The sequence below is a fragment of the Melitaea cinxia genome, chromosome 18 (genome assembly GCF_905220565.1).
Source record: "Melitaea cinxia chromosome 18, ilMelCinx1.1, whole genome shotgun sequence".
NCBI lineage: Eukaryota > Metazoa > Arthropoda > Insecta > Lepidoptera > Nymphalidae > Melitaea > Melitaea cinxia.
The window spans coordinates 394337-466425 of NC_059411.1; the positions used below are offsets into that span (position 1 = coordinate 394337).

Here is a 72089-nt window from a genome sequence, read left to right on the forward strand (position 1 = left end):
GACGCAGTTCTCGTGCGGACCACTCGCAACTACTGGGGTTTACTTTTCTGTACAGATACACTCGTCTAATTGGCTCGATTCGACCAAAATACCAAATTTTGGGCATTTGGGTGTCCGAATCTTCCAAAAATCGGCAAACCGAGCCGTCCCTTGTGAAATGATCCTTAAATTATAAATGCATACACCCCGCTCGCTCCGGTAACGTTTACTTATGTACAGCATTCGACAATTGCTCTAATCGTTTCCTAACAACATTACTCTTCAACGATTGTCGATTATTTTTTTTTATACTTTTATTATTTTTTATACGAACGCGATTTAATGAAGTCATTTGATGCTTATCAATTAAATCGTCACGTAAGCTGTGAGATTGCCTCGTAAACTATACCCTAGTGCTAAGATTGTAATGTTTATCGCGGTTAGTATAATAAATTCTTCGCTTCACAATTATGGTTTCGAGACAGAATCGCATAAGAAACCAACCGTAGGTTTAATAACTAGAACAGATCTTAACTTTTGGCAACATTTTAAATCGTATTATTGTAACGTGATAGCAATCGTGTTTGAGGTAATCGTTTGTTCTACACTATTATCGTTATCGCGTTAGCGTGATATTATGTTACAACGAGGTATTCGACCTGGGCGGAAGCAATTCAAGATTCCTTAGAAGAATTCTAACAAGTTTTCATTCTTCGAATCTTGTTATACCACTTGTATTTTTTGTCCGACCATTTTTTTACATTGGTTCAGGTTATTTTTAGATCGTCGGTCAAATCACCATTTCACCCAATGTTTGGCATCAAATACCACATTATAACAGTAACTTACTGAATATAAAACACAATTAAATACTTGCAACAGACAGACAGGCTGATTGAGTTGTCAAACTAACGCTACATATGAGAACTTGATGACGTCACTATTGACAATTCTATTTAACATAATAATAATTATTATTATTGAGATTTTCATCCACATTTAGGCCACAATCGCTAAGATATTACCGATACAATAAATTGTATTATTAATTGTTCCATTTCATCGAACCTTGTTTTAACCTTTTTGGTCATTTTTCTAGACGAAAACATTTCATTACTTTAAAAAAAAAAAAACAATAATAAAATACATTTGTATGAGTTAATAAATAAAACCATATATAATACATTTCTTTCTTGCTTTCTTTTCTATAATCTTTACAATATTGATGTACCGACAATTCCTTATATACGCTTCAGGCTGTAATATCCCACTGCTGGGCATAGGCCTCTTTCTATGAGTGACGATCGCTATCAGGTGTACACGATAACAACCGGGACCGACGGCTTAACGTGCTCTCCGAAGCACGGTGGGGAGACCCACTAGGACAGCAGTGGATAGAGATAGCGCTATGTCAAGCCTTTATTGTATATACATTGTACTTGACGAAGACAATTTGTGTTCGACTCTTAACAATATTTATTATTCTGTAACTATTAACATTTTACTTACAAATTAAACTTTAAATAACTCTCCTTGGTTTAAACGTATATCACTCACATAAGACAGACAAGATCGGTACATCATATATTGTTGTCTCAACTTGCAAATCTCGTACAGCCAACATTTTTTTGACAAATTATAGTCAAGAAATCACAAAATAAAAATTATATTTCATTGATATTCATTTTTTCAGAAGGTTTTGTCTCAAAACGTACAAGGTTTGCCAGTTTAGCTGACGACATTCATTTAAAAAACTATTGCTTAAAAATAATAATACAAAATAGAGTCGATTCACACCACACTGCCGATAAAATGAGACCATTACTAACATTAAATCTCGGTCTAATCCAAATATTGTTGTGATCGGCATTACAGTGCGCATCGACACTTATCCGATGTTCTAAGTGAACGACAGATATACGATACGACGCGACACGATACGACACGACGCGACCCGACATCTGTCGCGTCTCTCACCTTAATGATGAGTTAACCCGTAAACGCAGTGACGTACAGATGTGTTGAGCCCGTCCACATCTGCACTTGTTTTATTTCCTATCTAAAGCAAGAGTTTCACTCGCTTAAGGGTTAAGTGACGAAACAGTGAGAGTAACGTTACAGTAAAGTATCGCGAGGCGTCGTGTCGTGTCGTGTTGCGTCGTATCGAATCGCGTCGCAACAATTTTTAATCATGCCTCATTTAGAACAACTGTTTGAAATGAACAAACTAACGAATACTTCAGTGACTAGATATGAGTGATGTAGTTAAATAGAACTGTCGCTACGAACCCGGCGGGGCGAGACGGGGGCGGCGGGGGGAGACACGGGGACAGGGGCGGGGTCCGGGGCGGGGTAAGGGGTGGGTTCCGGGGCAGGGGAGCGGAAAGGGGCGGGGTCAGCGCGGGCTCATGGTGCCGGCGTCGGATTGAAGTCCTGGTTGATGAATGAGAAGCCCTTGAACTCCTCCTGCAATTGAAATTATAAAAGGATTTAGAGAATTATGGTATTTAAAAATAACAAATAATAATAAAAATTACATGGGCAGCACGTTTTTTTACTATTTTTTATAAAAAAGTTTCTTCTGCTGATAAATCCTTTTTACCAATTAATTAAAATGAACGTAAGCTGTAATCATTTTTTTTAAATATATAATTCCTAAAAACGACAAAACAAGTATTGTCGATTATTCGCCAGACGGGTCCACGGTGAATAGTTTAAACATCATCAACAGTGTTAGATATGTCACTGTCCAGCACGTGTACGTGTGTATTTGTGTGCATGTGCGTGTATATGTGAATGTATTTTGTATGTGTGTGTATGTGCTCTTGAGGGTCCTGGAGTGGAGACCGCGTCTTGGAAAACGCAGTGTGGGACGTCCTCCGGCCCGTTGGACCGACGATCTACGTAAGATTGCCGGTGTAAGCTGGATGAGGATTGCGGAAGACCGGGGTGTCTGGCGCGAACTTGGGGAGGCCTATGTCCAGCAGTGGATTGCGATAGGCTGAAGTAAGTGTATGTGCTCTTAGGGGGAATTCCGGGTAGGGTCGGCAACGTACTTGCGACACTTCTGCCGTTGCAAACGTCTATAGGCTACGGTAATGGCTTACCATTACCAACACCATACTACATATATTGTGTGTGCTTGTACCTGGTTGATGGCCCGCAGCACGTCGCTGGGCACGGGGGTGAGGCAGGGTTCCTCCTTCGTGAACTCCGTGTCGAAGTTGGCCGCCTCGCGCTTGCTCTTCTGCACCACAAATGAAAAAAAAAAAAAAACAAATAATACCATGTATTTATTATTTAAATACGCTGTATAATAAAAGTGCGGTAGTGTGGGCAGTAGTACTGTGTAAACGTTCGTGATAATTTATTAATCGTGTATTGCAACAACGATCAATATTATCTGACATAAACAATTTGAGAATAGTAAAACTTATGTTAATCTTATAATGTAACATTTTCATAATATATATTATTGTTTCTGTACATGTCTATTAGGTTTACGGAGATATGCAAATGTTAAATAAAAAAGAATTGTGTAATTTTACGAAACCACGATTCAAGTGAAACTTTAGTGAATAAAAACATTTACGTTGATACACAGAACAAAACACACAAATACCGCGGAAGACTTCACAAATAAGTGATAATATAAATGCTACACGATCAGCTGATGCGAGCTATGTCTATGTATGCGTCGCAATATTTGCCTTGGCTGCTCGGCCATGCGCTTTTCACTTTATCCCTACTCCGCGGCCAGCTGTAATGCGAAACGCGACAGATGAAAGAAAAATTTTGGAGCGATAGAATAACACTTTCACATTTAAATTAATATCTCATCGTCGTTAATGTCCTGTCGCAGAAGAAGGGTGTATGTGTGTGTATGTGTGTGTGTGTGTGTCTGTGTGTGTGTGTGTGTGTGTCTGTGTGTCTGTGTCTGAGTGTCTGTGTGTCTGTGTCTGTGCCTGTGCCGTGCCGCGACACGCACCACCTTGGGCCGGAAGGGCGGGCGCAGGCGGCGCTGCGCGAGCGCGTCCCAGTCCATGTCGCGGAAGAGGTGTGTATGTGTGTCTGTGTGTCTGTGTCTGTGTGTCTGTGTGTCTGTGTCTGTGCCTGTGCCGTGCCGCGACACGCACCACCTTGGGCCGGAAGGGCGGGCGCAGGCGGCGCTGCGCGAGCGCGTCCCAGTCCATGTCGCGGAAGAGGTGTGTATGTGTGTCTGTGTGTCTGTGTCTGAGTGTCTGTGTGTCTGTGTCTGTGCCTGTGCCGTGCCGCGACACGCACCACCTTGGGCCGGAAGGGCGGGCGCAGGCGGCGCTGCGCGAGCGCGTCCCAGTCCATGTCGCGGAAGAGGTGTGTATGTGTGTCTGTGTGTCTGTGTCTGAGTGTCTGTGTGTCTGTGTCTGTGCCTGTGCCGTGCCGCGACACGCACCACCTTGGGCCGGAAGGGCGGGCGCAGGCGGCGCTGCGCGAGCGCGTCCCAGTCCATGTCGCGGAAGAGGTGTGTATGTGTGTCTGTGTGTCTGTGTCTGAGTGTCTGTGTGTCTGTGTCTGTGCCTGTGCCGTGCCGCGACACGCACCACCTTGGGCCGGAAGGGCGGGCGCAGGCGGCGCTGCGCGAGCGCGTCCCAGTCCATGTCGCGGAAGAGGTGTGTATGTGTGTCTGTGTGTCTGTGTCTGAGTGTCTGTGTGTCTGTGTCTGTGCCTGTGCCGTGCCGCGACACGCACCACCTTGGGCCGGAAGGGCGGGCGCAGGCGGCGCTGCGCGAGCGCGTCCCAGTCCATGTCGCGGAAGAGGTGTGTATGTGTGTCTGTGTGTCTGTGTCTGAGTGTCTGTGTGTCTGTGTCTGTGCCTGTGCCGTGCCGCGACACGCACCACCTTGGGCCGGAAGGGCGGGCGCAGGCGGCGCTGCGCGAGCGCGTCCCAGTCCATGTCGCGGAAGAGGTGTGTATGTGTGTCTGTGTGTCTGTGTCTGAGTGTCTGTGTGTCTGTGTCTGTGCCTGTGCCGTGCCGCGACACGCACCACCTTGGGCCGGAAGGGCGGGCGCAGGCGGCGCTGCGCGAGCGCGTCCCAGTCCATGTCGCGGAAGAGGTGTTGTTATAAACCAAATGTAGCAACACTAAACTATTATATTATCTATGACAGTTAGTATAGTTTACGAAATGGTTTTTATCTATGAGCTGTCATTCGTCACCTTTTGAATTTAAAATTTGCATCGTTTTTCCGGTCTCCGTATAAAGTTACGCTTTTGTTTGTACTTGTTCGTTCTCGCGAAAAAATTATCGCCTTTTGTTGATCGAACCATCCTTTGTTGTTTGAAGTAATTTAATTGTTAATAGCAAATTGTATTCCTTGTATTCCTTGTTGAATTATTGTGAAAAACGTGAGGGAACTACGCCGAACAACGGCCATTTTGATTGCTGGTTCCTGCTTCAGCCCGCCACTTCAGTTAAGTATAATTGATTAGCATTAGACGTAATGATTGGCCAATTATAGTTTGATGTTAATTAAGTTATACCTGGCGAGGCTTCACCGAACAGTATTCAGTGAAACTAAGGTAGGATTTCTATTTAAGACATTGAGTGTTAGCTCTGCGTACTGCAGACAATTGTTCGTCCCGTTCGTACCTGAGATCACGCTTCCACTCGTTTCAATATACTCCAGGTCGGACGTAACAAGTTTTGGTAGCAGAGCGTGGTTAACTTATTGTTGCTCAGTTTATTATATTGTATGAATAAGTTAGGTCACAATTTGTTTAATTCTTTCTTTATTAAAATATTATATTTAGATACTTAAGGTCTAATATTTGGATTTGAGTTAATAACAGCTGTTGTCTTATGCTTTATTGAAGGTTAATTTCTTATAAATACTCTTGTTTGTTAGTATAAGATTAGAAATAGCTGTTTAAATGGGTATTTATCAGTAAATTCATTAATTTGTTGAGTAAATTGTGTTATTGCTTTGAATCTAGTTTGTTGAAATATTAGATTAAAAAACTTAGTTTTAATTTTTTCTTGTATTATTACTGAAGTTATTTAAGATTTGATACTTGATTTCAATTCAGTGATAGCAGTTGTTTCATTGGAATTAATTTGATTATTGTTTGTTGTTACTGTTGTTATATCTGTGCCTTTGAAGATGACTTCGACCGCGGTCACCATGGTCCGTGAATCTTGTTCAGGAATCACAGCTCAACTGAGATGGTTCAGTTCAGCGGTCGCCTTGGTGAATAGGGAAGACCGCACGGAGGCCTTAATAGACAGGTACGAGAAATGCCCGGCTCGACTTGAACAGGTCGAGACTCTGTACCAGCGCCTCCTTCTGCACCTTGACGATGTGCCAATGGAGTCGCTTCCGAAGGAGCGACGGGAGAAAGTCCACGAGGACTACGTCCAAATTTTGGGCCTCGCCGATGAAATCTCCCAACGCGCCCGGGAGATCTTAGCCTCGCGCGCTGGAGTACCGCCTACTAGGGCCTCTTTGAAGACTCCCGTGGGCCTTTTGACCCGACTGCCTAACCTGGATCTCCCCCATTTCGATGGTCGACTCGACGCGTGGATGGGTTTCATCGGCCTGTTCGAAAGCCTTGTGGACTCTAGGGAGGATTTGAGCCTGTCCCAAAAGCTGGCCTACCTGCTCTCAGTGCTGGATGGAGAGGCAAGAGAATTGGTGCAGCACCTCCCGATTTGTGAAGGGAGCTATGCGGTCGCGCGGTCATTACTCACCAAGCGCTACCAAAACCAGCGCTGTCTGGCCGATGCTCATATCGACCAGATAATGGACATTCCTGTCGTGAGTAATACCGCCCAGTTGAGGACCAAGATGCTTAACCCCCTCGTTGCAGCTACCAATGCTCTTAGCCGCTTGGGCCTGCCGGTTGACCAGTCGTCATACTGGTTGGTGCGTATTATGCTCAAGCGGTTGCCGGTGTCCCTGAGAGCACGTTTTGAACAGGCGCACACTAGGGATGAGGCATCTCCTCTCCCTAGTTATGAGCAATTGTTGGCGTTCCTGGAGAATGAGTGTCGCATGGGCGACGTTATGAATGCGCCGGTGGAACTATCAAGCTCCGGACCCACCAACAAACGGCGCACTGCTCAAACGGCGCCAAAGGGAAGGGCGTCCCCCCGCTTTGCAGTCGCGCAAGCTGCGCGACCGGTCTGCCGGTTCTGTAAGTCCCGGGGGCACCGAACGATGCAGTGCCCGGACTTTGTAGCGTTGCATGTGGCCTCTCGTAGGCGGATTGCTAAGGCCCGAGGCTGGTGTTTCTCCTGCCTGGGGGACCACTTTCAGCGCGCTTGCCCCGACATGCACCCGTGTCCTGTTTGTGGAGGGCAACATTTAAAGGTGCTGTGCGCCAACGCAAATGGCCGCCGCGACCACCCGGGGTCGCCTTCGGGCGGGTATGAGAGCGGACACCGGGCTCAGTCCCGCAATTTGGAGTCCGGCTCACCTCCCCCCCGCCACGCAGATTGTGCTGCTGTGGATCGCCGACATAATTCGGCGCGCAGCCCCACGGGCGGGTATGGAAGGGGGCCTCGGGTTCAATCCCGCACCTTTGTGCCCCGTTCGCCCTCACCGCACCCTCGTGACCTATCACGGTCACCTCCAGTCATTTACCACGATTACCGTGACGCACGTCCGGTACGATTGCCGTCCCCCCCTCTGGCGGAGCGTCCCCGTTTGGAGCCGCGCAACCCTCAGTACGGACGCTCCCGGCGCTACGAACCGCCGACTATGGCTCGTGGCAGTCGCCATCGAGAGGAGGGCGAGTTTAAACCACTCCCTCGTTTTGACGTGCCGTCCCGGGACAGCGGCGATAGATCGCCGCCACGCCAACATTAGGATGTTGGCGTCTGCCCCCGCTATGCACCACCCCCCTTTGAGACCGTCCTCTTGCCCACGGCCTATGTCCGGGTCTGGGGACGGACGGGCGCCTCGGTTGTAGTCCGAGCAATATTGGACACAGGCTCACAAGGGTGCATAGCCTCGTCTTGGTTGGTGGGGCAGACTGGCCTGAATATTAAAAAGTATTCAGATGTAATAAGAGGTGTCGGGAACGCCCCTGTAACCACGGTTGAGGGCCACGTTTCGTTTGAGTTCTCGCCCTCAAATTCTCCACGCCCGACGCTGAGATCGTCGGCCATTGTGATGGAGAACATCTTGGGCAGTCACCCGCAAGTTCGGTTGTCTGCGGATGCGGTAAAATTGACCGCCGATTTGGACTTGGCTGACCCTAAATTCGACCTACCTGGCACGGTCGATTTGTTGCTTGGCGCCGATGTACTAGGCAAAATATTACTCGGTAAGGATCGTGTTTTGCAGCCAGGTGGCTTAGTAGCCCTCCGGACCATATTTGGGTTCGCATTGATGGGGCCTGTATTGAGGGCTCCCCCTCCTGCTGAACCTGGAACGGCTTTGATGGTGGGCTCCGCCCTCTCTGACGCCGTGCAGAGATTTTGGGAAGTGGAAGAGCCACCACAAGCACCCCGCTCTGATCCGGAACACGAGGAGTGTGAACGGTTCTACAAGAGCAACACTAGTTATCTTCGTTCTGGCCGGATCATGACAAGATTGCCATTTCTTGCCGTACGACCGCCCCTTGGCGACTCGCGGCCTACTGCAGAGAAGCGTTTATTGGCAATGGAGCGCCGCATGAGCAGGGACCCGCTACTTAAACAGAAGTACATTGACTTCATGCGGGAGTATGAGAATTTGGGACACATGTCTGTGTCAAAACTTGACTGGCGCTCGACGGAGCATTTTTTCCTACCGCATCATGCTGTGATAAAGCCGTCAAGTGGCAAGCTGCGCACAGTATTTGATGGTTCTGCGCAGACCACATCGGGAGTGTCCTTGAACCAGTGTCTTCATTCTGGTCCCAAATTGCTTAAGGACTTTTGTGACGTCATCACGCGGTTTCGGCGTCACCAATTCGTTTTCGTAGCTGACATCAAGATGATGTTCAGGCAAACGGTAATCCACCCTGATGATCGTCGATACCAGCTGATATTGTGGCGGGAAAACCCGCAAGATCCCATACTTGTCTACGAACTCAACACGAACACATACGGGCTGCGGTCTAGCCCCTTTTTGGCCATACGTTCGCTTTGGGAGCTCGCAGATCGAGAGCGTATGTCGTTTCCTCGCGCAGCCGCCATTTTGAAGGAGGACCTATATGTTGATGACATATGCACTGGTGCGTCCACGGAGAGAGAGGCTCTCCTTTTGCGTGACGAATTGATTGGCATCCTAGCATCCGCAGGATATGAATTGCGTAAATGGATCTCCAACTTACCTGCGCTCTTGGATGGGCTACCTGATGACCACCAGCAGGATCCTCACCTATTTGAGAACCGTGACAATCCTACCATGATGACAGTCCTTGGAATACAGTACAGACCAGTCCAGGACATCTTCACGTTCAACGTCGATTTGGATTCGCCTCGCACTTGGACGAAACGGCTGGTTCTGTCGACTGTCGCGAGAACGTTTGACCCCAATGGTTGGATATGCCCAGTCATATTCTGGGCCAAATGCTTCCTGCAGAGACTTTGGACTGCAGGTCTTGGATGGGACGAGCATCTCCGCGAAGCTATTTTGAAGGACTGGCTCCTGTTTGCTTCCTCATTGCCTGCTATCAATATGATATCGTTGCCCCGTGCTATGCTTCCACCAGGGAAGCATACAGCGTCCCTTCATGGGTTTTCGGACGCTTCGGAACGTGGGTACGCAGCAGCCGTATATTTGCGCACCGTGACCATGGATGGTCAAGTGAAGGTGTCATTGGTCATGGCGAAGAGCAAGGTCGCGCCTCTTCGAACTACCTTGACAATTCCCAAGCTAGAGTTGTCAGGGGCGGCCCTTCTTGCTCGCCTCTTGAATCACGTCATGTCCACCTTGTGCCCGTCAGTTAACATTGAGACAGTCTATGCATGGACTGACAGTCAAATTGTCCTATGTTGGCTGAAGACGTCAGTCCACACCTTAGAGGTGTTTGTTGCAAATCGGGTCTCTCAGATCCAGAAATCGGAAACCCCGTTAATCTGGAGGCATGTGCCTGGCGAAGTCAACCCTGCTGATTGCGCATCACGGGGATGTATGGCCCCCTTTTTGGTTGAGCACTCCCTGTGGTGGGGACCTGAGTGGTTGACCAGGTCAGAATCTAATTGGCCGCGAACACCGGCCTTGGATACTGTCACATTGCCTGGGTTGCGAACCCTTGCGATTGAACGGCGGGACCATCCGTTCGACCCAGATTTCCTAATGAATCGCTACAGCTCATTAGACAAATTACTGGGGGTCACCGCTTGGATCAAGCGCTTCACCAGAAATTGTAGACACCCACAGAACAAATGCTTGGAGGCGTTCTTATCGCCACAAGAGCTCCAGGATGCTCTTCTTCATTGGGTTCGTTCTGTGCAAGAAGATAACTTTGAAAATGAGATTGATATTTTGAGAAAAGGCAAATGTAAGCTGTCTGGAGCCATTTGCAAACTGAACCCCTTTTTGGACAGTGCGGGTCTTTTGCGAGTCGGAGGGCGTCTAAGGAACGCAAACCTCCCGTATGGAGCTCGTCATCCCCTCCTGTTGCCCAAAAGTGGCCACTTAGTGAGTTTGTTGGTGACTGATCGTCACATCAAGAACTCCCACGCCGGCTGTAATGCCTTATTGGCCATTTTACAACGAGAATTTTGGATTTTATCGGCCCGAAGGACGATCCGTAGTGTGGTCTTTCGCTGCATGTCTTGTTATAGACTCAAGGCCTCTACCATGCAGCCTATCATGGGTGACCTGCCGTCGGATCGGGTCACAGAGACAAGGCCCTTTGCTGGAGTTGGGACGGACTTTGCAGGTCCCTTTTCGGTTAAGACCTCGACCCTCAGGAACAGTAAAACGGTCAAGTCCTACCTGTGCGTCTTTGTTTGCCTGTCCACCAAGGCGGTACACTTAGAACTAGTCTCAGCCCTCTCGACAGAGGCCTTTGTTGCGACGTTAGATAGATTCGTGTCACGACGAGGACTACCGTCCTTGATTCGGTCGGATTGCGGCACCAACTTCAAAGGCACAAATAACTATTTAAAAGAGATATATGAATTTTTGGCGTCTAATGAGACTGAGATTGCGTCTAGACTAGCTAGTCGCAGAATAACTTGGAAGTTCAGTCCCGCGTCATGCCCCCACTGGGGAGGAATTTTTGAAAGTGTTGTAAAGGTTGCCAAAACACATTTGCGACGAGTAATTGGCGAGTCCGTATTAACATTTGAGGAGCTCGCAACTGTGTTTTGCAAAATTGAAGCCATGTTGAATTCACGCCCGTTGTGCCCGATCTCTTCAGACCCTAACGATTTGGAAGCCCTCACACCGGGCCATTTTTTGATTGGACGGCCGCTGAACGCCCTGCCGGAATACCCCTATGTTGATGTGAAACTCAATCGTCTCTCGCGGTTTGAATTGATCCAACAACTCACTCAGAGTTTTTGGAAACGTTGGAATTTGGAATATTTGCATATTCTCCAGCAGAGCGTTAAGTGGACTGACAAGACTGATCCACCGCATGTTGGTGACCTCGTTCTGGTTAAGGACGCTAACTCACCGCCACTGTGTTGGCGCAGAGGGCGCATTCTTAACCTCGTCTTTGGAGCAGATGGAGTGCCCCGTTTTGCTGAGGTTCGGGTGGACGGTTCTGTTCTGAAGAGAGCGGTATCAACCTTGTCACGACTACCAATTGATTAGCGGCCAGGTAGTCCTGGCCGAGGCGGGTAGATGTTATAAACCAAATGTAGCAACACTAAACTATTATATTATCTATGACAGTTAGTATAGTTTACGAAATGGTTTTTATCTATGAGCTGTCATTCGTCACCTTTTGAATTTAAAATTTGCATCGTTTTTCCGGTCTCCGTATAAAGTTACGCTTTTGTTTGTACTTGTTCGTTCTCGCGAAAAAATTATCGCCTTTTGTTGATCGAACCATCCTTTGTTGTTTGAAGTACTTTAATTGTTAATAGCAAATTGTATTCCTTGTATTCCTTGTTGAATTATTGTGAAAAACGTGAGGGAACTACGCCGAACAACGGCCATTTTGATTGCTGGTTCCTGCTTCAGCCCGCCACTTCAGTTAAGTATAATTGATTAGCATTAGACGTAATGATTGGCCAATTATAGTTTGATGTTAATTAAGTTATACCTGGCGAGGCTTCACCGAACAGTATTCAGTGAAACTAAGGTAGGATTTTTATTTAAGACATTAAGTGTTAGCTCTGCGTACTGCAGACAAGTGTTCGTCCCGTTCGTACCTGAGATCACGCTTCCACTCGTTTTTAATATACTCCAGGTCGGACGTAACAGGTGTGTATGTGTGTCTGTGTGTCTGTGTCTGAGTGTCTGTGTGTCTGTGTCTGTGCCTGTGCCGTGCCGCGACACGCACCACCTTGGGCCGGAAGGGCGGGCGCAGGCGGCGCTGCGCGAGCGCGTCCCAGTCCATGTCGCGGAAGAGGTGTGTATGTGTGTCTGTGTGTCTGTGTCTGAGTGTCTGTGTGTCTGTGTCTGTGCCTGTGCCGTGCCGCGACACGCACCACCTTGGGCCGGAAGGGCGGGCGCAGGCGGCGCTGCGCGAGCGCGTCCCAGTCCATGTCGCGGAAGAGGTGTGTATGTGTGTCTGTGTGTCTGTGTCTGAGTGTCTGTGTGTCTGTGTCTGTGCCTGTGCCGTGCCGCGACACGCACCACCTTGGGCCGGAAGGGCGGGCGCAGGCGGCGCTGCGCGAGCGCGTCCCAGTCCATGTCGCGGAAGAGGTGTGTATGTGTGTCTGTGTGTCTGTGTCTGAGTGTCTGTGTGTCTGTGTCTGTGCCTGTGCCGTGCCGCGACACGCACCACCTTGGGCCGGAAGGGCGGGCGCAGGCGGCGCTGCGCGAGCGCGTCCCAGTCCATGTCGCGGAAGAGGTGTGTATGTGTGTCTGTGTGTCTGTGTCTGAGTGTCTGTGTGTCTGTGTCTGTGCCTGTGCCGTGCCGCGACACGCACCACCTTGGGCCGGAAGGGCGGGCGCAGGCGGCGCTGCGCGAGCGCGTCCCAGTCCATGTCGCGGAAGAGGTGTGTATGTGTGTCTGTGTGTCTGTGTCTGAGTGTCTGTGTGTCTGTGTCTGTGCCTGTGCCGTGCCGCGACACGCACCACCTTGGGCCGGAAGGGCGGGCGCAGGCGGCGCTGCGCGAGCGCGTCCCAGTCCATGTCGCGGAAGAGGTGTGTATGTGTGTCTGTGTGTCTGTGTCTGAGTGTCTGTGTGTCTGTGTCTGTGCCTGTGCCGTGCCGCGACACGCACCACCTTGGGCCGGAAGGGCGGGCGCAGGCGGCGCTGCGCGAGCGCGTCCCAGTCCATGTCGCGGAAGAGGTGTGTATGTGTGTCTGTGTGTCTGTGTCTGAGTGTCTGTGTGTCTGTGTCTGTGCCTGTGCCGTGCCGCGACACGCACCACCTTGGGCCGGAAGGGCGGGCGCAGGCGGCGCTGCGCGAGCGCGTCCCAGTCCATGTCGCGGAAGAGGTGTGTATGTGTGTCTGTGTGTCTGTGTCTGAGTGTCTGTGTGTCTGTGTCTGTGCCTGTGCCGTGCCGCGACACGCACCACCTTGGGCCGGAAGGGCGGGCGCAGGCGGCGCTGCGCGAGCGCGTCCCAGTCCATGTCGCGGAAGAGGTGTGTATGTGTGTCTGTGTGTCTGTGTCTGAGTGTCTGTGTGTCTGTGTCTGTGCCTGTGCCGTGCCGCGACACGCACCACCTTGGGCCGGAAGGGCGGGCGCAGGCGGCGCTGCGCGAGCGCGTCCCAGTCCATGTCGCGGAAGAGGTGTGTATGTGTGTCTGTGTGTCTGTGTCTGAGTGTCTGTGTGTCTGTGTCTGTGCCTGTGCCGTGCCGCGACACGCACCACCTTGGGCCGGAAGGGCGGGCGCAGGCGGCGCTGCGCGAGCGCGTCCCAGTCCATGTCGCGGAAGAGGTGTGTATGTGTGTCTGTGTGTCTGTGTCTGAGTGTCTGTGTGTCTGTGTCTGTGCCTGTGCCGTGCCGCGACACGCACCACCTTGGGCCGGAAGGGCGGGCGCAGGCGGCGCTGCGCGAGCGCGTCCCAGTCCATGTCGCGGAAGAGGTGTGTATGTGTGTCTGTGTGTCTGTGTCTGAGTGTCTGTGTGTCTGTGTCTGTGCCTGTGCCGTGCCGCGACACGCACCACCTTGGGCCGGAAGGGCGGGCGCAGGCGGCGCTGCGCGAGCGCGTCCCAGTCCATGTCGCGGAAGAGGTGTGTATGTGTGTCTGTGTGTCTGTGTCTGAGTGTCTGTGTGTCTGTGTCTGTGCCTGTGCCGTGCCGCGACACGCACCACCTTGGGCCGGAAGGGCGGGCGCAGGCGGCGCTGCGCGAGCGCGTCCCAGTCCATGTCGCGGAAGAGGTGTGTATGTGTGTCTGTGTGTCTGTGTCTGAGTGTCTGTGTGTCTGTGTCTGTGCCTGTGCCGTGCCGCGACACGCACCACCTTGGGCCGGAAGGGCGGGCGCAGGCGGCGCTGCGCGAGCGCGTCCCAGTCCATGTCGCGGAAGAGGTGTGTATGTGTGTCTGTGTGTCTGTGTCTGAGTGTCTGTGTGTCTGTGTCTGTGCCTGTGCCGTGCCGCGACACGCACCACCTTGGGCCGGAAGGGCGGGCGCAGGCGGCGCTGCGCGAGCGCGTCCCAGTCCATGTCGCGGAAGAGGTGTGTATGTGTGTCTGTGTGTCTGTGTCTGAGTGTCTGTGTGTCTGTGTCTGTGCCTGTGCCGTGCCGCGACACGCACCACCTTGGGCCGGAAGGGCGGGCGCAGGCGGCGCTGCGCGAGCGCGTCCCAGTCCATGTCGCGGAAGAGGTGTGTATGTGTGTCTGTGTGTCTGTGTCTGAGTGTCTGTGTGTCTGTGTCTGTGCCTGTGCCGTGCCGCGACACGCACCACCTTGGGCCGGAAGGGCGGGCGCAGGCGGCGCTGCGCGAGCGCGTCCCAGTCCATGTCGCGGAAGAGGTGTGTATGTGTGTCTGTGTGTCTGTGTCTGAGTGTCTGTGTGTCTGTGTCTGTGCCTGTGCCGTGCCGCGACACGCACCACCTTGGGCCGGAAGGGCGGGCGCAGGCGGCGCTGCGCGAGCGCGTCCCAGTCCATGTCGCGGAAGAGGTGTGTATGTGTGTCTGTGTGTCTGTGTCTGAGTGTCTGTGTGTCTGTGTCTGTGCCTGTGCCGTGCCGCGACACGCACCACCTTGGGCCGGAAGGGCGGGCGCAGGCGGCGCTGCGCGAGCGCGTCCCAGTCCATGTCGCGGAAGAGGTGTGTATGTGTGTCTGTGTGTCTGTGTCTGAGTGTCTGTGTGTCTGTGTCTGTGCCTGTGCCGTGCCGCGACACGCACCACCTTGGGCCGGAAGGGCGGGCGCAGGCGGCGCTGCGCGAGCGCGTCCCAGTCCATGTCGCGGAAGAGGTGTGTATGTGTGTCTGTGTGTCTGTGTCTGAGTGTCTGTGTGTCTGTGTCTGTGCCTGTGCCGTGCCGCGACACGCACCACCTTGGGCCGGAAGGGCGGGCGCAGGCGGCGCTGCGCGAGCGCGTCCCAGTCCATGTCGCGGAAGAGGTGTGTATGTGTGTCTGTGTGTCTGTGTCTGAGTGTCTGTGTGTCTGTGTCTGTGCCTGTGCCGTGCCGCGACACGCACCACCTTGGGCCGGAAGGGCGGGCGCAGGCGGCGCTGCGCGAGCGCGTCCCAGTCCATGTCGCGGAAGAGGTGTGTATGTGTGTCTGTGTGTCTGTGTCTGAGTGTCTGTGTGTCTGTGTCTGTGCCTGTGCCGTGCCGCGACACGCACCACCTTGGGCCGGAAGGGCGGGCGCAGGCGGCGCTGCGCGAGCGCGTCCCAGTCCATGTCGCGGAAGAGGTGTGTATGTGTGTCTGTGTGTCTGTGTCTGAGTGTCTGTGTGTCTGTGTCTGTGCCTGTGCCGTGCCGCGACACGCACCACCTTGGGCCGGAAGGGCGGGCGCAGGCGGCGCTGCGCGAGCGCGTCCCAGTCCATGTCGCGGAAGAGGTGTGTATGTGTGTCTGTGTGTCTGTGTCTGAGTGTCTGTGTGTCTGTGTCTGTGCCTGTGCCGTGCCGCGACACGCACCACCTTGGGCCGGAAGGGCGGGCGCAGGCGGCGCTGCGCGAGCGCGTCCCAGTCCATGTCGCGGAAGAGGTGTGTATGTGTGTCTGTGTGTCTGTGTCTGAGTGTCTGTGTGTCTGTGTCTGTGCCTGTGCCGTGCCGCGACACGCACCACCTTGGGCCGGAAGGGCGGGCGCAGGCGGCGCTGCGCGAGCGCGTCCCAGTCCATGTCGCGGAAGAGGTGTGTATGTGTGTCTGTGTGTCTGTGTCTGAGTGTCTGTGTGTCTGTGTCTGTGCCTGTGCCGTGCCGCGACACGCACCACCTTGGGCCGGAAGGGCGGGCGCAGGCGGCGCTGCGCGAGCGCGTCCCAGTCCATGTCGCGGAAGAGGTGTGTATGTGTGTCTGTGTGTCTGTGTCTGAGTGTCTGTGTGTCTGTGTCTGTGCCTGTGCCGTGCCGCGACACGCACCACCTTGGGCCGGAAGGGCGGGCGCAGGCGGCGCTGCGCGAGCGCGTCCCAGTCCATGTCGCGGAAGAGGTGTGTATGTGTGTCTGTGTGTCTGTGTCTGAGTGTCTGTGTGTCTGTGTCTGTGCCTGTGCCGTGCCGCGACACGCACCACCTTGGGCCGGAAGGGCGGGCGCAGGCGGCGCTGCGCGAGCGCGTCCCAGTCCATGTCGCGGAAGAGGTGTGTATGTGTGTCTGTGTGTCTGTGTCTGAGTGTCTGTGTGTCTGTGTCTGTGCCTGTGCCGTGCCGCGACACGCACCACCTTGGGCCGGAAGGGCGGGCGCAGGCGGCGCTGCGCGAGCGCGTCCCAGTCCATGTCGCGGAAGAGGTGTGTATGTGTGTCTGTGTGTCTGTGTCTGAGTGTCTGTGTGTCTGTGTCTGTGCCTGTGCCGTGCCGCGACACGCACCACCTTGGGCCGGAAGGGCGGGCGCAGGCGGCGCTGCGCGAGCGCGTCCCAGTCCATGTCGCGGAAGAGGTGTGTATGTGTGTCTGTGTGTCTGTGTCTGAGTGTCTGTGTGTCTGTGTCTGTGCCTGTGCCGTGCCGCGACACGCACCACCTTGGGCCGGAAGGGCGGGCGCAGGCGGCGCTGCGCGAGCGCGTCCCAGTCCATGTCGCGGAAGAGGTGTGTATGTGTGTCTGTGTGTCTGTGTCTGAGTGTCTGTGTGTCTGTGTCTGTGCCTGTGCCGTGCCGCGACACGCACCACCTTGGGCCGGAAGGGCGGGCGCAGGCGGCGCTGCGCGAGCGCGTCCCAGTCCATGTCGCGGAAGAAGGCGTGCTGGCGGATGCCCGCCGCGCCGCCCAGCACTCCCAGGCGCCGCGCCGGGTTCTTCGTCATGAAACCTGGAACGTCCCATCGGAATAAGCTCCTGAACACCTCGAAATAGATAGCATCGCTAAAATAAAATGCATCGTCGGAAACCATAAACACAAGAAAAGAAACAAATGCCAAAAGGTTAAACCGTGACCAGCGTAAACAATGACCTATATAAGATTTGAGACAAAATTAATGATTACAATTACTTTACCAAATGAAAAACCATCACCCTTATCATACCAGAAAGTCATTACTATTTTTTTTCATCAACGATTACCTAAAATAACGACTACTATATGAAGTTCAGTAAAAGCGTGATCAACAATTGACTAAAAGAAAAAGATATTTCAGGAATCAGGCAACGTAATATATGGTCAACTTTACCCTTAAGTATGGAGACGGCGTCCTTCGACAGCCAAACAGGGTAGAGAACGTCGTCGTGCAGGATGGACTCGAAGAGATCGTCCTCGTTGTCGGCCTCGAAGGGCGGCTGCCCGGCCAACATCTCGTACAACAGCACGCCCAGCGCCCACCAGTCCACTGAAGGACCATATTCCAGCTCTTGCAGGATCTGTAACCACGCACTGCTTAGACACGTGTTCTTGGATATGGAGGGAGAAATGTCTTTGGAAGTTATTGAAGAGGAGTAGAGGGACAAATATCTTTGAGTGTTCTTGGATAGAGGTGGAGTAATAATTATCTTTGAGTGTTCTTGGATATGGAGGGAGAAATGTCTTTGAAAGTTCTTGAAGAGGGGTAGAGGGACAAATATCTTTAAGTGTTCTGGGATAGGGGTGAAGTGGGACAAATTTTGAGTGTTTGTCTTTGAGTGTTCTGGAAAAGGGGTAAAGTGGGACAAATTTTGAGTGTTCTTGGATAAGGGTGGAGGGACAAATATCTTTGGACTGTTCTTGGATAGAGGTGGAGGGACCAATATTTTTGAGTGTTCTTGGATAGAGGTGGAGGGACAAATGTCTTTTAGTGTTCTGGAATGAGGGTGAAATCGCATAAATATTGAGTGTTCTTGGATACGTGTAAAGTGGGACATATGTCATAGCAGACAAAGGATACTTATTGACTCTACACACGTTTTTAGACTCTTGCAAAGTGGAACAAATGTTAAGTTCTTAGATAAGGGTGAAGAACTTTTGAAATGCTTGATTATTATTTTAATCAAAATATAAGTCTTAAAAAGGTACATTCTTCTAGATGACAAATTCTCTCAAAAAATTTTGAAACCCTTCATTGCTGCCACAATTAAGCTCCCCCATAACTTTTGCATTATTGGGTTTTTGCGTCAGAAGAACCATTACAGCTAACTTATAATCAACCACTCAGCAACTTTGAATCACTCAGCTTAGGCAATTTATTTCAAGTTCAAAACTTTTCAACTTACCTCAGGTGCGATATAGTCTGGAGTTCCGCAGAAGGTATTAGTAGTGGCTCCATCTGGAAAACGCGTGTCTGATTTACTTTCTGATCCGGAACATCATAAATTTACTCAAATAGGGTGGCATTCAGATCACATAATCTCAAGGTCACAGGGCAACTCTGCGTCACGACCAATCACAGAAGCAGTTGGTTGTTTCACAGTCCCCCTTCAAGCGCTTTTTGTCATCATTATAAATGTATAAATGATAGAAACACAAATGTTGAAATCTATCGATTAATATATTATCTATAAATTGTACTTCGCAGCTGTAACTACGTATCTAAAATATGTTCAATATGTTTCACGTAGTTGATGAGTACAATAAAGTAATAAAGTATAATGAATAAATCATTTTTGAATATCATATCAAAAATTGACCGCTCCAGCGGGGATCGAACCCGCGTCTCCGACTGACCGTGTCGGCGCTCTAGCCAATTAAGCTATGGAACGATGTACCCGCTAGAGCGAAATTTTTGATATGATGATTTTTATATTCGGTTTAAGCGAACCGTGAAGTGGCTCGTGGTAGAATTCCTAATATGTGGGTAACACAAAAATAAAATCGTACATATTAAAAATAGCATGGTGTCGTCTCCTGTCAAAGATGTTCATTGTAATAAGAAACTATGAATAGTTATGGGGCTCTGTAAAGAACTCAGTATAGACGGCGCCACGGTTCGCTTATACCGAAAATAAAATCATCATATCAAAAATTTCGATCTAGCGGGTACATCGTTCCATAGCTTAATAGGCTAGAGCACCGACACAGTCAGTCAGAGACGCGGGTTCGATCCCCGCTGGAACTGTCAATTTTTGATATGATATTCAAAAATGTTTAGAATTCCTAATGTGTGGGTAACACAAAAATAAAATCGTACATATTAATAAATCATTTCAGACACTCATTTGCTATTTACACTAAAGACTGAGCATCCCTTAAATTAAAAAACATTATTTCACAGTAAAATTCCATCTTATAACATAAATCAAAGTTACTGCAAACAACTTTGGCTCAAATTATTACAAAGAAGTGGCGACAGTTACCCAGGATGCCCTCCTTGCACATGCCGAAATCAGCCAGCTTGCAGTGACCCTCGCTGTCCAGCAGAATATTATCCAGCTTGAGATCACGGTAAATAACACCGTGCGCGTGTAGGAAGGTCAACGCAAGTGTCACTTCCGCCGCATAGAACCTGGAGTGGAGATGTGATGAATTATAATAAGAATATATATATTATATTGATATTGTACTTATGGCATTATTTTTATGAAGATTTATCGGAGATACAATAAGTGTATAGACAAAGTTCAGCCGTGAAAAAAACCAACAAATTTCCACAAACTTTCTATTTTAGTATGAAATGTTATTAAAAAGCAATGTACAATTATGTAATATAGAAATCGTAGTGAATAAATGTAAAACTATTAATTTGTTGACATCTACTACAAAATTCTTTTTATAAAACATGAGAAAAAATGAGGTTTTACATTTAAAAAAAAATGGTAGGATATATCCTGCTTAAAAACTGGAGCAGAGCGACTGGGAAAGTACCTCGCCCTTACAGAAGATCACAGCTAAATAATAATGGTCTCAAGCAGTGTTGTGTCCCTGTTGGTGAGTAAGGTGACCCGCGCTTCTGGGGGTGGGGGAGGGTCGGCGACGCGCTTGCGATCCTTCTGGTGTTGCAGACGTCTGTAACTACTTCCCATCGGGTGAGCCGTATGCTTGTTTGCCGACGCATGCCGCCTATAAGAAATAGTGTGTATAGAAACCTCGCCCTGGCCTCGTCGAACTTGCGCGCGCGCTGGATCTGGAACATGAGGTCGCCGCCGTCCACGTACTCCATGACCAGGAACAGGCGCTCGGGCGTCTGGAAGGCGCAGTGCAGCGCCGTGAGGAAGGGGTGGCGCGCCGCCAGCGCCAGCACGCGCCGCTCCGTCAGCGTGCACTCCACGTCGTCGTCCTGCACGATGGCGTCCTTCTTCAGCACCTTCACCGCGTACACCTGCCGGGGCGGCCAAATTATGAGCGGTTGCCTCATGACTCACTTCAGCCTATGGCAGTCCACTGCTGGACATAGGTCTCCCCAAGTTCGCGCCAGACATCCCGGTTTTCCTCAGTCCTCATCCAGCTCACACCGGCAATCTTACGTAGATCGTCGGTCCGTCGGGCCGGAGGACGTCCCATACTGCGTTTGCCAAGACGCGATCTCCACTCCAGGACCCGTCTGCTCCAACGACCATCGGTCCTGCGACACAGATGACCAGCCCACTGCCACTTCAACTTGCTAATTCTGTGGGCTATGTCGGTTACTTTCATTCTCTCGCGGGTAGTCTCATTTCTAATCCTATCTTCGAGAGAGACCCCAAGCATAGCCCGTTCCATTGCACGTTGAGCGACTTTAAATTTGTAGACCAGTCCCTTCGTCAGTGTCCACGTCTCGGCTGCGTATGTTAACACAGGCAGAACGCATTGCTCGAAGACTTGTCTTCAAGCATTGCGGAATCTTCGAAGTGTAGACTCGACGAAGCATGCCAAAGGCAGCCCAGCCCAACCGAATCCTCCTGTCGACCTCCTTCTCGAAGTTGTTACGGCCTAGTTGGATAGTATGGCCTAGGTAAATATAATCCTGAACAACTTCGAGAAGGGTACCATCGACCGATACCGGTCTCGGTATGAGTTAATTGTTAAACATAACTTTTGTTTTATCCAAGTTCATACAGAGACCGACACGCTGGGAGGACTCGTTCAGGCTGGCCAGCATGTGGCCTAACTCATCCAACGTCTCCACAAAGATGACAATACCGTCGGCAAAACGAAGGTGAGAGATGAATTCACCGCTGACGTTAATGCCTCGTTCTCCCCACTCTAAGGTCTTAAAGGCATCCTCCAGCGCAGTGGTAAACAGATTCGGTGATATTACATCTCCCGTCTTACAGTCGATATGACATCTCTGCAGAGAGTCCAAAACAGCCCAGGTCTCGACAGAGTCGAAGGCTTTCTCGTAGTCCACAAATGCCATACACAGCGGTTGATTATATTCTTCTGTCTTTTGAATAATCTGCCGAACAGTATGGATGTGGTCCACGGTGATGTAGCCATTTCGAAATACAGCCTGCTCTGGTTGGAATTCGTCGAGTCTTCTGGCGAGACGATTCGTAACAACCCTCAAAAACAGCTTATAGACGTGGCTCAGAAGTGAGATCGGTCTGTAATTCTTCAACAGACACTTATCGCCTCTTAAAGAACAGCACCACCACACTCCTGGACCACACCTCCGTGGCGTGGTACCTCAGTGAATGACGGCGTTAAAGAGTCTTGCCAAGGCTCTTAGGACAGGTCGCCCTGCGGCTTTAAGGAGCTCAGTGGTAACTCTGTCATCCCCCGGGGCCGTCCCTCCCCCGTTTTTAAGCTGCCCGAGCGCTGCACTAATCTCGCCCTCTTCGAAGTCCGGGATATTCTCCGAATAATGGCGCAACAATGGTGCCCGTGTATCTTCGGTGTCCCAAGTCACAGGCTTGTGAGTGCTTGACGAGTACAGCTATCCATAAAAATTCTCAACCTCTTCTCGGATCTGAGGGCGAGAGCAGACGGTTCTGCCATCCGCTGTTTTGAGCTTCGCAAGAAGGCTTCTCCCCAAGAGTCTTTGGAAAACTTTGGACCCCCTATTCTGCTCAATCAGAGTAGCAATCTCTCTCGTATTTGAGCAGCGGAGGTCTCGGCATACAAGTTTTCGTATCCTCTTGGAAAGAGCTCTCCGTTCTGGCGAAGCAGCCGGCAACTCGCGCCTTTGCCGCATCAGATCTAAGGCTTCGGGAGAAAGTTTGGTCTGCTTCGTTATCTTTGTTGGTGGAAAGTGACTACAGCCCAGTATAATAATAATAATAATAATAATAATGAGTTCCAATTGGAACTGCTCGGAGTCACATAGTATTTGGGGCAGCGTAGGTCGGAGGATAGATTTTATCAAGCGGGCCCGCTCTCTTCGGAGGCATATATTCAGAGTGACCGGTACTAGCCGGTGGTCGCTGCCGGTGTTAAGCCTGTTAATCACTGAGACATCTCTGAATATATGCATTTTATCCGCTATGATGAAATCTATCTGGTTTCTCGTCACAGTATCGGGGCTTTACCATGTCCACCTCCTTTGGGGCTTCTTCTCAAAAATGGTTCATAAAGAAGAGCCCCTCCGATTCGAGAAAGTTGACAAGCATCTGCCCCCTGTGATTCCTGTGCCCCAATCCGTGTGGTCCGATACTCGATCCGTCGCAGTATTGTACTCCAACTTTAGCGTTGAAGTCTCCCATAACAACGCTGTAGAAGGTCGAAGTAGTGCCATGTATGGCCCTTGTAATGTCTTCACACAAGGCTTCGACTTCATCGTCAGAGTGTGCCGAGGTCGACGCATATACCTGTATCACTTTCAGGGAGTACCTGTCAGTGAGTTTAAGTACAAGGTACGCTACCCGTATCGACACACTGCTGACTTCCACAACGTTGCCAGTGAGAGTCTTGGGGACCAGAAAACCGACATCCCCTTGGAAAAGCCCATCACCTTTACGAAAGTAGAACAAGTACCCGGAGTCCAGGATCATCGTGTCCTCACCCTCTCTTCGGACTTCAGACAACCCCAGTATGCTCCAAATAATGTGGCTAAGTCCTACCTCAAGTTCGGTAAGGTGATGGTCCAACCGTAGCGTGCGTCCATTTTACGTAGCCAGGTATATTTTATGACAGCCTTCCGTACCCCGGTGATTTTTAGCACCCCTCTGACCCACCGTTACCGCGGCCGCTGCCGTAGCCGGGAAAAGTAGGGCTACCGGGAACTAAGGGCCGAAACTTGAGGCGTGGACTCATGGGGGTTTTTGCCTGCAAAGTAGCAGTTGGATGGTTATCCCGCCATCGGTCGGCTTTTCAAGTTCCAAGGTGGTAGTGGACCTGTTTTATCCCTAAGTCGCCTCTTACGACACCTACGGGATGAAAGGCGATGGCTAAATTCTATAGTGCCGTAGCCACACAGCCAAGCATATAGCCAGCCAGCCAGCACATATCTCAGGTATCTTAAAAAAACAGTTTTCGAACATTTCAATAAACTATGAGTATTTCAAAAACGATCAAAGGAGAATGGGACTTTTGGGCCGAAATGTAATGAGTAGAGAAATTGTTTAAAAAATTGGTCATATTTTTTTATTTTAAAATATAAAATATCAGCTCAATTCTGAATCTAGAAGCGGAGAAAATTGAGAAAGATAGTTTTCATCAAATTATTTGGTTATCGATTCAACTGTAATCGATTACAGAATTAAAAAAAAAAAGGTTTGCACTAGTTAATTAATTCAAGATATTTAGATGCACAATTAAAGCTGTAAACAATAAAGTGCATTTAAATAAAGTTACATTAATATGGACAATATCAATTAATACCTGATAAACCAAAATGATTATCGATTTCATATCGATTTAAAATAAATCATATTTTTAATGACAGCTTTGAAAGCTGACTACTTGTGACTAACAATAATACTGTGTCCGTCACTCGTTTCGTGTTTACTGCATTGTTTACTGTTTTCCGATGCATTCTGAGTCCATTCCTGATATTTATTTATGGTTTCAAGTGTATATCAATATTCGTAGTGAGTTTTCAAACAGTCTTCACTAAATATAATAAATATTAATGCTACAAGAACTTAGTGATCGCGTTTTTTTATAGACATTGTAACATAACCTCACTTTTACAAAAAGTCTAATAACTCCACTCTCAGATAGCCAAAATATAAATAATTTTCAGCGAGGAAGCAATAAGCCTAAATGCATTAATTGATACCATTTTCATTTCATTACATTTTGGCCCAAGAATGTATGGAATCGTATCATTCTCCTTTGTCTTGTTTACCATTTCCCAAAGATAAAAATAATGAAATAGAATTTCAAATCCCTCCCACATACAACTACCTACAAACAACTGTTAGCCTCCACACCCACACAAACTACTCACCTCATCGGTGCCCTTTTTCTCTGCAAGCATGACCTTCCCGAAGGAGCCCTTCCCCAGCACCTTGATGAAGTTGAAGTCGTCGAGGGACACCTTCTGGCCCTCCATCTCTCCCTCCGCGCCTACAACACTCTTGCTACACTCCCACTCTCACCACACAATCCCATCCCCACCACCATATTGAAGAACCACGCTTTTATCATTTCTAACTCTTAGTACAAGATGACTCGTATCGTCTCTTTCTATCACTTTGAGATTAAAGAGACGACACGACTGCTAATGAATCATCCCAATTCGAATCATAACCTATATCAGTTTGGAAATTACTATCCAAGTACCAGTAAATAAATAGTTTGTTAATATCAAAGAAACATAAAATGCAGAAGTCCAAATGAACTAAAAACGTGGTTCTCCTGAAAATTAAATACCAAATCACATAATGTTACAAAATTACAATAAAGTATTGTATTCAGTACAAATCAAATGTAAATTAATGTTAAAACCTTGGCAACTAAATATGTCCTGGAGGTCGTCCCAGTGAGAACTCCACGGAGGATCCTGCTTCGTACCTAGGTTTATAGACGGTTCATATTATGCAACGAAATAAAACACAAACAAACGTATGAAAAAGCGTGTGCTTGTTAGCAGTATATTCAATAATTTTACTATGAAATATTAGTACTTACTGCAAGTACTAAAATTAGACAAAAAAGTTGTTATGGTAGGACATTTCGAGGATATGTAGATGCAGATTGTATAAGTTACTTTTTAGATTAAACCATAATTTTTAAGCTTTTTCCGTTAAATATTAATTTGAATATATTATTATAATTAAGAAGAAATTTTACAAGTTATTTAGAGGAAACCTTGGTTAATTTATTTAAAAGTTACAATAGTATAAATAACTAAACTGACAATTCATTATTTTATGCGTTCTAATAGTCAGTCATAGAGCCATTCTTAAAAATACGTTTTCAATAAGGAAACTTTTAGTTTTTTATATTGCTAACAAACTCACAACAAAAAAACAATCAAACAAACAAACAATAAGAACAAAAATGAATAAGCAACACCCAACACCGAAAGCCCGTATGTAACAAAATAAAACCTTCGTAACAAGTGAATATGTCCTGCAGGTCCGCCCAGTGCGAGCCCCACACGCCCGGCGCATCTGTACACGACACACGTGACACTAACATGCGCATGTTGCGACACATACATGTGCATGTTGTGACACTACCGTGTATATGTCGCGACACATGCATCTGCATGTGGCGACACAGCCATGTACACGTTAAAAACACATACGTGTACGTGTCACGAAACATGCATGCACATATTGCAATACGTTACGTGCACGTGCATGCCATGACACGTACAAATACTTAATGGTACGTGCACATAAATATCGCAAACCATGTACATGTAACGTGTCATGACACAAGTACACGAGACACGTGACACGATTGAAATAAAAACACTGAAGCAAAACGGTGTACACGTAAATATATATATTTTTAGTGACTACACAGATAGGGCACTAAATTATTTTAGTTCAAACTTAACTACTGTGACTACAAAAGTTATCGTTACATTAGAAACAAACAAACACGGCGTCAAATTAAAAGAGCTAATTTGTATAGAACTTAAATACGTTTGTCTCGCGCTTGAAGCTAAAAAGAACCTTAATAAATTTTACGATTGAATATACATTTGCAACAACAAATATAAAACATACAAATAAAACTAGTTTAACACATTTAGAACCACTTAAGGCTAAGGCACATTTTACTACCATGGGATGCCAGGGGAGGTGAAGAGATACCCAAGGTATAATAGGATTCTGAAGAATGTAGAGAGACGAAGAAGTAATCTGAGAAATGCAAATGGGTGTAGAGGAATGGCGAGGAATGTCGAAGGTTACCGAAGGATGCCGAGGGTTGCCGAGGATTGTCGATGGATAGCGAAAGACAATGTTGTGGAATGCCAAGGAGTGCCGAGAGATACGAGGAACACCTAGGAATGGCGAGAAATACCAATAGATAGTAGGAGACACTAAGGGGTACCAGAAGATAGCACGGGAGGCCGAGTAGTGGCGAGTAGTGGCGAGTAGTGGCGAGTAATGTCGAGAAATTCCGAGAGATAGCGTGGAATACGGATTAATGACAAAGGATACCAGAGGATAGCAAGTAAGAAATCCTTATTTATAAAACTTTGTTATACATGTTTCATTGGAATCCTGGCCCCTAAACTAGGAAAACCCTCGACGTATCAGGGAATGCCATCGTTGATTTTGGATCATTATTCTGATTTTTACATCATTTCTACTTGTCACCTCTTCCTCGTCATGCCGTGCCATCAATGTCAACAGACTACATTTATATTGATATTACTTATTTCTTATAATCTAGCAACTCACTTTTGTCATCTTGCTTGTCGGAATCCTTCCCTTCCTCGGAGGACAGTTCTAGAGGACCCTCCATGAGCGGAGTGTTCAAGTACTGTAAGACAAACATACATACATTAGATGTCAAGTATAATATCTTAATTTTATTAATATCATACACATCAAATGTCGTTATCTATACTAATATTATAAAGCTGAAGAGTTCGTTTTGTTTGTACGCACTAATCTCAGGTACTAATGTTTCGAATCGAAAACTTCTTTTTGGTCTTGATATGTAAAAATAAAACATTTTTTCCTCAAATTAACGCGGGTGAAACCGCGGAACACATCTAAAGTCTGTTCAACGAGAAGAGATATCAAATGTAAATAAAGCCCATCATTTTTTCGTAGCGACGACGGAATAAACAAAATATAGTCTATCTCTTTCTATCTTGTTTAACTGGCCTTGAAAACAATCGGACCGCGTACGGCCCTTTGATTATGTATTATTTATTTTTATTTCATTTCGTGGCCTGAAGCGCTCGGGGTGATTTTTATATTTCGATAATTATTATTTAAAAAGTATCAAATCTTAAATACATAATTATATTTAATTAATTATATTTAATTCAGTAATTATCAAAATATAAATATATTTTACATTTTAAAAATTTGTGTAAGTAAAAAAAAGGTTACAAAACCCTGCATAGTCAAATGACCTCGCATTTGGTTGAACGCACTATAGTTATAAGTAATAATACTATTTACGAAAAGATCCGTACTTCTTATTGATATAAAATAAAATAAAAACTTTATAAAACTGTTTGATATGAAAAATTATTGCATTTAGCACATATAACAAAATTTTGTTTTTGAAATTTGCAAATTATATCAACGAAAAGCATTGATTGATTGATTGATTTTTCACGGGCTATTCTCCGCAACTCGACGTCTCAGTGCGCCTATTTTGCGTGGGTCAACGAAAAGCATTTGATTGTGTTCACTGACTTCAGTGACGTCATCATATTACCATGTCAAAACATTTATAAACTATGTTCTGTACTAATACCGTAAAACAGAAGATTTTAAAGCGTCAAACGTGATCCAAGAAGAAAAAGGTTGCATTTTACATATCTGGGAAGGTTATAATAGGCTAAAATTACATCATGATGAAGGAAGGTAGAGAGATTTGTTGTCTGACCTTAGAGGCGCGCGGACGAGGGTTTTTGTCTGGCGAGATGCCCATCTCGTTGAGGATCTCCGCCATCGCCTTGGTGTTGATCCCACAGTTGTTGGCCACATTCTTCTGACACCGCTTGTGGACGTTCATCGAACACACTGGGGACATTTATTTCTGGTATCAAATTTAATCGTACATAAGAACTTCTAAATAAGCCAACTTATTATAAGTGTAAATTCTTTAACACAGTACTTCCTTCACCGACAACAAACTGTAAGTAAATTTAATGTTTATACATTTTTTTTCTTTTGGTACGACTTGTCGCTTTCATTGTACAATTAGTTGTACAAGCGAGACATTTTTAAATACCTTTTAAAAATAGTAATGAAGAAAGTTATTTTAGTAAAGAAATTACTCTTATTTTTAAATATTATCTTTGAATAAACATGTTATAAAAGTGTCTATTTAAGAGCCATTTCACAATTTTACGCTCTGCAAGTTTAGGTAAATTTGGTCGCATCGCGCGAATCGTACGAGCCGCGCGATCTTTGTGCTAGTAAGTATAGTGTGACAACCAAAAGACCATCTTGATCATTTTCTAATGTATAATAAAAATTAATAACTATGGTATAAAATGTTTTTTATATAATTAATTTGTTAAAAATTTCAAGTATGTTATATAACAACAGTCAATAAATTTAAAATAAAAATAAAAATTCAATTTTATGAAACAATTTTTTTTTAAATTGATTTAGTTTTTTCAGTTTACGAATGAATCTAATATTTACGATAGGAATTAAAATAGCATTTTATGACATCGACACCGACAAACATATTAATTAACAAATAACAAGACAAACAGATTGAAATGCCTATTTGTATTGATAGTGTGAGAAAAGAAAATTAAATTATACATTTGTTTACAGAAATTATCATTATATTATTTTACAGTCATTTTCGTAATATGTTTATTTTATTTATATTTTATTATGAAAGTATCAAATGCGTTTTATCCGCTATAACAGCAGGCGCTTGGCGCGTGTGAGCAAAAGAGACGGCTGCGCAGAATTTGGCGTGGACCTTACCTCTTAAGAGCGCTAGCGCTCGACTGATTTACTGGGCTTGATGCGTGGTAATATATACTATCTTTTTATTATTTAATATAAAATGTATTAAAAATAATTACATCTTCTAATTATTTTTTTTTTTGTATTTCTTAATGATGTAAGTTTACTTTGATGAAGATAGTTCGTTAAAATTTCTTAGTTTTCTAAGAGAAATATCGCTTTTAAAATTGTACTTATTTGGAAAATATTCGTAACTTTAATTTTTTTTTTATCGTTTAATAGAGATACAAATGGAATAAAAATCTATGATAGTGTGCAACAAAATTATATTCCAAATATTATGATATTTTTTTAAAATGGTTTCAACTATTGAAAAGTAGGACTTCAAACTATACATTGCGACAGTTTACCTAGGGAGGAGGCTGATGAAAAGGTTAATAATTTTATACACATAATATAAATCAAAATTCTGATCCGACTATGGACTACAACAAAGGTCGCTTTATTATATTTCAAGAATATAAATTACATTATTGCATCCAACACTGAGATTAACGACGTCTTAATATTACAATTTCGCGGATTGTTACCGATTTTTGTGAAATGGCTCTTAAAAGTAACTAACGAAAACTTTACAATTCCCAATTTTATTTATTACTAGATGCTGCCCGCGACGTCGTCTGCGTGAACGCTATACAGCACCAAAAATATATACGATTATACCTTTTAAAATAACATTCATTTACCCGTTTCTTCTTTACGTTTTATATCTACAGAAAAATCTCATAGATGGCGCTGCTTTAAAATTGTCTTGTCTACTTATATTCATTTAATTATGTTTATCGGCTTAGCTACTCATATTACGTGATTTTTATAGTGTGAAGCTAGCTTATATAGCATGGTTATTAACATAATAACAACAACATTCAAATATGCGTCGTTAGATTACACGTTGTTACAGAATGCGTTAAGGAAATAAAGGTTCACTGCTCGTTCTCGGTAGGCAATAGCATGATAATATGTAGCCTATATGTTGACCCGACTTCTTAATAATATTCGTGCTAAATTTGAAGTAAATCCATGCTGCGGTACTTTTTGTGTTTATCCCAGACATACATACAGACAAACAGACAAAAACTTTAAAAACTATATTTTTGGCTTTGGTATCGATTATAGATCACACCACAAATATTCTTTTAAAAAAATATTCAATGTACAGTTTTGACTTTCCTACCATTTTATTATATGTATAGATATCATAACCTGGCGCATCTTTGTCTTTATTCGCGTTATGGACAGTCAAAACTCATTTCATTTCGGAAGAATATCTGCGACATATATATTCATTTACCATCAAGATTTCATTTTATGTGTGACATTTAACCGACAGCAAAGCATACAAGGGCATTTACGATACAATCACTTCTAAAACTTTCAGCTACTTCTCTATGTAAAGGTAGCTATTATTATCTGTTTGTATTGTTATTACTTTTACAATGAGGGAGAAACCTAGTTGGCCTTTTCATGCTTTTTGCTTTTTTTTTTTCTTTCCTATCTTATTGATTGTAACGGTTTCGCGGGTTCGATTCCCGCTCGGAGTGGATATTTTCGTTTATACATGTATTTAAATTAGGAAGCAGCCGCCTCACCCTCGCACTGCAGGCCCTGCTTGATGAGCCCGTAGAGCAGCGAGCCGCAGTGGTCGCAGAACGTGAACCGCTTGTAGGAGTGCACGACGAAGCGGTGCGGCACGTTCACGTTGAAGCGCTGCCCGCCCGACACGCCCACGCCGCCCACTTGCTGCGGGGGGGGGGGGGGGGGGTGGGTGACGCGATTGAATGACACAAACAGATTTATTTTTTTATATCACTAGGTCGGCAAACAAGCGTACGGCTCACCTGATGGTAAGCGATTACCGCAGCTTATAGACAACAGCAACACCAGAAGCATCGCAAGCGCGTTGCCGACCCAATCCCCAATCCCCCCAGGAGCTCTGGTCACCTTACTCACCAACAGGAACAAAATACTGTTTGAAAACAGTATTATTTCGCTGTGATCTTCTGTAAGGTCGAAGTACTTCCCCAGTCGGGCTGGAGATACACATTACATTAGTTGGGTTCACAGCTCGGGAGCTTTATATACTTCATTGTGACAACATTACTTCAATAAATAATTACCAACTGTTATTATTTATCGCTGTTGTTGCACTGATAAGAACGGCGTCAAATTGCGAATGTAAGTTTTAACTTCAACGCCTATTTCTCCATATGTCAAGATATAGGTATTACCAACAGACGGACCGTGCACTTGTTTGCCACCAACATAAAAAAAGATATGTTTGGTATAGTGAAAATAACTGCTCTGTTTAAGTGGTACGAGTAATCGCTTAAAACACCGACACACGCTCGGGATGAATATTTGTATTTGTATAAAAATTAATTTTCGGTTTGGATGTCTGTACTTGTTAATCTCCCCACCGTGCCTCGGAGAACACATTAAACCGTCGGTCCCGGTTTGTTATCATAAATACCTGATAGTGATCGTTACTCATAGTATGAACATATCCGAAAACCCACAGTGGAACAGCGTGGTGGATTAAGCTCCAATCCTTCTCCTACGTGGAGAAAGAGGCCTATGCCCAGCAGTGGGATAATACGGGCTGCATGAATAGTGAAAATTCATTTATCAACTCACCTCCTCCTTCATGCCCGGGCACTTGGTGACGACAGACGAGTGGCAGCGCTTATGTACCACACAGGTACACACTGTCAGGAATGCCTCACGTTAAATAGGTCGTAAAACATATACAATAACTCGGAACTCCTACTCGTTAAATATTTATACACAAGTCGAGAACTTGGTGATGAACGAAGAAAATGGTGCAGTCTTTAATAGATAGCGCAAGTACTTGTGATTTAAATAATATTACTTGATTGAGCACTCTCTGTAAATGTGCGAGATTTAGCAAACTAGATTTATTTAGACTTGGCTCGATCACATTTTATCATATTTTAATTACAGTAATAGATATATGGTAACTTTTCATTTGGTAAAGATCTATTAATCCAAAGTAAAACCATAAAACCAATATTTACCTTGACACTGATATCCTTGTTTTCCGATACCCCTGAAAATATACAATAATATTGATTACCACTTCTGCAAAAAATATATATAATATTTGTTTCTTTTAAGTCACTCCCGTCCAAAGAGAAGTCCAATGGTTACGTTGTATCCTGCAGTTAAACTGACAAAAAATAAGGCCATCGTACGTTTATCTAAATTGGGATTGTACTTAGTAGTGAATGAGGGTAATGAAAAATAATCAGATAAAAATTAGTCATTAATTAGGTATCGCTTTATGTCGAGGCTGCTTATGTGGACATCACGTGCAGTGAATATTTATTCAAAACTTCGTGTTGAGCAAAAAACGTAAACCAGATTTTTGTGTGTTTAATTATTGTTTTGTATCTTGAAAATATCTTGAAAATTCCAGAGTGCTTCCTACAAAAGATTAAATAATGTCAGGTAAAGGTAAGCAACAGATTTTCATCACCTGTTCCCGCTTGGAGAAAAAGCTTTGTCTGATCTGCTGTCGGACTTTTATAGGGGTGATAATTTCAGTATCCAATCTGCCCCGGCTCCCTCGCGGAACTGGACACAGTGCTCACCAGATGAACTCGCGGCAGTGCGAGCAGAAGGTGGGCTGCCGCAGGAAGGTGGCCATGAACTTGTGCCCGTTGACCTGGTGCACCCGCCGCCGCGCGAGCCCGGCCCCCTCGCCAACTGGACACAGTGCTCACCAGATGAACTCGCGGCAGTGCGAGCAGAAGGTGGGCTGCCGCAGGAAGGTGGCCATGAACTTGTGCCCGTTGACCTGGTGCACCCGCCGCCGCGCGAGCCCGGCCCCCTCGCCAACTGGACACAGTGCTCACCAGATGAACTCGCGGCAGTGCGAGCAGAAGGTGGGCTGCCGCAGGAAGGTGGCCATGAACTTGTGCCCGTTGACCTGGTGCACGCGCCGCCGCATGGCCCCGCGCCGCCGCGCGAACCCCGCGCCCTCGCGGAACTCGCGCCCGCGCGCCGCTCGCCCCCCCGTGTTGCTCACTGCTCGATTGTATCCTTAGTTTACAGTTAGAGTTCGCGCAAAATGTTAAGACCCTTAATCCTATTCTATTTCGCTAAGTAATTATAAAAAATTCGCGTTAAGAAAATAGTGACTTATAGTTTCAATCTCGTGTGTTATAAATGTGACGGTAGCACCATATCGAAGAGTTCTTCAGAACACTCTCCGGGGAGTAAAAAACACACCGAGAGAAACACACTCGCATGTCTCTCCTTATACTTAAAAGTTCTTAACCATCCATGAATTTGTTCATCATGCATACGCATTGCGTGCCCTCACCAAGGAATAGTCGGTGGTGATTTTCCCTCATAGTCGAGAGTTGAATTGAAAATAAAAAAAGTACAAAGGAGCATCGCTTTATCTCTATCGCAGAAGTGAAGACCTTTAACAGTTTAAGCAAGAAAACACGGGTTTCAATTGAAAAGTTCATTAGCCTCTTGCCAAATTCTGCGAGTGTATTTGAAGTTGGCAATTTGCTTCTTGCAAGACCTGAAGGCAGCGTTTTAACTGTTCAGGTTGTGTGCCTATGAGTCCCTCGCAACCAATACCAAAGACCAAGGTCCATTAAGTCTCCAGCTAGAAACTACGAGCTCTTTGGCAAGAGGCATCGAACCAACACGAGCAACCATGGTGAGAATGAAACATTCCATTCCCTGCTGTATGTTAGCGCGAATGTAATGGCTACTGCGAAGATCAATGGATCCATCGAAGAGAAACAGAGTCGCCCATAGGTAAGACCCGCTGACTTGTAGTGCACCACTCTTTTGTGGTACTTACCACACAGGTACGTTCGGGTGTTAAAGGCAATGGTCAGATTCATGGTGATCAGCAGAAGATCTAGCAGGGTGGGAGCGTGATCTTCTAAAGAATTCTGGTGTACCTGACACCAATTGAGAACCATATGCATGGGCGAAGTTGTATATGGCTCAAAAAACTATTGGAAAATCCGAAACAATGGAACATCCAGAAGCGATATATTCAAATATCCGTATCCATAACCGTAATGTCATATCCGTAACATTCATGATATTATTTCTATTTGGAAAATACTTTGTAATAATTTTGTTGTAATATTATTGGGTTTAATTATCATTCAAGTGTGGACATGCCTTTACCTACAAGTTACAGCAATGATTTACTATTTTCTTAACGCGAATAGACTATAGGTACTAATATAGTGACTTCAAACGTGACGCATTTGTACAATATTTCTTTGAAATTTATTTATTTTTTTATAACAAATACAACTTTAAACTATACATGTCAAAGATAACAGCAGAATTTTTCTATTTCTTTTCAGAGATCACTTATTCTGCTGGACGCTTTATCTATTGTACATTACACATACATTATAAATAAAGCTTGATAAATACAAAATAAAGAACATCACTAACCTTGAGCATTCCATTTGAGATCAATTTTAAGATGCAACTTTCCTTGAGGTTCTAAGTCTACCTGCAATAGAAATAAACTTGAATAAGAAAACATAGTTCACTAGCTTCATCTTATGGTTGAACCCGCATAACTTCCAACCTTTTGACTAACTATATTAACATACATACACCGCGTTGGCGCAATGGTCATAGCGCTGGTTTGTGGATATTGCGCTGGTGGTTGCGGGTTCGATCCCCGCATATGACAACATTTGTATTGGCCATACAGATATTTGTATCTGCCAACCTACATTGTAGCAGCAAGCGTGGAGGATTAAGCTCTGATCCTTCTCCTGCATGCGGAACGAGGCCTATATGCCCAGCAGTGGAATATTACAGGCTGAAGCTTATCAGCATCGCAAGCGCATTGCCGACTATTAATTGGGGATAGGGACCCTCCCTATCCCAATCAATATCCACAAGAGCTCTGGTCACCTTACTCACCAACAGGAATGCAACACTTTTGAAAGCACTATTATGTATCTTGTGTACCTTTTAACATACTCCCAATTCTCCCTAGACGCTCTGGACCTTACAAAACTAATTGAAAGCGATAAATAGTCCTCCTGATTGAGTTACTTTTACACTCAGGCTTCTCCAGAACACAATATTTTTTGCCGTGCCATATCTCAATAAAAGGATATTAATCTTAACTGGCATTCTACTTCTTAGACACATGTACAAAAATCTCAGATTATTTCAATCTAAATGTGTACTATACAACACATAATGATGTTTTATAGCGGACATGTTTCTATATTAAATTGGATATTTTTATACTAATATGAATCTAATTAGAATTTAAATCGCCCAAACAGTTATTTACTTAATCAGAATACTTAATTTTAATCATACTCGCATACTTATAACAAAATGTATTTTTTTTTTCTTCTAAATTCCTATTTTATATATTATTTGTCACAGGGGAGAAGAAATTTTTAAGTAGATATTAGATCGCTGTGTAAAAAAAAATATTAAAACAAATAAATTTTCATAAAATATATTAGCATAATAACAGAAGTCTTATATAATCATAATAAATATATATATTAAAAAAAATATATAATCATCCATAATCTTAATATAGTAAAAAAAAACTAATTAGTAAATACACAGATGCAAAAGGAAAAAGCTTTCATTGATGAATGTGCAATTTTAAGAGGAAAATTCACAAATTATTCAGATGAGATGAGTCAGACATTGGATGGATTAAAAGTGTCAACAATTGCCACGGACAGCGAATAATCTGCTAATAAAGGAACGGATCTGAATCACTGTTCCATTTAAAACTAAATAGTTGTGAAAACACTAAAGTTTTAAGCAGTTAAGTCATGCTACCTCAAACACATTCTTATCTCAAGTTAGCTTAGATGTTAGTTTTAGTTTTATCAATGAACAGGTAAACATTATAGTGTTTCTTATCATAAAAATCAAAATAAACAATTCTGATTGTGAGATAAAGTTTAACAGTAAAAAAATCCTATTTTAAGAAATTATGGATAAGATATGATTTTTGTCACTCGAGTTTTATATCTAAGCTTTAAAAAGGTACTTACCCAAAAGTCTGTAGCATCTTTGTCGCGGTGCATCAAGTCTTCAAAGGGAATTGTGCAGTTTGCAACAAAATCATCAGGTGGTATTGCTGCATCATGAAACACTGTGATACCGAGGCTAAAAAATTAAATAAATTAAGTAAGACCTACTGGTCTCCGAATCCGAAGTTTACCACCCAACCATCTCAGACTGACCTGGTAACATTCTGAACTTCGTGTATGAATGTTTCGTTCCACACGGGATCAAACGTCTTTGGTTTGGTGCTCGACCGGTCTAGGTGATGCTCGTCAGCGTCGATGGACACATACGGGTCTATCGGCTGGTCGTCTGCAAGAATTTTGCATATTTACAAATAATACCAACACCCAATTCTGTAAACATGCAACGCCTATTTCATGGGGAAATTTTGTTTATAAGAGACGGTCGCTCATTGATATTTATTTGTAAGTTTTCAGCCAGAACACTAATTGGGATGTTTTACATTGTATCGGGGCTCACCTGGCTTTCCGAAGGTCATGTTATGCCTTTTCTGAAAGTCGGTCGGCCTGAGGCCCGTCGCCTCGCACACCTTCACACGCACCGTCCCGCTAAACATGGTGCTGCCGACCAACGAGCCCTATCTCCGAGACCGCACCGCCACACTATCACTTCCACTTTTTAAAACCACAAAAAATCATTGAAGATGCTTCATAATTGGGATAGAAATAGAGACTTGACAGCGATGAGATCGGCCATGGATAGACTTATTTACTCTATGGTTTCTAATGTGTTCTTATTGGACATTGAATTCATATTGGAAAAAACTGCTTATGAAGCCTTATGGCGTAAGAATAATAAATTAGAGCATAATCATATAAATAAGAAATCCTAGTCTCTGCGATAAAACTTCCGATTTGAGACACACAATTGTGTTATATTCGTAAAATGTGTTTAATTTCGCATGGTGCTAATATAAGTAAGGTTTCCTAATATAAGTGCCACTGCCCTTAATAATATTTGTTTATAATATAATTTTAAGTAGGTCAAAATACTTTGCGCAAAATTAGTTCATACCAATTGTATAAGCTTCTTGGTTGATACCATAGCTACTGTTCAACCTTCAACACAATTCAAGTTTCAACAGCACTACAGCACTCCTTACAATCATGTCATTGTCAACTTGATTCAAAATAAACGTCACTTGTCAGTTTGTCACCTTATTTCATCCTTATTTACGCCGAATCGTGTTTTCAACTGTTCACTTAGAACCAGATGATTTCAATTATTATAATAAAAATAATGCAAGTTTGTTTAACTTAGAATTAAAAATGGGTTTCTTGACTATTTTAAAAAAACTACGACAAAAAGAAAAAGAAATGCGTATTCTCATGCTGTATCCTTTATTAAACTTATTATACTTTAGAGAAAGAACAATTATGACTCATTATCACTACATTAACTTTTTGTATGTTAAAATGTAAACGCTTTTAATTAAATATTCTCAAAAATAAAGTTTCCTTAACGCCAGAAACAGGGGTCTTGACAATGCGGGTAAAACTACGATTCTTAAGCGTTTCAACGGAGAACCGATAGACACGATATCTCCAACTCTTGGCTTCAATATAAAGACTTTAGAACATCGAGGATACAAACTCAACATATGGGACGTTGGCGGGCAAAAATCTTTGAGGTATGGGACTTTATGTAATTAGTTAATAAATATGTAAATACAGAAACCATCTATATACTTTTTTTGTATACAATAACACTGCTTGTCCGAGCTATCAAATATTATTGATAGATTGGCAGCAGTCAGAATTAATTCTTCATGTACACAATTAAAGTTTAATCAGATCTAATAATGAATATCTAAATACAGTAATGACTTAAGGAACAATAAGCATTCACTGTCTGTGCTAACATTTACAATTGCTTTATTTACAGATCCTATTGGAAAAATTACTTTGAAAGCACAGACGGAGTAGCGTGGGTAGTCGATAGCGCTGATGCAAGGAGGTTGGCCGACTGTGCTAAAGAACTGCACTCGTTGTTGAGAGAAGAGAGATTAGCTGGGGCGACGCTACTTGTGTTGGCTAATAAGTCAGATCTACCCGGTGCTCTGACACTGCAGGAAATCCGAGAGGTGACTATCTCAGGTTTTTTTTGTTTACTTTAAGATCATAACTTGTAGGATAAATTCTTCAATAATCATAGTTTATGTAAGTTATAAATTTGTTCTTCTTCTTTTAAATTCTAGCTTCCTCTAGGATTTGCCAACATCAGAGTTATTGAATTTGTTGTGTTATTTTGAAATTGACTCTACTAAATATGCTGGTTTTGTGAGATTACAAATTTATATAAATTTGTTATTAAGGCTGTTATGAAAACCTCAATTTTACATTTTGTTTTTTTTGCCACCTCATTTTTCCAAATGAATCCATTGAGTGGTTAATACTATAGTTCAATGTTTGTAATAAAATTGGCTTTGTTGGTAATTGTTGTTGTGTTTGACGAATATAAATGTGTCTTTTTCAACTTTGTAATACTGAAAGTGATTGAAATTGTATCGTCTTAAGCTGTTTTTCACCCTCTACCCCTTTTTCCCCTTTTTTCTTGGATTTTTATCTGTGTGACATTTAGATACACGTGGCCTGGGAAATAGTTTATTTGAAATTCATACCTCCCAGGCCATGTGTATCCGAAAAGATACACAGGTAAAAACCTTTTTTTTTGTTTCAGGACTCAAGAACGCCTTTTGGAAGAAAATATAAGAAAAGACATGAATTCTGATTCATATGTTTTCTTATATTTTTTTCTATTGTTACAGTATAAGTGTTGAAACGTTCAAATAAGTGATTTGCTATAGATTATTCAAGTGATGATTCCATTCAGGACCCCAATTTTATGCCCGATGAAGACTTTAGTGACACAAGTACGAGTGACTACAATGACAGTCAGATTTGGAACCCTCCTAGGTTTTCAAGGCGTTTGTCAACATTTTCGGATAGTGATATACCTCCATTGCCTGAAATAGAATGGCGTAGGTCATCAAGAACAGCTCCTGTCGATTTAGAACTCCAGCCACCAAACGTGACAAGTATTTCTGGTACTACTGATGCTCAAATTTCTGAACAAGAGTGGATGGAAGAAAAACTTTCCAACATAAAAAGGTAAATGCCAAGTCATGATGATCCTCCTGCCATAGATTATACTGTACCAAGTTCTGGTATGAAGGATATTTATGTCGGATTATTAGCTAATGCGAATCCAATGGACTACTATGGACCCTAACCCTAACATTCTAGAATATACCACAGAAAAAACCAACTTATACGCAACACAGTGTCTCTTATCTTCAGATTCTTCTGCTGGATCAAAAACCACCTATGGAATCCAGTAACCAGAGACGATATGTTGAAATTTTTGGCTCTAGTTGGCTGGATGGGTTTGATGAAATTACCAAGTATCAAAGATTACTGGAGAAACCACAAACTCTATGGTATACCCCTAGCTCGTACTGTTATGCCTCGGAATAGATTCGATCTGATTCTGAAATTTGTTCATTTCGCCAACAACCAAACTGCTGATACTGGTGACAGACTGTATAAAATAAAAGACACGCTCAATATGTTTATAAAAAACTAACAAAATGTTTACACACCAGGAGAAAAAAATTGTGTCGATGAGTCATTGGTCGCTTGGCATGGCAGACTTATTTTCCGCCAATATATTCCAAACAAAAGGGCCAAATATGGAATAAAAGTGTTCAAACTATGTACTGAGATGCGATATACATGGAACCTGATTGTATATTGTGGTAAATCGAAGGAACCTAACACAGAAGTCTCAGAAAAGGTAGTACTATCTTTGGCAGAGGGTCTTTTCAACGAGGGCAGGACCATCTACACAGACAACTTTTACACAAGTGTTCCACTTGCACTGCGAATGCGTAAAAGAAAGACACATTTAGTAAGGACATTGAGAAGTAACAGAAAATACTTGCCTAAGGAAGTTACCAATACAAAACTAAAAAAAGACGAAATAGCAGCTCAGTAATCAAGTGAAGGCATCGTAGCTTTGAAATGGCGTGACAAGCACGATGTGCTTATACTTTCCACAAAGCAATCTGGTCTAAAAACGATCGTCAAAGGGAACAGAAGAGGTGAAAGCATAAGAAAACCTGCATGTATTGAAGATTATAATCTAGGTAAATCATCAATAGATGTGAGTAACCAGATGGCGACTTATGGGTCAGCTGTACGTAGATGCACCAAATGGTATTGGAAACTGATGTTTGAAATTATATGGGGTACCAGCTTGGTGAATGCCCATTTCTTGTATACCAGTATACCTATAAAAAGAAACTTACAATCACAGAGTTTCGTGAACAAGTTATCACAGGTAAGCTCGAAAGATCCAATCACACATCAATGACTGCTACACCTAGCTCGGTCAGTGCTAAACATTATCTGGTCCCGAATATGAAAGATGTAGTGAAAAAGAAAGCTCGTTGTTCTGAGTGCTACAAGAAATACGGTCGACAAGGGAAAACCATCGACGGAAAACTACGAAAAGCTTCCCAAGTTGTAACAAAATGTTCTGTTTGTGAAGTGACCTTTTGTAAAAGTTGTTTCAATGATTGTCACAAATTTTTTGTTTCAAGTTCAGTTACTTTAATTATTTTACTATTTAGTCTTTTCCAGTGCCATAATAAAAATAGTTAATAAAATAAAAATACAAAAAAATATAAATGGTTTTATTGACTACTTGCCTCCTAACCTAGAAATATTAACCTAAAATTAAAAAGTCTATAATTTATTTTGTAAAATCACTGATTCCCAGACCATATACATCAGAAAAATGCGACAGGCCAGGGCTTTCATTTTTGTGTAATAGATGTATAGAAAACGTGTTCCTAAAGGATACACGGCGCGTTTACTAAGTAGCAAGATTTGTATACTTTTGAATACACAGTGTTCCAGATACTGTGTGTCAAAAAGATACATATAGAGCCTAAGGTATTAAACTCCTCCGAAACGGCTTGACCGATTCTCGTGAAATTTTGTGTGCATATTGGGTAGGTCTGAGAATCGAACAACATCTATTTTTCATCCTCCTAAGTTATAAGGGGGGTGTAGCGGGATAATAACATATATTCCAAAACAACGTTTGCGAGCTTAGCTAGTTTAATTATAAAGTTACTGTTAGTTACTGTAATCATTTGCTGATGATAAAATTCCTTACAGGCTCTGGAGTTAGACGGAATAAAGACACATCACTGGCGTATACTACGTTGTTCTGCCGTTACAGGAGAAAACTTGCTCGAAGGCATGGATTGGATGTTGGATGACATCGCATCAAGGATATTTACTCTTGATTAAGAAGTTGAACGCTTTATTTGCTAAAAACGACGCGAAAAATTGTCATGTGTAATATAACTCATAATTCATATTTCATGATATGGAAATAACTTGTGCATTTAAAATGTAACTATTTTTATTTGTTTAAATATTGCTTGATTGTAAAAAGAGAATGTTTGGAGGTGTGTTTAAATGTCAAGAGTAAAATGAATCTTCAATATAGTATTATTTATTATAGAAATTAAACAAAAATTGACTCTTACAAGCATAATCTATATGTCACAGCTATTTTGTACTACATTCTCGTGATGAAAATTTCAAACAAACTGTGATTATTATTTTTTTAAATTTCAATATAAATTTTTCCTAACAAATATCTCTATCATTTCATCTTTAAAACACATTACAATCTATTGTTATATACAGTGTTCAAAGTATAAAAATAACACTCGACTGTTGTCTTGTTTTACTTTGTGTAAACTGGATCATACTAAACAATAATTACCTATATAATACATAAGTGATTTTCAATATTTAAACCACAATAAGACAAAATACATATATATTAATATGTGACGCAAAAACTTTGTACCCCTTTTTACGGAAATCGCGCGGACGGAGTATTAAATTTCGCACACTTATTAGTTTATATAGAGGAGTGCAGAATGCTATTTTTTTTTTTATAGCATTACACACACTACACGTACATACTTACACACATATATACTTACACACATACATACTTAAATAAAATACATACACACATACATGCTCTTTTTATTATTATAGAAGTATAGCCTTTGACAACAGAACCTTAATAATATTCGAACTTATAATTTAAATTAATTATGGTCGAATTTCGACCACTGGGCACTACTAGAATGAATAGATTTGCAATTATTTTTTTTTTTTTTTTTGAAAATCAGCCTGTATACTGAAAGCATCAAACAATATGAATATCACGACAGAAACATCGCGTGATTATGGATGACCGCTAAGGTACATATTGTTTGAAAGCATCAAACAATAATTATGTACCGTAGCGGTCATCCATAATCACGTGATGTTTCTTAGTAACTTGGTAATAATCACCACCTTAGTAATATGTAGTAAGGTTTTAAATCGTCCCCCCCCCCCCCGCCCTTGATGAAATTTAACGTATTCTTTGTGCAAAGCATATCAAATGTTTCAAAGTATCTTTAAATACAAGTATAACCTGATTAAATTAAAAATTAAGGATTGATACAAATATGAAATATTGGAAAATAAAGGATTGATACAAATTTCCAGACAAACATTAAAATTTGCTTGTTTTTAATGAAGTGAAAACATATTTTCCGCACACACGTTCTTTCGTAGGTAGTAAGTTAGGCTGATCCGTCACGCTCTGTGGTGAAAGGCTCGATCGGGTGAACCCGGGACTCATTGCGTTATTGACGATAGTCAATGAAGTTTTCGCTTCTGCCTCATCTACCCTCACGTGATTAACGGACGAACCTTTACCATTGTAGTCTACTGTTGTTTGACAGAATAATATATTATTTAAATCGAAACCGCAAATATTAGTTACAGCTAGTGCCTAGTTACATAAATCTCAAAATAAAAACTATATTCTCGATTTTCCAAAGTTTATTTCAGTCAAGATCTAGCACAATTGTTACACGGAGGTTCGATTCTGTTAAGGTTCGGAGACATCTTTCATTTCGGTTTCATTTACAGTTTCGGAATCATTTTCATTTTCTTTGACGGCCTTAGTTTCATCAGCATCAGAGACGGAGGGCTTTTCTGTGCTGGTGTCCATTTTATTATCATCCGCTTCTGAAATACAATCAAGATATAAATCAGTCATTGTCCTTTTCTTTTTGTTATTTTTGTATAAATACTTTGAACTATAAAGACGTGATACAAAAAAAAAAAACTTATTTTGATGGAAATTCCATTTCATTTTAGATTAACGTTTTAATACCTTTTATTTATTGGCCAAAAGCCTGTCAAAATATGAAACTATTTTTCAGATATCATCATTACAGCCTATACAGTCCACTGCTGGACATAGGCATCCACAAGTTCACGCCAAAAATAACGTGAACTCATGTGTTTCGCCCATAGTCACCACGCTGGGCAGGCGGGTTGGTGACCGCAGTACTGGCTTTGTCGCACCGAAGACGCTGCTGCCCGTCTTCGGCCTGTGTATTTCAAAGCCAGCAGTCGGATGGTTATCCCGCCACCGGTCGGCTTCTTAAGTTCCAAGGTGGTTGTGGAACCTTGTTATCCCTTACGACACCCACGGGAAGAGAGGGGGTGGCTAAATTCTTTAGTGCCGTAGCCACACAGCACATTGTTCAGATATATTAGTTAACATTTACACTTATTAAATAGCACAACTGCTCAATGGCTCATCAACTTTAATAAATATAAAAAATTATATAAATAAATAAATGCTTATACCAACTATAAACATAAAGAAGTAACATTAAAATACCTTTATTTTCCACATTTTCCTCTGCCGCATGCCTATCATCACCATCACTCTCCTCCCCAGCTTCATCCACATCCATAGCAAACTTGTCTCTCTTCCGTCCGCCCTGACTATCCTCAATCGACTTGTTTTCGCTATTTTCCTGGCGATTAACGCTATTTTCCCGGCGATTGACGTTATTTTCCTGACGATTAACGCTATTCTCTTGGCGATTAATCTGATTCTCCTGTACATTTTCTTTGAAACCGGGACCTCTCGGTCTGAGACACTTTTGTTCTATCCGTTGCAGTTCTTCTTGTAATTCTTCGCGTTTTCTCACCATGTATTCTGCGGATAACAATTATTTTAAGATGAGGTTCTCATATGTTGGACATACGCTTTGAAATCTAGATAACTGATTTGAAAAGAGACCTTAATAGTACAGGAGCAAAAAGAGTAGTGAATACCCAGCAGTGAAAAGGATGTTGGAAGATTTTAATATAGAATAAATTGTTATATTGTTGTTTTATTTTAGATCAGTATAATGTATATTACACAATTGTGTTAACTTGCAAACCCAAACAGCAACTACATCAACAAGTAATACGACGTAGGTAGTTGATAAAACAGTCACTTATGTCGGTCAAAATATGCCTATTTTGACTTGACTCAAAAAAAAAATTATCAGATCATGACCAATTTAAATGAGTTCACACCATAAGCACCAAGTTTCGATTTAAAAAAAAAAAACATCAAAAACGGTAAACCCAATAAAAAGTTAAAGTATCACACATAAAAAAGAACAAAGAAAAATATAGTCGAATTGAAAACATTCCCCCTTTTTGAAGTCGGTTAAAGATAAAGGGAAATAACTTTTATTATGTTAAAATAAAGAAAAATTTGAAGGATTATAATAACACAACTACTGTATATTACTCACTGCGGTACATTGGACCATACTTGGCTGCAATTTTTAAGATCTTTTATTATTTCATACTTACCATTGAAGCTAAACTACTATTTTAAAACTTTAAAATTTAATTTAGTTACAGTTCCACACGATTTACTATTTAAATGCTTCAACGATTTATAAATTGTAACTCGATACTTACTCTCGTGGAATTTTCGACTTGAATTCAATTTCTCTGTTGCTTTTTCTGACATCTTCTTTGGTAACCAATATACGTGTGGTTTAGCTTTTGTCAGTATAAAGTTCCCTAAGCATTGCTGTGACGCTTCCCATTTCTCGAATTCCTGAACGCGAGCCATTTTAGCCTCAAGGGCCTTGATTGTCGCTTTTTTATGCTCTCGCTCGGCAAATAATGTCTTCCGCTCCTTTTGTTCTCTCTCCTTTTCCAATCTCGCCTGCTCTTCGATTTTTCTTTCGACTTGCGCTTTCTTATCTTCCTGAAATTATTTTAGGACTATAAATTACTTTTTACTTTATACCATTAATTTTTAAATGATCAGTGGGGTTTCAACGGTTTATGGTAAACATTAGTTCTTCATCCCCTTAGATTTTCATAAAGAAATATCTGACACAAAAAGAATTCTTACAATTATGATCCCAGGTCTTTCAACAACTACCTAAACATTTTTTTTTTTTTAATTTTTGACTAACAATATACAGATAAAATATCTTTTATTTACTTTAGTCTGTAATTCAATCTCTTCCTGTTTGAACTTTTGTAGGGTACCAAGTAGAGACCCAAATATTCTTCTATTTCGTTTCCGAGCCTGTTCATCATCACCCTGGGCCCGTAGCACGGCAGCTCTGGTTGGCAGTTCTCGGCTGACAGTTGAAGATACTTTGTTTCTTTTTGGTCCTGGACCATCATCTTCACCGTCACTGTCATGAACCCTTGCAGATAATCTGTAAATTGGGTTTTCAATTTTAAAATTTGATTTAAGTATAAAAAATATATATACATATAACACTTATGTTCACTAATTGTGAATTGAAATACTTTTAATTTTGTATTAATTTTTTTTTATCAGATATTTTTGATGAATTGTATTTGTAGTTTTTAATTTAGAAATTTTACAATATTATACATATTAACAATTCTCGACTTAAGAACTCAATATTTACAAATAGTTATGGTATAAATCATGTCCGGGTGGAATAGTACCAAGAATGCTGGCAGCATTTCCCCATTGAATCGCTATGCCGATTCTCTGGGCAAAATATGCACCAGTCCTCTTGTCATCAGTGGAAGCTATTAGACAAGGAATTATCTCTTTTAACAAATTTTTAGCATTGCTACTCCAAGGTCCAAGTGTATTGACTGCAAACGGCATAAAGATGTCATTTAGAATTAGTATTCGCTAATATTTGTACCATTTGGCCATTTTAGCTCCCACTTTTAAGGCTGTTTCCCTGACATGAGATGGAGCAAGTGTGTCAATACAGACTGCGGCCTTCAAAAGCACCTATCCCCTTTCCTAGGGAACAGCATCAGTAGGCTCAATAAGAGCAGAAACATTGATGGTGGCAAGAGCTCTTGCTATGATTTCATTTAGAGAACCGTGGTGGGAAAACCTACCTGAACTCTAGTTCTTCTTTAATGACTATGGCTGAACTCTAGTTGCAGAAAAAGAAATGTAGTTGGCAAGAATCAACTTCTTTTCCGCACGGACATCTATGCATTTGTATTAATCGAAGCGTATAATTACGATGTACGATTTCAAGAACATGACGAAGTTTGTACGGCTTATCAATCTTTTTAAAAGTATGAAACTTATTTTCGCATTAATGCCTTCGCTAGCAAGAACAATCACGCGATAAGATAATAATAAAGCTACCCTTACCTGCTAAAGACCGTCTTAGTTTCATGTTTGCGTTTTAACTGATCGTCAATTTTATAATTATTGGCTACATCGGGGTAGGAATTCCTACCGCCTAACCGTGCCCCACCTCGCGTGTAGTCTCCAGATGCGTTAAATCTATAATCAAACACGTAATTAACAATAAATTAAACCTCAATTTAAACATTTTGTCGATAAATAATCACTAACCTATCTGTAAACCGACCAGACGTTTGCACAATTTTCTTAATGTTTTCATCTATTTTAAACAAACTATTCTTTTCATTTTCTAATTGAGCACGTAATGTACTAAATGATATCGCTATTTCGGTCCCCATACTTATGAAATTTTTAAAACCCAGTCAATGAACATTAAGATTTCATTCGCATTAAGAGTTACGATCACAATTCACCAACAATTCATCAAAACTTCACAACTCAGAATTCAGAAGTTTGGACTATATGATACAGATAAAATAAAATATTTACATACATACGTTCCATTTTAGTCTTTAAGCTTTAGTTGTTTTGAATAGAACAAAACTCAAAACAACATTTAAAAAAAATGAAATCAAAAAATAAATTAAAAATAAATAAAGTAAAAAATGATTTATTAATAATTAAATACTAACAGTATTCATTATAAAAATTGTATAACTTTTTTGTCTATTCACTACTAGATGGCAGTATAAGCGAAATGTAGGTAATAGGTTACATATTTTAGTGTTTTAACCGACGTCAAAAAAAGGAGGAGGTTACTCAATTCCGATGAAAATGAACCGATTTTGATAATTCTTTTTTTGTTGGAAAGGAGATATCCTTAGTTTGGTACCATGGTAAGAAAACCAGGATCTGATGATGGAATCCCAGAGAAATCGAGGGAAACTCTCGAAAATCCGCATAACTTTTTACTGGGTGTACCGATTTTGATGATTTCTAATTTAATCGAAAGCCAATGTTTATCATGTGGTCACATTTAAAGTTCATCGAGATCTGATTACAACTTTTGAAGTAATCTTTGATAATGCGTATTTACTTGACTATTTTTTGATCTACCTACGTTGTATTACTTGTACAATATAAGTAATTGAAATCGGTTTTTCTTCGTTTGCCTGCAAACACAATTATATTCATCAAAACTTCAAAAAAGTATAAAGTTCAAATAAATACAGTACTGTATTTATTTAATGTGTTCATCATAATAACTTTATTGGAAAAACCGATTTTGCCTTTTTTAAATTAAAATCTAATCTTAAAAAAACGTCTTTTTCTGCATTTAAAGTTGAGTATGAAATAGAATTGGCTGGTTGCATCGGAAACACCTTGACAAATTTAGATAAAACAAAAAACGGTTTTTAAAAGTTCCATTAATACCGGATTTACAATTAGTAAAGAATATAGCCACCCCCTTTCTTCCCGTGGGTGTCATAAGAGACGACTAAGGGATAACACAGTCCCACTACCACCTTAGAACTTAAAAAGCCAACCGATGGCGGGATAATAGATAGATCCATAAACTACTTGACGTAATTTATGGATGGCCCTAAATATATGTTAATCAATACCTAATCATGGTGACGGCATCTAAATACTTATAATCTAGTTTTATATGTGAAAAACGTATACCTAGTTTTAAAAATTGTTGTCGGTAGTAATTTCACGCGGGATGCGCCTCCGCAACTATAACTGATAGCTTTCGCCTGTCAACGCCTCTGACAGGGTACTGACAGGTGGCAGGTGATGAACAACGCCCGTCAGTCGTAAAAATTTTCCTTTTATAAAAAGACTACCTGATATCCGCGACTTCCCTTGCGTAGTTGTATGTTAAATGTGGTAAGTATCAAAACAAATTTAAGTAAAAATAATTTTACGTTTCTGATAAATAATAAATTAGAAGACAGTTTTAATCTATAGGGTTTTTCAGTAGCTCGCTTGCTACTGCAGATTTATACTTATATTCATAGTGTATACGTGTTTACGCCATTTGTAATGGTTTTTAAAGATAAGAAAATTAAAAGAAATTATAATAATAAGGGTGGTATAGTTATAGAGATCGCGTGGTAATTCTGCTATTTTCTTTTTTTTCTGTTAGAACAACATATAATATCAGCAGATATTGACAAAAAAATATGAAGAAAAATATAAAATATATCGTTACGTTTTTCATTTAAAAGTATTTAAAGAAAACTGAAGCTCAAACCAAAGTCTAAAGATCGTCTTTAGATCGATTCAATCGCAGCCTGTGTTTTATAGTCTAGAGCAAAGCGCGTACGTAAGCGTAAAAAGCTCTTCGAATCATCTTTTTATGTAACTGAGGTAGGGCACAGCAGGAATTTCTTACTCAAAATATGGAGCAGCCCGACTGGGGTAGTACCTCGACCTTACAGAAGATCACAGCAAAATAATACTGTTTTAAGCAGTATTGTGTTCCTGTTGGGTGAGTAAGGTGACCAGAGCTCCTGGGGGATTGGGGATTGGGTCGGCAACGCGCTTGCGATGCTTCTGGTGTTGCAGGTGTCTATAAGCTACGGTAATCTCTTACCATCAGGTGAGCCGTACGATTGTTTGCCGACCTAGTGATATAAAAAAAAGAGCTTGCTCCATCTCTGACCTCGTCTCTGCTCTAAAGCTAGACTGGGGTCAAAAGTAAGCCTATTATATAATTAAAAAAAAAAGAACTCTAAACTATAAATAAACAATGAAATTATGTTATATTCTAGTACCTTTAAATATAAAAAACGAGTATGCTTTTAGACCACACGACTGAAATTAAACTTCAGTAATTGCCCTACGGTAATATACGAAACCCGACGCCGCGTTGGCGCAACGATTACAGCCATGGATTGTACCTGTTGCGCTGGCGGTTGTGGATTCGATCCCCGCACATGACAAACATATGAATTGGCCATACAGGTGTTTGCCGTAGGTGCTCTCAAAGACAGGATTAGAAATGAGACTATCCGCGAGAGAACGAAGGTAACCGACATAGCCCACAGAATTAGCAAGTTGAAGTGGCAGTGGGCTGGTCATCTGTGTCGCAGGACCGATGGCCGTTGGAGTAGACGGGTCCTAGAGTGGAGACCGCGTCTTGGCAAACGCAGTGTGGGACGTCCTCCGGCCCGTTGGACCGACGATCTACGTAAGATTGCCGGTGTAGGCTGGATGAGGATTGCGGAAGACCGGGATGTGTGGCGCGAACTTGGGGAGGCCTATGTCCAGCAGTGGACTGCAATAGGCTGAAGTGATGATGATGATGAGTGTTTGCCGTGGTCTGGGTGTTTGTGCAGTCCTTGTGGGTCTCCCCGCCGTGCCTCGGAGAGCACGTTAAGCCGTCGGTCCCGGTTGTTATCATGTACACCTGATAGCGATCGTTACTTATATCATTACAGCCTATACAGTCCACTGCTGGACATAGGCCTCCACAAGTTTACGCCAAAAATAACGTGAACTCATGTGTTTTGCTCATAGTCACCACGCTGGGCAGGCGGGTTGGTGACCGCAGTACTGGCTTTGTCGCACCGAAGACGCTGCTGCCCGCCTTCGGCCTGTGTACTTCAAAGCCAGCAGTTGGATGGTTATCCCGCCACCGGTCGGCTTCTTAAGTTCCAAGGTGGTTGTGGAACCTTGTTATCCCTTAGTCGCCTCTTACGACACCCACGGGAAGAGAGGGGGTGGCTAAATTCTTTAGTGCCGTAGCCACACAGCACCGTTACTTATAGTAGGGAATATATCCACCAACCGGCATTGGAGCAGCGTGGTGGATTAAGCTCTGATCCTTCTCCTACATGGGGAAAGAGGTCTGCCCAGTAGTGGGATATTACAGGCTGAAGCGATAATATACGAAACGTAACTCTCTATCTTTCTATCTTCACTAACTTAAATCTCCCTCTTAACTTCCGTTAGCCTCGCCTAGATAAGCCAGCTAAGATACGCCTTCATAGCTTCGCTTCGCTTCACGCTTTTGTGTCGATGTGGTGAGTCCTAAGGCGTGGCATATAGAGCGATTTTCCCGAACGCTGCGCCCACGCATTTAGCTGTCGCCACTCAACGACACAGAGATATATCACATGACTGCATATAACACATTATCTCTTACATACACTGTCAACGAATACACATTAAACATTACATGTTGTTCCATTATTTATTTTAAATTTAAAATGGTATGAATAACTCTGGATTGGATATTCGTATTTGCACTGATACCTATTTGTTACCAGTTTGGATGTCTGTCCTTGTGGGTCTCCCCACCATGCCTCAGAGAGCACGTTAAGCTGTCGGTCCCTGTTGTTATCATAAACACCTGATAGCGATCGTTACTCATAGCAGGGAACATATCCGCCAACCGGCAGTGAATCAGCGTGGTAGATTAAGCTCCAATCTGTCTTCTACTCAAAGAAAGAGGCCAATGCCCAGCAGTGGGATGTTACAGGCTGAATAAATCATCGTGATGAATAACTCTGATAAGAGCCTGTGTCACCGGTAATGTATAAAGTTTATCCTGTACATAAATGACGAATAGAACTTAACAGCAGGAGGTAGAATGGGTATTTAGAACCTCAATTAAGAAATTGTGGATAGAAGCGTGTGTAAACTTTTACAGTGGAATTCGATGGTAAAAAGAATAATACATCGTAAACTTGTATCAGCTTCATACCGTCATCTGTCAAATAGCGTTATCCACAACTTGTGAAACAGGCCCTTTACATATCCTACTGATAAAGTAAGGTATAAGTAAAAATAGTTTGAAATGAAATAAGTTCAACTAACATGGTACGAAGTAGGTAAATAGATTAAACAAGCCAAGAGCGAGACCAGTTTTTAAAGTCAAATTAAAAATGTAGGAAAACGCATTTCTTTTATAGTAACTCCCACTAATTTTAATTTTTTTACCGACTTCAAAAAAGGAGGAGGTTACTCAATTCGACCGTATGTATGTTTATGTATGTTCGGGGATAACTTCCTCGTTTATGAATCGTTGATAATTCTTTTTTTGATGGAGAGGAACTATCCAAAGGGTGGTACCATAGTAAGGAAACCAGGATCTGAAGATGGAATCCCCGAGCAATCGAGACAAACTCTCGAAAATTCAAGTGACGACTAGTACGGTTATTAATTTTTTTCGTCTACTTACGTTGTATTACTTGTCCATGTAATTGAAGTCGGTTTTTTTTTCGTTTGCGATCAAACACAATTATTCGTTAAAACTTTGTCCTAATGGCCACTTTTTAATGGTTTTCAATTTACTCAAAAAAAACGAGTGTGCTTTGGACCACACGACTAAAGTGAAACTTCTTCACCTCCTACAGTATGTAATATACGAAACATAACCTCTCTCTTTATCCTCACTAACTTATATCTCCCTCTCATCGGAAGCGTTCGCCTCGTCCAATCACAGTTTTCGTAACGCTCTCGTCATGCATTCACCAGCTTACTCCCCATATCAAGTCCGTAAAGAAGATTTACTTCAAAAACAAAATGGATGGACTACAAAGTATTAGTGATAGACTTACATAACACACCGCGGGTACTAAGTCGTAAAAATAAGTCTTATATAATATTATTAGATTATGAACCAAAAGGAAATGGGCGGAAATTACAGAAAATTAATTATTTTCATAGCATTCAACAATCGAGTCCAGTAAATCGGCTCGGTGTTTAGTTAAACGACGTATCAGAGTGTCGTAGGACGGTAGCAATGAAAAAAGCAATTAGCAGTAATGCGGTGACGCTGAGGCGTCGGTCGGCGTCTAAATCCGAGCGGCGGCCGAGCGTTCACGCGTGTATGAAAAATAGCTGTCGGGCCGCGTTCTCGTACTCGCGCGCGAATTTATAAACACTTTTATTTTAACTCGGAAAATACAAATATAAAATAATACTTAATAAATTCAATTATAAAGTTCAATGTGGAATAGACAAGTTAGGTAACACAAATTATCTATACAAAAAAAAAACTCAATCTCAGATTAGAAAAAAGTAGTTAAAATTTTATATAATATAGCTGTTAACAGATATTTAATTTGTAAAAATTTGTCAGAATTTTATTACTAGCGAGTTATAAAATTCATGAAAAGAGTATTGACATGCCGGTTGCAACGACTTCAGGATAAAGCTGGCTTGTACAAGTGGGACTACAACTTTATGATGGCATAAACTGATGATGGTATAGTCAAATAATGATGACGATAACTGTAGTAAGCACTGTTGCTGTCGACAGTACCTAGCGACGGGACTGTTTGTATTCCATCTCGCATTTTTGTCCCTCCGTCACGCCGCTTGCCGTAATTGATGCCGCGACGGACGACGAACTACCGGATATTATTAGTTAGCCAAATATAGATCACGTGTAATTTCCTAATTACATTATTGGATTTACTAATGTTCCTACATCGACTTATAGCAAAAAGGATGAAGGTATGGAGAAAGTAGGAAAGGAAAACGAAAGAAAACATACAAGGGAAAGAGTGGGATTTTCGTGGATTTTTTTTTATTTGAAACATGAGAGAAAATAAGTTCCTTCATTAATTTTTACTTTCATGTTTTAATTAGTTTGAATTCTTCATCTTCACACTAATTGATCGAGTTATTTCGTTTCTCATTTTTATTACAATTTTTGACGGACTTCGTCGATCTGGAACAAAAGTCACTGGAACAAATTTGCACATTTTCTTTATTGCATTAACTAAAAAAATCTGACGTTTGTTGTTATATTAAACTACCCACGGAGAGCAATGAATGTCTTCTTAAATTTACAACTACCTTGCAGACAAAAGACACCCCAGCATGTTATGACAATATTAATTTTGATTTGTCGCACTCAACTTAAAAACTAAAAACAAACACACAATTAATCAAGCTGTCGTGTCGCGATCAAAGAGAGCCACGCCGCCGCCATTACGACGTTCCCGCCGAAACGGACCGGTCGCCATTTTGTTTGTTTGTTACAAGACGTATCTGGCGTGACGGTTGCAAATAAAACGTTTAGCTGATAAATAGCGCGGTACGTCACGTTTACGGATTATTTCGTTATATTTCTAAATCTTAAAATATATTCAAATGAAATGAAAACGGCCGGAACTAAATGAGTTTTCGTTAAAAGTTCGTAACGGTTACGTATGGTGCGCACCGAGTCGTGTGAAATGACACATTAACTATGATCAAGTCGTTTGTCTTCTTTCGTCTTAATTAAGCCAATGAAATGACGATTTTTCATTTATTAAATAAAAATATTGATAAAAGAAAACCATAATTTATAAAATTTGGAAAATTAAGCTCGGAAAATGTGTGAAAATGTTTCCTTTAGAACTTTAAGATCAATTAGGCATTTTAGGACAAAACAGAATCGAAAAGTCAATGCTTTTTTTTTAATTTTTTTTGACATTAACTTAAAGTATAGCGTCCGTGGAATGTCAATAAGGCATAAAATAAAAATATATCCAGAATCCATAAGTAAAAAAAAAAGTTGAAGATAAAAACACAAGCACAGTGCCACACTAGGTTAACAAACGCAATGGCGCGGACGCGAGCGGCCGCCTCAGGCCTCAACAAGGTGTATCGCCTCAATGGCCCGCAGCCAGACGCATCGCAACGCCTCGCACCGCGCAATTAGCGCACTCGTTACTGCGCAATTGATGCACTGACAGACTCTAATTGATATCAATTTTATGTTTTATATTATGACTTATATCGTCATGGACTTTTGGAAATGATTTATTATTCGATCTAGCCGTTTGTTTTACAAATGAACTGTACATTGATTTTTCTCTCTGAATCATGTTTCGATTACGGTAAAAATTCTTAGTATTGTGCATACACTTTTTTTTATTATGTTATTTATTACTTACTTTTATTGTTTTAAATAAACTAAAGAAAATAATTATAACTAAAAATTATTCAATACCGAAAATAAATTTTTCTTTACAAAAATCCATTCCACTCTGCGGTTTTTCCTCGTCTTGCCTTCGTTCAACAGTCTTCATTTACATTCATATCAAAAATCATTGCAAAAGATGCCGAAGTTACAACACGAAAAAATAACAAACACCCATTCATACATACATAAACCCATAGATACGTACATCTTCACAAACTTTTACATTAACAATATTAATAGAAATTTTTCCGCGAAATCTCGTTTCATTGGCAAGGGGTCATGAATTGAGTTAATTTGCTAAACGACAGTGAAGCGATTTCTGCGTATTTACGGCGTCAGAGATGAAAGCGTATTCCTTGAAGACACGCGACGAGTCGCACTGCCGCGCTTCGGTGGCGCGTCGCGACTCGCCTGGTGCGTCCCTAGCTTTATAATTATATAAATACTGGCTATTTTGCATGGCTATTGTATTTAGCTACTAGATAAATATGCTACTGAGTATAAAATAGTTTGTTAAGTTAATTTGGTTTTGTTAAATATATGAAAAAGTTTTATAACGTTTAACAGTTTTTAAAGAACTAGGCTAATTGGCTATTAATAATAAAAGTATTTAGTAAAGCTGCTACCCATCTTTTGTTTACTTGTTTTCGGTTACATTAGTTTATAGCAAAATATTTGATGCTTTGAAAATAAGCTTGTGCTCATTACTGAACTTAGTAAGTAAGACGTTAGTTAAATTATCGATAGCTAACATAATATAAATTTGATATCGTATTTTATCAGTAATCGATCGATTATCACTAAATGACAAATCGTCGGTCATACTGCAATACCGCGTAACGACAACACGTGTAAAAAGCAACAGTGGAATAAAGAAGGTCGTAAGTAAAGTGACGAATATTTTACAGGAGAGAGAAAAACCTAGTAATTTTTAAGTCTTAAGTTCACTGAACTACTTATAACTCTACATTTTGTTTTAAGCTTGAATGTACAATAATGATTTTGCCAAGAAAATCACGTATTCCTTCCAAATAAAAACATGAATTCGCTTTGAAATTGTTCGATTAAATTAGTTCATTGAGATTTTTTTTATTCCTTCATACTTAATCTAAGCACGTTTAAATATTTATTGTAGTATAACGAAATTTTACTACGATCACAAAATGATAACTTCCAAAAGGAACCCACAGGTTTTTCAGGCTTTGGTTCTATTTGATAGCGCATATTATCGAAATTCTTAAGCCTGATATACGTTTTCCTAGTATCGTATCCTGTTTAATTTGTCTTTTCCAGGTTTCGAGAAAACGAAAACGAAAGGCTTTCCCCTCGTTTTCTTTTACTGTATCTCTCTTTATAGCATTTTCCAGAAACCACTTGTAATCGCTCTCATTGGTTAAACGTTACGTAATTATGTTATCAAGACAAACATAACAAAAATCATTATTTATGTATCAATAATGTCTAAATTCTTCAATTTAATTATTTCTTAATGGTTTGGAAATAAAGCGTTGATACCACGGTTGATACGTAGGCACAGTGACGCCGAGCGACTGATGAATCACTGAAGTATGAGACGTTACTTCAAAGAAATTCTCCGCGGCGGGCGATCGAGCCAAACTTGTGAAATCGTCAGGGTCCCTGCACCTACTGGTTGTTGTCCTGTATTGCTGAGGACCCGCTCATCTACCGGAGCTTACAATATCAATCATTATTCTATAATATAAATCTATATATTAATACCTACGTGGAGCAAAACCTTTATACCCCTTTTTACAAAAACTGCGCGGACGGAGGGATATGAATTTTCACACACTTATAGTTTATATGAATTAGGACTGCAGAATGCTTTTTTTTTAAAGTTATGCATAAAAACTATATTAAACCAATAAAAAAACATTGCACACACTACAATGTATTTGAGACACACACGCGCATATACTCTTTTGTTTATTGTTATAGAAGTATAGTCTTTGACAACAGAACCATAATAATGTTCAAACTTATAATTTAAATTAATTTTGGTCGAATTTCGACTACTGGGCGACCTCTAGTATATTTAATTTTGTTTGTGTGTGTGTATGTGTGTGTTTGCAATTCAAAGTTTGTAAGCCTTCTCATTGTACCTACGTAGTTATTTTTCAAGTAAAAATTTTGCACTGGACACTTATCTCCGAAGGTATGATATAAATAAATACCTAAATCAGGGAACACATAAAAATTGTGAACTTAATTATTAAATACTAGCCGACCTGTGCCGACCCTGTATGTTTGTTGGGCGTTAATTATTTTTGTGATGCAAATATATAGTAAAGTTTTCATCTCGCTAGGATTTCTCCGATTTGACTTACATATACTTTCTATTATTTTTCACTGATTTTTTGTTCAATAACAATAAAATATAGCCTATGTCACTCCTGAATTGTGTAGCTTTCTGTTAGTGAAAGAATTTTCATGATCGGATCAGTATTTGCGCAGATTACACCCTGCAAACAAACAAAGTTAAAAACTTCACCTCTTTATAATAGTAGTATGGATAATACAAATTCTTGAGCTTCTAAAGTTTCACGTCAGATAACTCAGACATATCGTCTTGTGTTACCAGTGAGCTGTGACAGACCGACAGTCAACAATGGACGGCGCCTCACTACCTAATCAGATGCATGTGCTGTCGCAACACTACCCTACCGTTATGTGACGCCGCAGTGATGAGGAATGTTTGTATCGATAAAAATGTGTTATTGATAGTTTAATTATTTTTTTAATTTTTAGTATAAGTACAATACGTCAAAAAACAGACACCCTGAAGTTAGCTAGTCAACGAAGAAGAAGTTAGCAACGTAAAGTTAGCTAGCCAATGAAGTATAAGTTCTTACGTGCGTACATAAGTACACACACTTTTTTTATTAGTATTTAGTATTTTTACCCTTTTTTACATAGTTAATCGCACCCATAGGATACATATCATATTTTGGCGACCGAAAAATACGTACAACAGTACAACCGCCATAGTATGACAAACATCTCTAAAGAGTCTATACGGAAATTTCGATCACATTTCACGAATCGAATCCGTGACCTCAAGAGCTAACAGTTGCTATAACCACTGCACTGATGCGCTAGAGTATTAGCCGTAGCAACTGGCTGCCTTAACAAAATAATACATATAACGTGAAAGAATTAATGAAGGGCACTGGTGCTTCAATTACCTTATGTAATATAATGTATAGGAAAAACATAGTGTTCATCGTTTTCTAAAAAGTAATAAGGGATATAAACTAACACAATCTATAAAATTATTTATATTCTAATCTAGCCTAACTGAGGTAGGGCACAGCAGGAATTTCCTGCTCAAAATTTGGAGCAGCCCGACTGGGGTAGTACCTCGACTTTACAGAAGATCACAGCAAAATAATACTGTTTTCAAGCATGATGGTGAGTAAGATGACCAGAGCTCCTGGGGGGGATTGGGGATTGGGTCGGCAACGCGCTTGCGATGCTTCTGGTGTTGCAGGTGTCTATAAGCTACGGTAATCGCTTACCATCAGGTGAGCCGTACGCTTGTTTGCCGACCTAGTGACATTAAAAAAAATCTATAACACATACTAATAGGTAAAAAAACGAGTGTGCTTTACCTATACCACACGACTGAAGTAAAACTTCTTTAGTAATAGGCCTGCACTGTCTTAGATATACGAAACGTAACTGACTATGAGAGAAAGAGAGAAAAAATGTGTGCTCGCACCTCTTTCTCTTGCTCCATCCACCTCGCACTTTTCGTAACGCTCTCGTCACGAATTCACCAGCTTACTCCTCAAGTCAAGCATAGAAACAAAAACAAGTTTTACTTAAAAAAAATCGTATTAGCCTATCATATGAAAATCTAACAATAAATTAATTGTCATGAAAGTTAAAATAGTTCGCATCACTACGGCTCAGTAGCGGGAAGCGGCGTCTCTTTGATATCGATACTTGTCAGTCTTATTGTCGCGACGTCGCGGATGTTCTCCTGTTCTTACACATGTTCTAAATACATTTATATAAATATTCTTACACACACAAAATACACATTTATATACTTATCGCACTAACACAGACTTAAATGCCTTGCCTGTAAGGGTTACAAAAGGTAGACTTAAAAGTGATAGGCGTTACTGAAGAATTTTATTTGAATATTACCTAAATGACTACGTACGTACACAAACACACACACACACAGCCTATCGCAGTCCACAGCTGGATATTAGGCATCCACAAGTTCGCGCCAAAAATGGCGTGAGCTCATGTGTGTTGCCCATAGTCACCACGCTGGGCAGGCGGGTTGGTGACCGCAGGGCTGGCTTTGACGCACCGAAGACGTTGCTGGCCGTCTTCGGTCTGTAGGTACCATACAGGAAACGTACGTACCATTCCCTATTTTTTTTTACAAGTTTGTAAAAGCTTACTGACCAGAGCTTATTAAAGAGCAACGTAATTATTTGCACATTGTATAAATACATAGTATTTACATACGGTTTAAAAATATTTACTAAAAATTTAGCTGACAACAAAACTGCTAACAGCTAACATTTAAAGTAGTAGATAGTATATCAGTAGGTCTATCAAGTAAATAAATAAATTTTAATAACGACTGAAGCATATACGACGTATCAAAAGTGCTTTTGAAGATTATCTGAACAATTTAGTTATTTTGAACCTACCTTTAAAAACCTGAACCTATTAGACTTAACTCATCAAAGGAAGGGCGAAAAGACGTGAAATTCTTATAATTTGATCTAATTATCGCTTCGAGCGGCTCGATATTCTTAATTAAGTGAGTTAATTATAAAAGTACTGATACGATCTCGCACTTCCGTTGTCTTCGGCCCTTTGTGGAAACTACAAACGATTTCCAACCTTCTCCCAAACTATTACAGATCATATTGCTTAAAAGGAAACTTAAACAGAATTTTTTGATAGTGTCCAGAATTCAAAATCGACAAAGGAATTGCAACTTTATTTACACAAAATAAAGCGTAATGCTACATGCTACGTTATTCATCTAAAAATTCCTAATAGATAGGTCAAAGAAATATATTCTTTATGCTTATGAAAATAGGGTGGTGTTTTGATTGAAGGGTGAGGTAAAGGCGTCCCGAAGGGCGGGCGGTGGAGCGTGACGCCCGCCGGAGAGATGAGAGGTTTATTTATAAGGTGGACAACGATCAGGATTAACATCAGCCGCTGTATCAGATGTACCAGACGCTAATATTTAGTTTAAAGCTTATTTTAATATATTAAGTAATTATTACCGTGTTTAATTTTACGAATTCGAATTAGTTAGTAGTGGTTAGTTGTTGCCTGCATTGTAAAGTTGATACAACGTAGGTCAACGAAAAAATGGTCAAGTAAATACGCATTATTAGATATAACTAGAAAAGTACTCATTAGATCTCGCCCAAGTTTCTATGGGACCACGTGACCACTATCAGCTTTTGATTAAAAAAATAATCACCACCACAACAACATAAGTACCTACCTACATAAAAAACAGTCTATTTTGAAGTCGGTCTAAACAGCCTTTTTCGCCTATAACATATGTTATATCCTTAATAGTCAAACTACGTACAAACTATTATCTCCTTATCTAAAGAAAGCAAATGAAAATATACCTAACTAGCTTCCGCCCGCGACTTCTTCCGCGTAGAATAGGTAGATACAATTCTGTATACATGATTTTTGCGAAACTGCAGCGCACGCAGCGGAAGCTCTCAAAAGGAAAAAACCCGATTTCAAAACTTCATTGGTGCCCCGCTTCTTTTTGTCTTACCGTGATGCTATATAGCCTATAGCCTTCCTCGATAAATGGGCTATATAATACTGAAAGAATTTTTCAAATAGGACCACTAGTTCCTGAGATTAGCGCGTTCAAACAAACAAACAGACAAACTCCTTAGCTTTATAATATTACTCGAGTATAGATTGATATTAAAATGTCACGTGAAATAAACATAGCTCTACTTCATAAAAGTAAAAAATAATACAAAACGGTATTTAAATATTGAGATCCTTCATATTGGTTGACATGTTAGTTGACATTTACTATTACTACACATATGAGTCGTACTGCGCTGTTTTATAGCTCATTACATCCACAAAAAAGATATACATAAAAATTTCAAAGCGCATCTTGAGATTCCGAAATTAGCAAACAATAATTATCTTTAGTTCTGTAATGACTGTAATTGAATATCTTATTATGTATCTGCTGTGTGGCTACGGCACTAAAGAATTTAGCCACCCCCTCTCTTCCCGTGGGTGTCGTAAGAGGCGACTAAGGGATAACAAGGTTCCACAACCACCTTGGAACTTAAGAAGCCGACCGATGGCGGGATAACCATCCAACTGCTGGCTTTGAAATACACAGGCCAAAGACGGGCAGCAGCGTCTTCGGTGCGACAAAGCCAGTACTGCGGTCACCAACCCGCCTGCCCAGCGTGGTGACTATGGGCAAAACACATGAGTTCACGTTATTTTTGACGTAAACTTGTGGAGGCCTATGTCTAGCAGTAGACTGTATAGGCTGTAATGATGATGATGATGATGATGATTATGTATGTGCTGCATCACTGTAACTTCTGGTTTAAGCAGAAATAAATTATGGACTCTATTTCAAGGCCGCCTGACAGAAAACTAACTTAACGATAAGAGCGGCTTATTGAGCACTTTTTCTGATTCAACCTGTAATATCCCACTACTGGGCATAGGCCTCTTTCCCCGTTTAGGAGGAGGATCAGAGCTTAATCCACCACGCTGTTCCAATGCGGGTTGGCGTTTATATTCCTACGGTGAGTAACGATCGCTATCAGGTGTACATGATAACAACCGGGATCGATGGCTTAACGTGCTCTCCGAGGCACGGTTGGGAGACCTACCTACACAGACAGAAATACTTAATCGTTTTCTAGCTACGCAATAATTATCATAATATATTCATTATCATTAATATATTCATTAATATCATAGTCAATTACGATGTAGGGGAGACCTGTCCAAAACCATATAGCTAAGCGGCAATTTATATATAGGTACCTACTGTAATGTTCGTATAACATGGACAAGAAGATCTCTTCCCTTGGGTGATACTAAGAAAACTCTAAAAATAAATTATTATACACATGTGATAAGATCTGTTATTACATTCATAATTCTCTTGCAGCCTTTAGATCTGATAACGTCATGAGATGATACATCGCCTGCTCTATGAGAGGATTGTGACTTTTAATATTACAAAATGACAAATGGAACAGCAGTACCTACGTATCTACATAGGTACTTGTAATATTCTAGTCAAAATAAACAAGGAGTAGGGTATGGATATATGATTATGATGAGCCTAACACATGACAAGGATTTGTATTGGCCATAAAGATATTTGATGGGTTAGGGCGTTTGTGCTTGTGGACCTACATGCTTAAAAATAAAACGTCAAATTGATACCTGAAATAAAGAATTATTATTATTATTGTTGCCATGAATGAGATGATATTATAATTAGAAGTGTCACTTTTGACTGTCACCAGTGTTGTAGAAAGACGATGTTCTACTAAAACGGCTATTACAGTAATCACTTTCTATATTTAAATACAGTATATATCTATCTATACAAATAAATAAAATTAGAATTTCTATTTGTAATATTAAAATAACCGCGTTTTACTAAATGAATATAGATCTATACGGTACATAAGTATACCGAAATAACATATTTTACAATTTTTGTCTGTCTCTCTCTATCTATCTGTCTGTCTGTCTGTTTGTTCCAGATAATCTCTGAAACAGCTCAACCGATTTTGACGGGACTTTCACTGGCAGATAGCTAATGTAATAAGGAGTAACGTCGGCTACTTTTATTTAAGAAATTTATTTTATAACTCAGCGAACTGAACCATAACTTGTTATTAGATTCACGCGGACCAAGTCGCGGGCACAGCTAGTAATTATTAAAGTTCACGTGATTCTCGTAATTACTATCTACAACTAATTTAAAATATAACGTCTACCGCTTATGTGCGCACTATTATCTAACATATTTAATTACGTTTCTCCGTCATTTTCATAATGTGGCGACCTAGTCGGGACTTTAAGGTTTGTACAAGGAGAACAGACACAGTAAGAAGAGAATACGGTTAGAAATTTTAATAATGGAAAATATTCCAAAATAACTAATGTGAATCCGGTAAAAATATGTGAAGTCATATTATCAAGCGACTAAAAATGGTCTAAAATAAGCTTGGTATGAAAATAAGTTGAAGTTGTAACGGAAACTAAACTTTAATACCATCTTATTTTCAAGAATTTTATTGGCATTATAGTATCGCAGGGAGAGCGTAGGGTTGACGATTGTGTGATTAGCTACTACTGTTGAGGTGACCGACGGTAAGAGGTTGACGAAGCGTTGGCGCAACGGTCACAGCACTGGTTTGTGGCTGTTGCGCTAGCGGTTGCAAGTTCGATCCCCGCACATGACAAACATTTGTAATGGCCGTGCAGATGTTTGCCGTGGTCTGGTAGTTTGTGCAGTCCTTATGGGCTCCCTACCGTGCCTCGGAGAGCACCTTAAGCCACCGGCCCCGGTTTTTATCATGTGCACCTGATAGCGATCGTAACTCATAGTAGAAATATAAACGCCAACCCGCATTGGAGCAGCATGGTGGATTGGCTCTGATCCTCCTTCTAAACGGGAAAAGAGGCCTATGCCCAGTAGTGGGATATTACAGTGGGATATTACAGGCGTGGCGTTAAAGCAAAGCACAGCAGGAAATATGTCACTCACAATTTGGGCAGGGGAAGTGCAACCTTACAAAAGAACAGAGCCAAATAATATTAGTCTCAACTAGTGTTGTGGTCCCGTGGTGAGCAGGGTAAAATCGTAGCCAGAACACCTGTGGTTGCGATGTATTAAAAGCAAGGGTAGAATTGGCATCGCTTTAATGATACTTCTGGTGCTGCTGGCGTCCATAGACTACATTAAGAGCGTCTTATCAGCTGGATCATTTCATTATTTATTAAATTAATGCCTCGGGTTAAGTCCACGCAAATGTCAAATATTTGTATTTACCATACAGATGTTTCTCATTATCTGGGCGTAAGTGTTTCCAGATTACGAATGATTCGCTGAATCTCTGAAACAATTTTATATATATACTAGCTGACCCCGCAAACGTTGTTTGCCATATATTTTATTAACCTTCTCAGTTTCCCCCCTCTATAACTTACGGGAGTGAAAAATAGATGTTGTTCGATTCTCAGACCTATCCGATATGCACACAAAATTTCATGAGAATCGGTCAAGCCGTTTCGGAGGAATTGAACTACAAACACCGCGAATTTTATATATAAGATTAGATATATAGGTATAAGGCGGCAAATAAGTGGAGCACTAGAAGCATCGCAAACGCGTTGCCAAGCTTACCCCCACAAGAACACAACACCACGTACGAGCAATGTAATGAAGCTGCGACATTCTTTAAGGTTGAGATACTTTCCTCCAGCTGCTCCAGATTTTGAAGAGGACATTTCCTGCCTTACGCTACCTCAGTGAAAAATATTAATAGAATATAAATTACCAGCCCTATCGTTGCAAGTATTTAATAAATACGATATAACCAGCCTCGCATTGTGCGCGCTCGTTACCGTGACTTATGCCGCGAGCATTGTTCCCGCTATCTGTCCGTTTACGAGCGTTTATGTTGGGTTTAGACGAAATACTCCGGCAGCGGAGCGTGGATTTATTGTTTTATCGATTGCGAATTTCAATTCAATGTGAGTTTTTAATCAAAGTTTAATTTTAATGTCTGAATAGCGGAGTTACCTACTAATAAACTTGTAGGTTTGTATATTTAAACGTTATTGGTTTAGGCGACATAGTCAAGGGTTGTGGAGAAATGAATATATCGCAGGATAGATTGACGATCGTAGTGGATATTAAAGTTTACACAGATTTGAATCTGTTTTTTTTTTCGTGTCAATGACTCGTCCTCATAATGAGTCGTCCTCATCATCGACTTCTTCGGGAATAAAAAGGGAAGACCTGTGTGAGATCTTCTTCAAAAAATCCTCACAGCTCCATTTTTTCCTTACCATACTTGATTATATTTTACATCAGGCTATCCTTGTCTGGACCAGACCTGGTCCTGATAGAGCTTGCCGGATCTGGCATGCCTCATTCTATCCTGATCCGGTCCAGATACATGATCTGGTTGAGCCTGACCTTTTTTCTAGTCGGGATCGTATTTTCAAGAAAGCAAGATTTTTTCTTTCGTAGGTGCCAAGATACTAATAGTAAATCTTATATTTTAGAACTTCAAAATATATAAAATAAAAACCTTATTCATTAATAAAAAAAATTAAAGCATAAAAATATTTTCTCAAAAAAAAATCATAATATAAAAAATAATAGGTACCCGAAGCGCCGCGATTCGGTTACACTTTGAACAAAATAAAAACAGCCGACTTTAATTACCCAAAATATGTCAGATACGCGTAAAACGTCGAAAACCTACCGTTAATTGCCACGAATATGTCTATTTGAGCGCAAAAACAGCTTTGTGTCGCCGCGCTGCGCCTGCGCATCAAACAAATTACTGCGGTCCAAATGATGCGGAACCCGCTCCCGACTCAAACGCACCGCTCGAATATTAACTGTTCAAGAGGAACTCCAATGATGAAAGTTAATATTGGGACAGTTCCGGGTTTTTATTAACAGTTTCGTGATACGAGTCTTTTTGAGTTTTTTCAACAGTATCTATAAGAAACTTTAGTCTTTATTTTCTCTAAAAGTAACATTAAAAAACGAGTTTACTTTAAACCACATGACTGAAGCAAAACTTCTTCCACTTCAGCCTAGCGCAGTCCACTGCTGGACATAGGCCTCCACAAGTTCGTGCCAAAAATGGCGTGAACTCATGTGTGTTGCCCATAGTCCGTAGTTCCAAGGTTGTAGCGGAACTGTGTTATCCCTTAATCGCCTTTTACGACACCCAAGAGAGGGGGTGGCTATATTCTTTACTGCCGTAACCACACAGCAATACTTCTTTATCTCCGTCTAACTTATGTCTCTCTCTCTCTTTCTCCGTTCGCCTCGCCCGATCACACTTTTCGTAACGCTCTCGTCACGCATTCACTAACTCCCCAAATCAAGCGTGCGTAAAGATGTTAAACAATTCAAGAGGTCGGTATGAATCATAACTGCCTACGTTATAGCAATCTCTACGCTTATAAGTTTTAAATATTAAGAATTGCAATACCTTATTTCTTGTAAATAATTATTTTCGCAGGCAAACGAAGAAAAACCGACTTCAATTACATCGACAAGTAATACAACGTAGGTAGATGAAAAAATAGTCAAGTAAATACGCATTATCAAAGATTACTCCAAAAGTTGTAATCAGATTTTGATAAAATTTAAATGTGACCACATGATAAATATCGGCTTTCGATTAAATTAAAAACCATCAAAATCGACCGCCCATTGTACTTCACTATCTGTAACTATCTTTATGCTTTGTTTGTAATATATTTGTGGTGTACAATAAAGTATAAAATAAAAATAAATAAAATAAATAAAATCGGTAGGTACACCCAGTAATGCGAATATTCAAGGGTTTGCCTCGATTTCTCTGGGATCCCATCATCAGATCCTGGTTTTCTTATCATGGTACCACACCTGGGATATCTCCTTTCCAACAATAAAAAAGAATTATCAAAATCAGTTCATAAACGACGAAGTTATCTCCGAACATACATTTAAAAAAATATATATGCCTGTATACGGTCGAATTGAGTAATCTCCTTCTTTTTTGAAGTCGGTTAATAAAACATCGATAATTCAATATATACGTAAGCGAGCTTAATAATGTAATGCTATAAAAACGTTATCTCCTTCCAAAGCTCACAAATCGAAAGACAAACCTAAACAGCTGTTAAGGAAATTAACGAACGTAAAGTATCAATTACAAGGCATACATAGCACTGTATATAACATCACCCCCCCCCCCCAACGAAGTGAGACTTTTCCCTTCATCTCGCTCGCCGCCCGTGCGCAGCCGACCAAACGGGAAAACAGACACGGCGGAAACTAAAACACTAACCTATTCTAAACGTTATGACAAGGATTTAAGGTTGATTATAAAATGGGGTGTAAGGAGATGCATCAACACGCTTCGTATACATGGCTAGACGGGTAAAGGAAAGCGTTTGAAATGGAGCGCAGCGATTGGTTGTTTCGCGCCAATGGCAGCGGGGGGCGGAGCGATCGGCTGCGCGTGCGCATGCGTCGCAATGTGGCCTGTGGTAGCCACAGTCGCGCGATACGCGGCGAGCGAGCTCTACCAGTTCTACCGGTGTGGTAGGTGGTCAGTTAGTGGCAGTGAGGGCATGTGAGTGTGTGATGATGCTGGGCGGTATGGACGGTAAGGAGTACGGCGCGCTGCACGCCGCGGCCGCCGCCGCCGGGTATGCGATGGATTCTGGTGAGTTTTTGTGATTTTTGAAAACTGAATTTTAATTTTGAATTGTTTTACTGTCAGGTAGGTAGGTAGTTATCGATGTCAGATACGAGTTTCTGTTACTATGTGAACTAAACATCCATAGACTCTTAATCCTTCAGTGACAAAATCTTTTCGAAAGTTGCAAAATAATTTCTTATTTGAAATGAAAAATAAAATTTTCTCGTCCAAAAGCTCTACATAATTTTTAATAATCTAATGAAATGTACCCAAAATATTTTTCAAAAGTAAATAACAACAACTGACCCGATCTGATGTGATATTTTATCATTAGCCCGTTGGCGCAGTTTGACACTACAAACCCTGACCCTGCTTCCTGCTCCGCGGGTTGTTAGTTCGAATCCCATCTGAGTCTTATACATGTATTAATTCCATGTATAAAAAAAAAATTAAATTAGCTACAATAGTCGGCTGTTATTTATAACACAAGCATTACGTTGCTTACTTTAGGAACAGACGATCGTATGTGAATGTTATAAGATATTCATTTATCTATACAAATAAATAAAATTGGAGTGTCTGTTTGTAATATTAAAATAACCGCTTTTTACTAAATGCATATTGGCGTATACATGGTACGTATAACAAAATGACATAATCTAGTGACCAAATTGAGGTTAGGCATAGTAAGAAATATCCTGCTCGAAATCTGGGGCAGATCGACTACCTCAGTTAAATTAATTTTAGTTAAGTTAATCAAACTTAATTTTATACAAAAATGTGATGATCTAATAGAGTAGGTAGGTACCTACTTGCAAGTTGAAAACTCCTTGAAAACCATACATGCTTTGTACTTTTGCGTATTTTTGTTTCGTAATTTAGGTATTCTATTATTTATTTATTATTATGTACCCAGCTTAACATATTTAATCTATTATAGGTTATTTTTGTTTGACAACTACTAATTAAGATAATCACAAGCTTGTTTTGTATTCACAATAAATTTTTCACTATTACCGGCTGCTTATCTAACCAGCCAAAAAACTATTTTCTTTAAAAAAGGGCAGGTTTCTTAATTCGACCGTGTATATATATATATTTTTTTATGTATGTTTGCGAATAACTTCGTCGTTTATGAACCGATTTTGCTGATAATTTATTTGTTACAAAGGAGATATCCCAAGGGTGGTACCATGATAAGGAAACAAGGATCTCATGATGACATCCCAGAGAAATGGAGGCGAACCTTCAAAGATCGTAGTGGCGACTAGTGCGATTGTTAATTTTTTCGTCTACTTACGTTATATTACTTGTCGATATAATTGAAGTCGATTTTTTTTTCTGCTATTTTAATTTATGATTATGATAATTATGTATCTCCTATTTGTCCTTCAAGTCACATTGGGAAGTTCTACAAGGACTAAGAACTAGACGAGAAAAAAAAAACTCTCCAAAAAATTTTAAATCATAACGAAAGTGCATTTTATGTTAAGTGATTTTTCTGTAATGATCATTAAATTGAAAATAAATTGTTACAGTTTATAATAGTAGTAGAGAGAAAGAAAGAGTTAAAAAACCGTGACACTGATTAAATTTTAAAAATAATTATTTTTATTCATAAATTGAGACAGAAAGAGTCGATGTAAATAAAGGGCTATGTTTGAAATTGACACATAGCCATTTTTTTTTTTAGAAATGATTAGGTATTCTGTTGGCCCTAGCGGCCTTCACAGCGTCATCAATTCGGGAGGCGGAGTACTGACACTCAAGCAAGAAAAGGGACCTGCCAAGCAAAGACATTTATTCTTCAAGTAACTTATGGACTTTGTCTTGATATACAGCTGATTGACTTACATTTATACACATTTTTTTTAAATATACGTATTTAATACATATTGGTATACCTAAATGATACAATAAGACTATGCTATATACGGATATGTAAATAGTTTTCTTTGAGACTAAACATAAACTTAGAATTTTGTGGATTATTAGCTAGTAATTTCTATTCTTCTTATATATCAAATGTACTGAAAAAAACACGCCAAAAAATTTGATGAATGTTGTTTTTTTAAAAACGAAACTCTGACACGTGTAAGATAGCCTTAATTCCATAATATTATCAATCGCCGTAACCTCTAGGGACGTGCGTAGTCGATAACTAAAGGTCGAGCGGTCACGGGTCGCGCACACTCGCCTACTCAACCGTTAAATTACTATTTGAATTTCTATATTTATGACATTGTTTTCTTGACACTAATAATAATCGATATATTTATTTGCTACCAAGCCAATCCGACATACTTTGACCTGTCTTAGGTATGGAGTACTCACTGATGCAGGTATCAAACGTCATTTTGAGCTTGAAAACTGTCATTTGTGAGACGCGTAAATTTTCAAACGAAGTTCTTTACAGAGTTTTTCGAATTTCCTGAACATTTTTCTTAGATTTTCTTTTTGTCAAAATTAAAAAATCGATAAAGCCGCTTTTGAGTTATGGGTTTATAATCTTAAGATATATTTTATTTCACCTCTGGACGAAATGATGAAGGATGAATGAATGGAATTATGCGCAAGGCCTAATTTAAGGCGTTATTTTTGCTGATTTTCATGCAGGGCAAGTATAATAAAGTTTATAATGTTAGAGAAATATATTGAAGGATTTGAAAAAAAATATTTGTACAGTTTCATGTTAATTTTTTAAAACGTTTTGATTTTTAAATAACAATCTATTTGATAACAAAAAGTAACGATCTACATTTGATGGCGACTAAAATCAAGGAAAAAAATTTTGAATTTTTTTTTTTTCATTCGGACGGTTAGGCTTAGGTACTATCAGAGTTCGTCTATTAAAGACAGCGTTATTGTAACAATGGATTAAATTGGCTCAAAATGAAAAGATCGATTAGTCTTAGTATCGCTACAAAATGTATGTAAAGATACCTTACTTAATAATATTTTAATATTTTTAAAAAAATAAAAACGTCATCATCTAGGCGTATTCTCACTTCCTTTTGATCATATGTTTAATTTTAATTAATATTGTTAGTGATATATGAAAGAAAATAAAGTTAAAGTTTAAATTATTTTCACTTTACTAAAATTATTGAAAACGGGATATTTGCCATGTTTTTCATTTTCACTCCACGGAGCTCGATATTTCGACATTATCTACGATTTTTTTTTATATTTGAATGGGGGCAAACGAGCAGACGGAGCCATCTGATGTTAAACGGCTACCGTCGCCCATGGACATCTGCAGCACAAGAGGAGTTGCAGGCGCGTTGCCGGCCTTTAGGAAAAAGATGAATATATACTCGACGCTGAAATCCCCCAAATTATAGCGTTCAGGGAAAACCTCAGGAGGAAGGTCATTCCACAGATTGCGTGTAATGGCGTGAATGGAACTTAGTCCTTCGAATGTCATGTGCTCGTGAAATTAAAATAACTAAATAAATGATGCAAATAATAAAATAACCGTTATGATAAAATAATCGTTCTGAGACAGTTGCTATACCGATAGGTAACCAATTTTTCTTTCAAATTCAAATTTATTTATTTAATTATTTAATCACGTACAGAACAGATTACATTCTTTAAAACATACAGAAATAGTTCATACTTAACCATAATATTTAGATTGAAATATTGAAAATAAAACACTAAACATAATTATTTCATTTCATTCATTTTAACTTTTCAATTCTTATTACGCCTTCTAGTACGGTAGTTAATGTTAAAATTAAGTTGAGACAGTAAGTAAGGCTAGTCAATGCATTAACTAATTATTTTGTAAAGTGTCATAAGATCTAAATGTGTACAATGGCAGGCTAGAGATATAATTTGAAACCTTTTCATTCGTTCTGAGCTTATTCTGAAGATCTGATAGATCTGAAAAATTCTGGCTGAAATGAAAACAGACCAATTTAAGAAAACACTTTTGGTTTCCTTCTATGCGTTTGATATGAACAGAGTAATTTACCGACCAGTTCACAGTGTTGTACTTCAATAGCCTTCTTATGAGAACATATTACAAAGCTAGGCTAAGATCTAGACTAGGAAAAACCGAATTAGAAAAACCGAATTATGGGGTTTTTGGGTGTGGAGGGCGGAGGGTGTAGGGGAATCTATACAAGGTAACACTATCACACCTCAAAAACCCATGGTTATGGAGATATCCATGGTTAAAGTTTTGAGGTTAGAAGAAGAATTTAAAGCTATTATAATACCTTTGAGCTCGTACTGTTTGCATTGTGTGACAAATCGACACTTTTAAACAAAACAACGCGTCAGACATAATATTCTAATAAAATTAGTAACATTGCGTGCTAGAATATAGGTTTAGAAATTCGAAAAATACCCAAAACCGAATCAGAGCACCCCACTGTCCACGTGGTCTTGGTCTGTACCCCTAGAGTGTTTTTTTTATGCCGCGGAGGCGCGGAGGGAGGGCTGCACTTCCCGCAGCGCCGGAGCCAAGCGTTCCTCTAACTTTAAAGGTGGTAGATTAATTTGAAAAAACGCGTGTGAAATGTGAAAATAACGT

The 72089-nt window shown here is 41.0% G+C and overlaps 3 protein-coding genes across 3 annotated transcripts; 1 reads left to right on the forward strand and 2 right to left on the reverse strand.

Moving 5' to 3' along the window:
* Positions 1 to 2385: 2385 nt before the first annotated feature.
* LOC123662416 (protein kinase C) lies at positions 2386 to 37328 on the reverse strand. The gene is made up of 19 exons (XM_045597259.1): positions 37079 to 37328; positions 36775 to 36907; positions 36583 to 36697; positions 34988 to 35048; positions 33403 to 33577; positions 32563 to 32594; positions 32162 to 32232; positions 31117 to 31267; positions 28422 to 28558; positions 27254 to 27335; positions 25943 to 26005; positions 24838 to 24956; positions 20615 to 20847; positions 19886 to 20034; positions 18806 to 18858; positions 17794 to 17980; positions 17296 to 17435; positions 3128 to 3226; positions 2386 to 2445 (listed from the first exon to the last, which is right to left on the reverse strand). The coding sequence occupies exons 1-19, from the start codon at positions 37173 to 37175 to the stop codon at positions 2386 to 2388; spliced, it is 2157 nt and encodes a 718-aa protein (XP_045453215.1). The 5' UTR covers positions 37176 to 37328.
* A 378-nt stretch (positions 37329 to 37706) lies between these two features.
* LOC123662168 (ADP-ribosylation factor-like protein 2) lies at positions 37707 to 42293 on the forward strand. The gene is made up of 4 exons (XM_045597051.1): positions 37707 to 37952; positions 38094 to 38249; positions 38504 to 38702; positions 41806 to 42293. Exons 1-4 carry the CDS (start codon positions 37888 to 37890, stop codon positions 41938 to 41940), a joined length of 555 nt encoding a protein of 184 aa, XP_045453007.1. The 5' UTR covers positions 37707 to 37887; the 3' UTR covers positions 41941 to 42293.
* A 1240-nt stretch (positions 42294 to 43533) lies between these two features.
* LOC123662222 (pinin) lies at positions 43534 to 47648 on the reverse strand. The gene is made up of 6 exons (XM_045597097.1): positions 47396 to 47648; positions 47189 to 47323; positions 46028 to 46250; positions 45490 to 45784; positions 44402 to 44725; positions 43534 to 43737 (listed from the first exon to the last, which is right to left on the reverse strand). The coding sequence occupies exons 1-6, from the start codon at positions 47521 to 47523 to the stop codon at positions 43598 to 43600; spliced, it is 1245 nt and encodes a 414-aa protein (XP_045453053.1). The 5' UTR covers positions 47524 to 47648; the 3' UTR covers positions 43534 to 43597.
* Positions 47649 to 72089: the final 24441 nt, after the last annotated feature.

Excerpts from the sequence above, each read along its gene's own strand:
- LOC123662416 (XM_045597259.1), bottom strand. The coding sequence starts at position 37,175 with ATGTTTAGCGGGACGGTGCGTGTGAAGGTGTGCGAGGCGACGGGCCTC. Across the intron at positions 33,578-34,987 it reads TCTCAAATGGAATGCTCAAG|CAGTGAGCAACACGGGGGGG; the intron begins GTTAGTGATGTT and ends GATACAATCGAG. Across the intron at positions 24,957-25,942 it reads CATATTCACTTGTTACGAAG|GCGCGGAGGGAGAGATGGAG; the intron begins GTTTTATTTTGT and ends AGAGTGTTGTAG.
- LOC123662222 (XM_045597097.1), bottom strand. The coding sequence starts at position 47,523 with ATGGGGACCGAAATAGCGATATCATTTAGTACATTACGTGCTCAATTA. Across the intron at positions 46,251-47,188 it reads ACTAAGACGGTCTTTAGCAG|ATTATCTGCAAGGGTTCATG; the intron begins GTAAGGGTAGCT and ends CCCAATTTACAG. Across the intron at positions 43,738-44,401 it reads GGAAAATGTGGAAAATAAAG|AAGCGGATGATAATAAAATG; the intron begins GTATTTTAATGT and ends ATTGTATTTCAG.
- LOC123662168 (XM_045597051.1), top strand. The coding sequence starts at position 37,888 with ATGGGTTTCTTGACTATTTTAAAAAAACTACGACAAAAAGAAAAAGAA. Across the intron at positions 38,250-38,503 it reads GGCGGGCAAAAATCTTTGAG|ATCCTATTGGAAAAATTACT; the intron begins GTATGGGACTTT and ends CTTTATTTACAG. Across the intron at positions 38,703-41,805 it reads CACTGCAGGAAATCCGAGAG|GCTCTGGAGTTAGACGGAAT; the intron begins GTGACTATCTCA and ends AATTCCTTACAG.